The 72089-nt window shown below is 49.5% G+C and overlaps 1 protein-coding gene across 1 annotated transcript; it reads left to right on the forward strand.

Moving 5' to 3' along the window:
* Window positions 1–3151: 3151 nt before the first annotated feature.
* Window positions 3152–33813, forward strand: LOC121273624 (protein phosphatase 1 regulatory subunit 3E-like). The gene is made up of 4 exons (XM_041180768.1): window positions 3152–3276; window positions 3370–3629; window positions 8152–8168; window positions 33361–33813. The coding sequence occupies exons 1-4, from the start codon at window positions 3152–3154 to the stop codon at window positions 33811–33813; spliced, it is 855 nt and encodes a 284-aa protein (XP_041036702.1).
* The last annotated feature ends 38276 nt before the right edge of the window (window positions 33814–72089 follow it).

Raw genomic sequence — 72089 nt, forward strand, 5'->3', positions numbered from 1 at the left:
CTGCAGCCGCTGGAATTGAAAGTAAATTAATAAAATCTGGAATTATGAAGCCAGTTTCAGTCATGGTGACCGTCATTAAAAAAAAAATCCCATCTGGTTCACTAGCGTCCCCTTTATGAAAAGGAAATCAGCCATCCTTACCCAGCCAGGTCTAGACATGACTCCAGACTCCGCGCACCCCCCCCCCCCGCAACACAGTAATGTGGTTGACTCTTAACTTGCCCCCTCTGAAATGGCCGTTCAAAGAGGCGATTAGAGATGGGGGCCGCAGATGTTGGGGCCTCGCCAGCGATGCCCCGTGCCGTGAAAGAGTATTAATAAAAAAAAACAGGGGCCTGTACCCTCAGCTTCCTGAGGCTGCTATTTACCCCCCTCAATCGACACCGCTGAAATCCAAATGGTCATTATCACCTTGCTGCTTGTGGGATCTTGCTGTGCGCAAGCGCAAATCACGGGCGACTGTGCGAACGACTTCACGTTTTCTCCATGTTGTACCCTGTACCATCTGCCAAGTTTGAGCGCATGTGCATCTGTGTGTGACTGCAGATGGTTTGCAGGTGACACAGAGGTAGGTAGGAAAGTATGTTGTGAAGGAGGCATAAGGATTTTGCAGACGGATGTAGGTCGGTTGAAAGAGTGGGCAGAAACCAGGCGGGTGGGGTATAAACGTGGGGAAATGTGAAGGTGTTCACTTTGGCAGGAAGAATAAAAAAAAGGCAGAGTATTACCGAAACGGAGAGCGACTGCAGAATTCGGAGGTGCAGAGGGATCTGGGTGTTCTGGTGCATGAGTCACAAAAAGTTAGTCTGCAGGTGCAGCAAGTCATGAAGAAGGCTAATGGAGCGCTATCCTTTATTACGAGAGGGATTGCACAGAAAAGTTAGGATGTTATGCTTCAGTCGTACAGGGCGTCGGTGAGACCACACCTCGAACACCGTGGGCGGTTTTGGTCTCCTTATTTGAGGAAGGGTGTAAATGCGTTGGAGGCGTTTCAGAGGAGGTTTACCGGATTGACGCCCGGAATGAGCGGGTTGTCTTATGGGGAGAGGTGGGACAGACTGGGCTTGTTCCCACTGGAGTTTAGCAGAGTGAGGGGGCGATTGGATTGAAGTTTACAAGACACTGAACGGCCTCGACAAGGAGGGCGTGGGAAGGACGTTTCCTCTTGTGGGTGAATGGGGGAGGCAGGGTCTCTGCCTCAGGAGGCGGGGCCTCTGCCTCAGGAGGCGGGGCCTCTGCCTCAGGAGGCGGGGTCTCTGCCTCAGGAGGTGGGGCCTCTGCCTCGGGAGGCGGGGAGGCGGGGTCTCTGCCTCAGGAGGTGGGGGAGCATGGGTCTCTGCCTCAGGAGGTGGGGAGGCGGGGTCTCTGCCTCAGGAGGCGGGGTCTCTGCCTCAGGAGGCGGGGAGGCGGGGTCTCTGCCTCAGGAGGTGGGGAGGCGGGGTCTCTGCCTCAGGAGGCGGGGTCTCTGCCTCAGGAGGTGGGAAGGCGGGGTCTCTGCCTCAGGAGGTGGGGAGGCGGGGTCTCTGCCTCAGGAGGTGGGGAGGCGGGGTCTCTGCCTCACGAGGCGGGGTCTCTGCCTCAGGAGGCGGGGTCTCTGCCTCAGGAGGTGGGGGTCTCTGAATATTTTTAAGGCGGAGGGAGATGGATTCTTGTCCGGCGAGGGGATCGAAGGTCATCGGGGTTGAGGGGGGGGTGGGGGGGGGGGCGGTGGGGTAGATGGGAACGTGGAACTCGAAACGCAAGCGGATCGGCCGCCATCTTATTGAATGGCGGAGCAGGGCTCGAGGGGCCGAATGGCCTCCTGTTCCCGTTTCGTACGTTCCTACATGTGAGCGCGTGCCCCCCCAGCCTGTGTGCCACGGTGTGACAGCCCTGTCCCCTCTCCCCCCTCCTTCCACCGCCACCCCCCCACCCCAGCCCCTTCAGTTACTCCCACTGAGTCGTTGCGCCTGTGCAGGTGAAGGCAGGTGGTGAAGTGTGCGGAGCACTGGGCTCCTGCATGACCTCTACCATGTCCTAGATTGTCTCAGAAACCAGGTCCAAATGTGTGTGTGTGTGTGAGAGAGAGACAGACAGACAGACAGGCTGGTGCATTTCCTCCCACTTTGGGATATTTTCGAGCTGTACATTGGGGATGATGTAATGTGCAATGGTCCATTCAGAATCCCCATCAAAGATTGATGAAGCCCCTGGGGAGGGCTGTATTTCAGGTGAAGTCCTGCCATCTGATGCATGTCCGGCTGCAATTTTATTCCCCACTCCTGCAACAGCAGCCAGTTCAGCTCGCAGGCCGCAGATTCTGTGTGGCAGCGAGATCGAGACAGACCGAGTGTGCGGGGAGGCACGGACCCAGAGAGAGAGAGAGAGAGGGAGGGAGAGACTGTGAGACGACAAGGCAGAGAGGTACGTAGAGAGAGAGAGTGTGGGAGATTCAGACAGAGAGAGAGAGAGAGGCAGAGAAGCATCATTAGAAAAATATCCAGAGAGGAGGAGAGCAAGAGAGAGGGAGGGAGAAATAAAGAGAGGGAGGGAGGGGGAAACAGAGAGAGAGAGGCATCATTAGAAAGACGTCCAGAGAGGGGGAGAGAGAGAGAGGGAGAAATAGAGAGAGAGGGAGGGAGAGAGAAATAGAGAGAAGGGGGGGGTGGGGAGAAACCGAGTGAGAGGCAGAGAGACATCATTAGACATCTAGACAGGGGGAGGGAGAGAGATTGAGCGGGAGAAGCGGAGACAGAAAGTGGCAGAGCACGAGAGAGAGAGAGAGAGAGAAGGGCAGGAGCAGACAGAAGGAGATTGAGAGACGGATAGAGAGAGGGGTAGAGAGGCAGACAAGAGTGTGTGAGAGAGAGAGAGAGAGAGCGAGACGGAGACAGAGAGAGAGTGAGACGGAGACAGAGAGTGAAACGCGGATTGAGTGGGAGAGAAAGGTAGACAGACCGAGAGAGCCAGACGGACGGAGAGAGCGAGGTAGAGAGCAAGAAGCAGTGGGCGGCAAACATGAGGACATAGACCGGTGGCGGAGGAGGGGTGGGGGCTGGAGAAAGATAGTCAACGCGGCAAGAGATTAAAAGCCCGCCCTCCTTGCCCTCCTTGCTCGCCTGCACCCCCCCCCCCCCCCACCACCAGCGGCTTTGGGAGTTAACCCGCAGCGATGTCCCGTGCCCCCCCGTCTCGGTTCGACATCCCCCGCAACCTCAGCTACATCTCCGGCCTGTACGAGAAGGCCTACTACGCCTCGCAGAGGCCCGGCGCCGGGAGGGAGGAGGAGGAGGAGGAGACGGAGGAGGAGGAGACGGAGGAGGAGGAGACGGAGGAGGAAGAGCGGGCGGGCTGCCTCCGGGACCGGGGGAGGCTGGCCGAGGCGGCCTGGACCGGGGCCTCGGGGAGCGGGAGCCACCAGCAGCAGCAGCAGCAGCGGAGGAGGAGGAGGAGGAGGAGGAGGAGGGCCCGCTCGCTCCCGGCCAGGGCTGAGCTTGGCCGCAGCCGCAGCCCCGACACCCGCAAGAGGGTGCGCTTCGCCGACTCGCTGGGCCTGGAGCTGGCCGCGGTCAAGCGCTTCAGCCAGTGGGAGGCGCCGCGGGTGCCCAGCCACGTGCAGGCCCAGCTGCAGCGTGACGCCATCCGCCATTCTGGAGCCCAGCGCGACGGCCTGGCGTTCAAGGTAGGCGGGCGTTCGGGGCTGGTGGGGGAGGAGGGGGGTGGGGGGGTGGGTGGGGTGTGCGGGGGGTGGGGGGGTGCGGTAGTGGGGAGTGGGGCTGACAGGAAACCTTCCCCCCCCCGCCAACCTTCCTGGAACATCTTTGGGGGCCGACCCTTCGAACTGGGCCAGAGATTGCAGCCCGGTCCCCCCCTCTGGGGCGCCAATGCAAACCTGACTCCTTACGTACCCCCACCCCCACCCCACCCCCACCATCGCCACACCCCCCGGCCCACTGAGCACTCTGTCTGTCGAAACGCGGGCGGCGCAAGGGGGCAGATAGGCGGCAGCCCCCTTTGTCGCATGGGAAGATCCCGCGCAAACGGCCAACCGCCCGACGGGGGCGGAGGTGGGGGGGGGGGGGGGGAGGGTGGGGGTGGGGGAGGGGGGTGGGGGTGGGGGAGCCACCCCGAGCGCCTGCGGGTTTTTCTCTCCCCTCTGGTTAACGTTGAGTCGGAGGATAAAACGTCGCAGGAGGTGCCCCCCCTCCCCCGCCCCACCCCCCCAACCCTACACACCAACCCCAACCCCCACCATCGCACCTCATCTCCCTCCAGCAGCGGCCAGGGGAGCCCAAGGAAGGGGCCCAGGGGTGGGAGGTCACGCCCGGAAGGCGCTCCCTCGGGGAATGGGTCAGCCGTGGGTCGCGGGCACTCGGGACTCTGGAAGGGGCCGGACTCAAACACGTGACCTCTCTTCGCTGAGAGAGAGAGAGAGAGAGACCAATTGATGCATAGCGGGCACCTACATTTTTCTCTCTTTATCCTTTCATGCGGTGTGGGCATCGCTGACGAGGGCCCCAGCACTTGTTGCCTCCCCACGCCCCACACCGCACCCCCCCCCCCCCCCCCCCCCCCCCCCCCCCCCGGTATCCCTAATTGCCCCTTGAACTGAATGTCTTGGCCATTTCAGAGGGGGTTAAGAGTCAACCGCATTGCTGTGAGGGTGGGGTTGGGGGGGGGTTCCGGAGTCACACGTAGGCCACACCGGGTAAGGACGGCAGATTCCTCCCTTCCCTAAAGGGGACGGGAACCAGATGGGGTTTTTTTTTCACACAGTTGTCACGGCCCCCATGACTGAAACTGGCTTCATGATTCCAGATTTGACGAATTGAATTTGAATTCCGCCGGCTGCCGTTGGTGGGATTTGAACCCGTGTCTCTCCAACCAACACCCCCCCACCCCCCTCCAGACACATCACCACCACCCCCCCCACAAACCGCAAACCCACCCCGCCCCCCTCCAGACACATCCCCACCCCCCCCCCCACAAACCGCAAATCCCCCCACCCCCCTCCAGACACATAACCACCCCCCCCCCCCAACAAACCGCAAACCCCCCCCACCCCCCTTCGCGCATCAACCCAGGCCCGTGGGCTGTTGCCGCTTTGCCACCGTCTCCCCCTTTGGTAGGTAACAGAAAGAAAACGTGTCTGGCCTTCAGCACAAGCCAGAGCGTGTGAGGTTTGGGGGGGAGGGGGTGTTGCTGGATGGCCAGTTGTGCAGCTGAGGGTTGGGGGAGGGGAAGGGGACAGAATGCCGGTGAAGTGAAGCAGCCACACCGTACTGACTCGCACCACCAGCACCCCCCCTCCTCCCATCAGCAGCTGCTGCGCCAGGCCGCTGTGGGTAGCCCTTCACTCTCCACAAACCAGAGCTCATAATCCAGGCTGACACTGAATAGCCCCTCGAGACGCTCTGCGGCTGATCAAGGCCTGATCATACATTTTTCTTATTATTCATTCACGGGCTGTGGGTTTCGCTGGCCGGGCCCAGCATTTATTGCCCATCGCGGTGAATGAGCAGGTGGTGGGTGAGCCGCCTTCTTGAGCCGCTGCAGTCCCCTGTGGTGTAGGTACACCCACCGTGCTGTTAGGGAAGGGAGTTCCCAGGAATTTGACCCGGTGACAGTGACGGAACGGCCGATATGTTTCCAAGTTGGGATGGCGAGTGCGGCTCGGAGGGGAACGTCCAGGTGGGGGTGTTCCCCGTGCGTCTGCTGCCCTCGTCCTTCCAGACGGTTGAGGTCGTGGGTTTGGAAGGTGCTGTCGAAGGAGCCTCGGTGAGTTGCTGCAGTGCATCTTGTAGATGGTACACACACTGCTGCTACTGTGAATCGGTGGTGGGGGGAGTGAATGTTTGTGGATGGGGTGCCAATCGAGCAGGGGCTGCTTTGTCCTGGACGGTGTCGAGCTTCTCGAGTGTTGTGGGAGCCACACTCATCCAGGCAAGCGGGGAGAGTGTCCCATCACACTTCTGACTTGTGCCTTGTAGGTGGTGGACAGGATTTGTGGGCTCAGGAGGTAGGTTACTCGTTGCAGGATTTCCAGCCTCTGACCTGCTCTTGTAGCCACAGTATTTATATGGCTGGTCCAGTTTCAGTTCCTGTTTAATGGTAACCACCAGGATGTTGGTAGTGGGGGATTCAGCAATGTTAATGCTGTTGAACATCTAAGGGTGATGGTTAGATTCTCTCTTGTTGGAGCTGGTCATTGCCTGACACTTGTGTAGCGTGAATGTTACTTGCCACTTGTCAGCCCAAAGCCTGGATAATGTCCAGGTCTTGCTGTATTTGGACATGGACAGCTTCAGTATCTGAGGAGTCGCAAATGGTGCTGAACATTGTGCAATCATCAGCGAACATCCCCACTTCTGACCTTATGATGGAAGGAAGGTCATTGATGAAGCAGCTGAAGATGGTTGGGCCGAGGGCACTACCCTGAGAAGCTCCTGAAGTGATGTCCCGGGGCTGAGATGACTGACCTCCAACAACCACAACCATCTTCCTTTGTGCTAGGTGTGACTCCAACCAGCAGAGAGCTTTCTCCCTGATTCCAGTTTTGCCAGGGCTCCTTGATGCCACACTCGGTCAAATGCTGCCTTGATGTCAAGGGCAGTCACTCTCACCTCACCTCGGGAGCTCAGCTCTTTTGTCCATGTTTGAACCGAGGCTGTGATGAGGTCAGGAGCTGAGTGGCCCTGGCAGAACCCAAACTGGGCATCAGTGAGCAGGTTATTGCTAAGCAAGTGCTGCTTGATAGCACTGTCGATGACCCCTTCCATTACTTTACTGTTGATGGAGAGTAGACTGATGGGGCGGTAATTGGCCGGGTTGGATTTGTCCTGCTTTTTGTGTACAGGACATGCCTGGGCAATGTTCCACATAGCTGGGTAGATGCCAGTGCTGTAGCTGTACTGGAACAGCTTGGCTGGGGGCGCGGCAAGTTCCGGAGCACAAGTCTTCAGTATTACTTCAAGAATATTGTCAGGCACATAGCCCTGTATCCTCCCTTTGTGCGCAGTACCTAGACTGGTAGTGTTTGATGGGAACAGTGTAGAGGGAGGTTAATATGTATCTAATGACGTGCTGTACCTGTCCTGGGAGTGTTTGATGGGGACGGTGTAGAGGGAGCTTTACCCTGTATCTAACCCCGTGCTGTACCTGTCCTGGGAGTGTTTGATGGGGACAGTGTAGAGGGAGCTTTACCCTGTATCTAACCCCGTGCTGTACCTGTCCTGGGAGTGTTTGATTTGAGGTTCCCCAACTTCACTTTGGAAGAGACTATACAAGCAGTTGGCCCTGGAACCCATCTCCATAGGTGTTTAATATTTTAATCTCTTTAATGCCGAAGCATTGTACAAAATGTACACGTGTAATACATTTTTATTTGTTCAGGTTGGGCCGATTTTACTGGCTAGGCCCAGCATTTATTGTTCTTCTCTAATTGCCCCCTTGAGGAGGTGGTGGTGGGTGAGCTGCCTCCTTGAACCGCTGCAGTCCCTGTGCTGTAGGTACACCCACCGTGCTGTTAGGGAGTTCCCAGGATTTTGACCCGCCGACAGTGAAGGGATGGCCAATATATTCCCAAGTCGGGATGGCGAGTGCGGCTCGGAGGAGAACTTCCAGGTGGTGGTGTTCCCCGTGTGTCTGCTGCCCTTGTCCTTCTAGATGGTAGCAGTGGTGGGTTTGGAAGGTGCTGTCGAAGGAGCCTGGGTGAGCTGCTGCAGTGCATCTTGTAGCTGGTACACACACTGCTGCTACTGTGCGTCGGTGGTGGAGGGAGTGAATGTTTGTGGATGGGGTGCTGATCGAGCGGGGGCTGCTTTGTCCTGGACGGTGTCGAGCTTCTCGAGTGTTGTGGGAGCTGCGCTCGTCCAGGCAAGTGGGGAGTACACCATCACACTCTTGACTTGTGCCTTGTAGGTGGTGGACAGGATTTGGAGACTCAGGAGGTAGGTTACTCATTGCGGAATGACCAGCCACTGACCTGTCCTTGTAGCCACAGTATTTATATGGCTGGTCCAGTTCAGTTTCTGGTCAATGGTTAAACCCCCAGGATGTTGATAGTGGGGGATTCAGTGATGGTAATGCCCATTGAACGTCAAGGGGGCGATGGTTAGATTCTCTCTTATTGTAGATGGTCATTGCCTGACACTTGTGTGGCGTGAATGCTACTTGCCACTTGTCAGCCCAAAGCCTGGATATTGTCCAGGTCTTGCTGCATTTGGACATGGACTGCTTCAGTATCTGAGGAGTCGCGAATGGTGCTGAACATTGTGCAATCATTAGCGAACATCCCCACTTCTAACCTTACTATAGAAGGAAGGTCACTGAGGAAGCAGCTGAAGATGGTTGGGCCGAGGACACCACCCTGAGGAACTCCTGCAGTGATGTCCTGGAGCTGAGATGACTGACCTCCAACAACCACAACCATCTTCCTTTGTGTTAGGTATGACTCCAACCAGCAGAGAGTTTTCCCCCTGATTCCCATTGACTCTAGTTTTGCCAGGGCTCCTTGATGCCACACTCGGTCAAATGCTGCCTTGATGTCAAGGGCAGTCACTCTCACCTCATCTCTTTTGTCCATGATTACACTAAGGCTGTAATGAGGTCAGGAGCTGAGTGGCCCTGGTGGAACCCAAACTGGGCATCAGTGAGCAGGTTATTGCTAAGCAAGTGCTGCTTGATATCACTGTTGATGATCCCTTTCATTACTTTACTGTTGATGAAGAGTACACTGATGGGGTGGTAATTGGCCAGTTTGGATTTGTCCTGCTTTTTGTGCACAGGACATGCCTGGGCAATGTTCCACATAGTTGGGTAGATGCCAGTGTTGTAGCTGTACTGGAACAGCTTGGCTGGGGGCGCGGCAAGTTCCGGAGCACAAGTCTTCAGTAATATTGCCGGAATATTGTCAGGGCCCATAGCCCTTTATCCTCCCTTTGTCCACAGTACCTAGACTGGGAGTGTTTCATGGGAATAGTGTAAAGGGTGCTTTACTCTGTATCTAACCCCGTGCTGTACCTTTCACTGGAGTGTTTGATGGGGACAGTGTAGAGGGAGCTTTACTCTGTATCTAACCCCATGTTGTACCTGTCCTGGGAGTATTTGATGGGGACAGTGTAGAGGGAGCTTTACCCTGTAGCGAACCCCGTGCTGTACCTGTCCTGGGAGTGTTTGATTTGAAGTTCCCCAACTTCACTTTGGAAGAGACTATACAAGCAGTTGGCCATAGAACCCATCTCCATAGGTGTTTAATATTTTAATCTCTTTAATGCCGAACCATTATACAAATGTACACGTTTAATACATTTTTATTTGTTCAGGTTGGGCCTATTTTAATGGCTAGGCCCAGCATTTATTGTTCTTCTCTAATTGCCCCCTTGAGGAGGTGGTGGTGGGTGAGCTGCCTCCTTGAACCGCTGCAGTCCCTGTGCTGTAGGTACACCCACCGTGCTGTTAGGGAGTTCCCAGGATTTTGACCTGGCGACAGTGAAGGGATGGCTGATATATTCCCAAGTCGGGATGGCGAGTGCGGCTCCGAGGGGAACTTCCAGGTGGGGGTGTTCCCCGTGCGTCTGCTGCCCTTGTCCCTCTAGATGGTAGCAGTGGTGGGTTTGGAATTTGCTGTCGAAGGAGCCTGGGTGTGTTGCTGCAGTGCATCTTGTAGATGGTACACACACTGCTGCTACTGTGCGTCGGTGGTGGAGGGAGTGAATGTTTGTGGATGGGGTGCCGATCAAGCGGAGGCTGCTTTGTCCTGGACGGTGTCGAGCTTCTCGAGTGTTGTGGGAGCTGCACTCGTCCAGGCAAGTGAGGAGTACACCATCACACTCTTGACTTGTGCCTTGTAGATGGTGGACAGGATTTGGGGACTCAGGAGGTAGGTTACTCATTGCGGAATGACCAGCCACTGACCTGTCCTTGTAGCCACAGTATTTATATGGCTAGTCCAGTTCAGTTTCTGGTCAATGGTTAATCCCCCAAGATGTTGCTAGTGGGGGATTCAGTGATGGTAATGCCCATTGAACGTCAAGGGGGCGATGGTTAGATTCTCTCTTATTGTAGATGGTCATTGCCTGACACTTGTGTGGCGTGAATGTTACTTGCCACTTGTCAGCCCAAGCCTGGATATTGTCCAGGTCTTGCTGCATTTGGACATGGACTGCTTCAGTATCTGAGGAGTCGCGAATGGTGCTGAACATTGTGCAATCATCAACGAACATCCCCACTTCTGACCTTATGATAGAAGGAAGGTCATTGATGAAGCAGCTGAAGATGGTTGGGCCGAGGACACCAACCTGAGGAACTCCTGCAGTGATGTCCTGGGGCCGAGATGACTGACCTCCAACAACCATAACCATCTTCCTTTGTGTTAGGTATGACTCCAACCAGCAGAGAGCATTCCCCCTGATTCCCATTGACTCTAGTTTTGCCAGGGCTCCTTGTTGCCACACTCAGTCAAATGCTGCCTTGATGTCAAGGGCAGTCACTCTCACCTCATCTCTTTTGTCCATGTTTACACTAAGGCTGTAATGAGGTCAGGAGCTGAGTGGCCCTGGCAGGACCCAAACTGGGCATCAGTGAGCAGGTTATTGCTAAGCAAGTGCTGCTTGATAGCACTGTCGATGACCCCTTCCATTACTTTACTGTTGATGGAGAGTAGACTGATGGGGCGGTAATTGGCCGGTTTGGATTTGTCCTGCTTTTTGTGCACAGGACATGCCTGGGCAATGTTCCACATAGCTGGGTAGATGCCAGTGTTGTAGCTGTACTGGAACAGCTTGGCTGGGGGCGCGGCAAGTTCCGGAGCACAAGTCTTCAGTAATATTGCCGGAATATTGTCAGGGCCCATAGCCCTTTATCCTCCCTTTGTCCACAGTACCTAGACTGGGAGTGTTTCATGGGAATAGTGTAAAGGGTGCTTTACTCTGTATCTAACCCCGTGCTGTACCTTTCACTGGAGTGTTTGATGGGGACAGTGTAGAGGGAGCTTTACTCTGTATCTAACCCCGTGCTGTACCTGTCCTGGGAGTGTTTGATGGGGACGGTGTAGAGGGAGATTTACTCTGTATCTAAACCTGTGCTGTCCCTGTCCTGGGAGTGTTGGTGGGGACGGTGTAGAGGGAGATTTACTCTGTATCTAAACCCGTGCTGTACCTTTCACTGGAGTGTTTGATGGGGACAGTGTAGAGGGAGCTTTACCCTGCATCTAACCCCGTGCTGTACCTGTCCTGGGAGTGTTTGATGGGGACAGTGTAGAGGGAGCTTTACTCTGTATCTAACCCCGTGCTGTAACTGTCCTGGGAGTGTTTGATGGGGACAGTGTAGAGGGAGCTTTACTCTGTATCTAACCCCGTGCTGTACCTGTCCTGGGAATGTTTGATGGGGACAGTGCAGAGGGAGCTTTACCCTGTATCTAACTCCGTGCTGTACCTGTCCTGGGAGTGTTTGATGGGGACGGTGTACAGGGAGATTTACTCTGTATCTAACCCCGTGCTGTACCTGTCCTGGGAGTGTTTGATTTGAAGTTCCCCAACTTCACTTTGGAAGAGACTATACAAGCAGTTGGCCATAGAACCCATCTCCATAGGTGTTCAATATTTTAATCTCTTTAATGCCGAACCATTATACAAAATGTACACGTTTAATACATTTTTATTTGTTCAGGTTGGGCCTATTTTACTGGCTAGGCCCAGCATTTATTGTTCTTCTCTAATTGCCCCCTTGAGGAGGTGGTGGTGGGTGAGCTGCCTCCTTGAACCGCTGCAGTCCCTGTGCTGTAGGTACACCCACCGTGCTGTTAGGGAGTTCCCAGGATTTTGACCCGGCGACAGTGAAGGGATGGCCGATATATTCCCAAGTCGGGATGGCAAGTGCGGCTCGGAGGGGAACTTCCAGATGGTGGTGTTCCCCGTGTGTCTGCTGCCCTTGTCCCGCTAGATGGTAGCAGTGGTGGGTTTGGAAGGTGCTGTCGAAGGAGCCTGGGTGAGTTGCTGCAGTGCATCTTGTAGATGGTACACACACTGCTGCTACTGTGCGTCGGTGGTTGAGGGAGTGAATGTTTGTGGACGGGGTGCCGATCGAGCGGGGGCTGCTTTGTCCTGGACGGTGTCGAGCTTCTCGAGTGTTGTGGGAGCTGCACTCGTCCAGGCAAGTGGGGAGTACACCATCACACTCTTGACTTGTGCCTTGTAGATGGTGGACAGGATTTGGGGACTCAGGAGGTAGGTTACTCATTGCGGAATGACCAGCCACTGACCTGTCCTTGTAGCCACAGTATTTATATGGCTGGTCCAGTTCAGTTTCTGGTCAATGGTTAATCCTCCAAGATGTTGCTAGTGGGGGATTCAGTGATGGTAATGCCCATTGAACGTCAAGGGGGCGATGGTTAGATTCTCTCTTATTGTAGATGGTCATTGCCTGACACTTGTGTGGCGTGAATGTTACTTGCCACTTGTCAGCCCAAAGCCTGGATATTGTCCAGGTCTTGCTGCATTTGGACATGGACTGCTTCAGTATCTGAGGAGTCGCGAATGGTGCTGAACATTGTGCAATCATCAACGAACATCCCCACTTCTGACCTTAAGATAGAAGGAAGGTCATTGATGAAGCAGCTGAAGATGGTTGGGCCAAGGACACCACCCTGAGGAACTCCTGCAGTGATGTCCTGGGACCGAGATGACTGACCTCCGACAACCACAACCATCTTCCTTTGTGTTAGGTATGACTCCAACCAGCAGAGAGCATTCCCCCTGATTCCCATTGACTCTAGTTTTGCCAGGGCTCCTTGATGCCACACTCGGTCAAATGCTGCCTTGATGTCAAGGGCAGTACTCTCACCTCATCTCTTTTGTCCATGTTTACACTAAGGCTGTAATGAGGTCAGGAGCTGAGTGGCCCTGGCAGGACCCAAACTGGGCATCAGTGAGCAGGTTATTGCTAAGCAAGTGCTGCTTGATAGCACTGTCGATGACCCCTTCCATTACTTTACTGTTGATGGAGAGTAGACTGATGGGGCGGTAATTGGCCGGTTTGGATTTGTCCTGCTTTTTGTGCACAGGACATGCCTGGGCAATGTTCCACATAGCTGGGTTGATGCCAGTGTTGTAGCTGTACTGGAACAGCTTGGCTGGGGGCGCGGCAAGGTCCGGAGCACAAGTCTTCAGTAATATTGCCGGAATATTGTCAGGGCCCATAGCCCTTTATCCTCCCTTTGTCCACAGTACCTAGACTGGTAGTGTTTCATGGGAATAGTGTAAAGGGTGCTTTACTCTGTATCTAACCCCGTGCTGTACCTTTCACTGGAGTGTTTGATGGAGACAGTGTAGAGGGAGCTTTACTCTGTATCTAACCCCGTGCTGTACCTGTCCTGGGAATGTTTGATGGGGACAGTGTAGAGGGAGCTTTACTCTGTATCTAACCCCTTGCTGTACCCTGTCCTGGGAGTGTTTGGTTTGAGGTTCCCCAACTTCACTTTGGAAGAGATTATACAAGCAGTTGGCCATAGAACCCCATCTCCATAGGTGTTTAATATTTTAATCTCTTTAATGCAGAAGCATTGTACAAAATGTACACGTGTAATACACTTTTATTTGTTCAGATTGCGCCTATTTTACTGGCTAGGCCCCGCCATTAATTGTTCTTCTCTAATTGCCCCCTTGAGAAGATGGCGGTGGGTGAGCTGCCTCCTTGAACCGCTGCAGTCCCTGTGCTGTAGGTACACCCATTGCGCTGTTAGGGAGGGAGTTCTCAGGATTTTGACTGGTGACAGTGAAGGAACGGCCGATATATTCCCAAGTCGGGATGGCGAGTGCGGCTCGGAGGGGAACTTCCAGGTGGTGATGTTCCCCGTGCATCTGCTGCCCTCGTCCTTCTAGACGGTAGCGGTCGTGGGTTTGGAAGGTGCTGCCAAAGGAGCCTGGGTGAGTTGCTGCAGTGCATCTTGTAGATGGTACACACACTGCTGCTACTGTACGTCGGTGGTGGAGCGAGTGAATGTTTGTGGATGGGGTGCCGATCAAGTGGGGGCTGCTTTGTCCTGGATGGTGTCGAGCTTCTCGAGTGTTGTGGGAGCCGCACTCATCCAGGCAAGTGGGGGGAGAGTGTCCCATCACACTCCTGACTTGTGTCTTGTGGACAGGCTTTGGGTGGGAGTCAGGAGGTGAGTGACTCTCCGCAGGATTCCCAGCCACTGACTTGTCCCTGTAGCCACAGTATTCATATGGCTGGACCAGTTCAGTTTCTGGTCAATGATAACCCCCAGGATGTTGATAGTCAGGGATTCAGTGATGGTAATGCCCATTGAACGTCAAGGGGGCGATGGTTAGATTCTCTCTTGTTGGAGATGGTCATTGCCTGGCACTTGTATGGCGTGAATGTTATTAGCCACTTGTCAGCCCCAAGCCTGGATATTGTCCAGGTCTTGCTGCATTTGGACATGGACTGCTTCAGTATCTGAGGAGTCTTGAATGGTGCTGAACATTGTGCTCTTGTGACCTGCTCTTGTAGCCGCGGTGTTTATAGGGCTGGTCCGGTTCAGTTTCTGGCCACCGAGTGCTGTTCGAGCAAATGCACCTTTAACCGCGCCTTAAAAGCGCAATTCACCATAAATGAGACAAATGAGCCTGTCTGTTCAATCATCGGCGCCCAATATTTGGAATGAATCGGCGATAGTTTGGGCCCCGTGCCTTTGCATTAAAACCAGTGCCACTGCCGAGCCTGTGATTTCCGCCCACGGCTGGGTTGCCCTCGCAGCGGGCTGGCACGCGCTGGAGCCGTTCTGCGCTCCTGCTCTTAAACCCCAACAGCGCCGGGCTGGTGATTCACGAACTTACCAGCAAGCGTGCGTTTGCCCCCTGCCCCCCACCCCCCCCGAGCCTGCTCCGCTATTTAAGAAGATGGCGGCCGACCTGATGGTAACCTCAACCCCACATTCCCGCCGACCCCTCCCCCCATTAACCTTTCAGCCCTCCCCCACTCGCTTATCAAGAATCTATCCCGCTCCGTCTTAAAACTCTTCCAAGACTCCGCTTCTACTGCCTTTCGAGGAAGCGTGTTTGAGGACTCTGGGTCTATACTCGATGGAGTTTAGAAGGATGAGGGGGGATCTGATTGAAACTTACAGAATACTGAAAGGCCTGGATAGAGTGGACGTGGGGAAGATGTTTCCATGAGTAGGAGAGACTAGGACCCGAGGGCACAGCCTCAGAGTAAAGGGAAGACCTTTTAGAACAGAGATGAGGTGAAACTTCTTTAGCCAGAGAGTGGTGAATCTATGGAATTCATAGCCACAGAAGGCTGTGGAGGCCAGGTCATTGGGTGTATTTAAGACCGAGATAGATAGGTTCTTAATTGTTAAGGGTATCAAAGGTTACGGGGAGAAGGGGGTTGAGAAACTTATCAGCCATGATTGAATGGCAGAGCAGACTCGATGGGCTGAATGGCCTAATTTCTGCTCCTATGTCTTATGGTCTAAGAGAGTTCCAAAGACTCACTGCCCTCTGAGAGAAAAAATTTCTCCTCGTCTCCATCCGAAATGGGTGACCCCTTATTTTTAAACAGTGACCACTGCCACCCCTCCCCAACATTCTCGATTCTCCCACAAGAGGAAACATTCTCTCCACATCCACCCTGTCAAGACCCCCTCTCAATCGAGTCCCCTCTCACTCTTCTAAACCTCCAGCGGATACAAGCCCGGCCTGTCCAATCTTCCCACGTAAGACAGGCTGCCCATCCCTGGTATTAGTCTGGGTCACCAAAAACACCGAATGCGGGAAGAGCTCTGCAGGTCCGGCAGCAGTCTGTGGAGAGAGAGAGAGAGAGAGAGAGAGAAACAGAGTTAATGTTTCGAGTCCGTGTGACCCGTCTTCAGAGCAAATTATCCATCAGGACAAATTAGTCCAGTAAACCTTCCCTGAACTACTTCCAACGCATTACCCTTTGGACCTACTCGTGTTGGAACCAGCCGCGCGCACATGTCCCGTTCCACACTTTGGAAGTTTAATACACCTTTAAAAAAAATTTAAAGGGATCCTGCGCGGAAAGAAAAAGCTGGCTGGGCAAAGCAACTAAATTTTAAAGGGAACATGGCTCGGAACTCAGTGGTGAGTCCGCGCCGTCAGTCCCAATGCCAGGGCAAGTCTGCAGCGTGGGGAACTGTTGAACAAAAACTTGTACATTGCTGGAAAGGGAAGAGGCACATGTTGCTGAAGCCTTTCGTCCGGCACTCATCAGGACAAATGCAAGAGTTCCAAATTTCAAACCACCACAATCACTTGTACTCCAGGAGAAAGGGTGCCCTTTGATTGGCAAGTCGACTCCGATTGTCCAAGTTGTTACCATGGAGAAAGCAACAGGCAACTGCAGCCTTCCCCCCCCACCCCACCCCCCCCCCCAACCGAGCTCCCGGGCGATTCGAGAAAAGGCGCAAGGCTTGACCATATTCCATTTGTTTGCAGATGAGGGGTCTCCTTCGTGTGAGCGTACGTCACTTCCAGCAAGAGTAGGCAAGCCGCGTGACGAGCTCGACCCATTATCTCACGTCGGTCGTTAGTGTAGCTATTAGCGCACTCGGGATTATTCAGCGAGTGCTGCCCCAGTCGCGGAATCGGGTCCAACAGTGGACGTTTTGTTTTGGGTTTTTCAAGCACGGGGCTGGTTGAGCATGACCTGTACCCTTGCCTGTTGTGAACAGGCAGGGGGGGACACGTTGTTCGGTTCGACCAAGCTATTAGCGCACTCGGGATTATTCAGCGAGTGCTGCCCCAGTAGCGGAATTGGGTCCAACAGTGGACGTTTTGTTTTGGGTTTTTTGAGCACGGGGCTGGTTGAGCGAGGCCTGTACTCTTGGCTGTTGTGAACAGGCAGAGGGAGTTACACGCTATTCGGTTGGACCAGCCGATCGCTGGGACATTTGGGCCTACACCCCTGGCACCGTATCGGCACTGAAATTCATACACGGCGGTGCTCAATTGTGCTTTGTTTTCTTCTCTTTTTTTTTTGGCTCATTTGTAAAAAAATTGTGAGAGGTTTAGCGGAACTCAGCTGTTTGTGTTTCACTGGGCACGGAATAGACCTCTAGGACGATGAGACCCATCAAGTTTGCAATCTTAAGTCTGCCATTAATAATTAAGGCACCACTCTAATTTTGATCGCTCTTCCCGAGTTGACGTTTCCCAGAAAGATTTTCAGACGCTGCAAGGAGGGAGGGGGGGGCCTTTCTGTCCGCAGGAGCCAAACTGACCCCCGCGACAGTTCTATTGAACTGGGGAGGCGATGGCACAGTGGTATTGTCACTGGACTGGTACCCTAGTAGACCCAGGGTTCGAATCCCATCACAGCAGATGGTGAAATTAAAAGCCTGATGAAAACTATAAGTCAACCATGAAACCATTGGTGATTGTTGTAAAAACCCATCTGGTTCACTAATGCCCTTTAGTAATTGGGGGGGGGTGGGCGCGAGAACCTGCTGTCCTTACCCTGGTCTGGCCTACACGTGACTCCAGACCCACAGCGATGTGGCTGACTCTTAACTGCCTTCTCTGAACAAGGGGGCAATGAGGGATGGGCAATAGATGCTGGGCCTAGCCGGCAATGCCCACATCCCATGAATGAGTAAGGCTTAAAAAAAAATTGTGATTCTCGCTCCTGGGCATTGTTCAGTTTTTGCCACCCGCTGGCAGACTATACCGTGTCCATTCTCAAAGTGAGCTTTTCCTCAAGCTACACTTTTTATTTTGTCCTGTACATCAATGGTGAACTTGAGGCTCCCGATAAATAAATTGGAGATAGGGATGGCGCAGGCGAGAAACAGCGGCGCAGTCACTGGGCGAGCAGTAAGGAGGTCATGTCGAAGGCACTAGTTCTTCAACATTCTGCTCCAGCCTTCCAGAAGGCTCTTCTGGGTGCAGCCACTTGAGGAAGAATTGTGAAGGCATCAGAGATTCACAAGAATGATTCCTGGGACAAATAACTTTATTTTCCTCCCAACTATTTGCCCATGGGACGTAGGCGTTGTTGGCTAGGCCGGCATTTATTGCTCATCCCTAATTGCCCTTGTTCAGAGGGCATTTGCTGGTCACTTGTCAGCCAGACCAGACCAGACCAGAGAAGGACAACAGATTCCCTTCATCACCAGACTTTTAATTCCAGATTTTTATTGGATTCAAATTCCACCATCTGCTAATGTTCTGCAGAATAACTGGGTCTTTGGGGAGGGTCACCAATCCAGTAGCAATACAACTACGCCACCACCTTCCCCATGAGCGGTGGGGATAGTTGGAGAAGTTGGGACTGTCTTCCTTGGAGAAGAGAAGGCTGAGAGGAGATTTGATGGAGGCATTCAAGATCCTGAGGCCTGCCCCTCAGGGTAAATATTGAGAAACTGTTCCCGCTCAAGGGAGCTTCAAGAACGAGAGGGCACAGACTCAAAATAATTGGCAAAAAAAAATGAGTAAAGTGTGATGTGAGGAAGAACTCTTTCACCCAGAGGGTGAAGGTTGGCGTCTGGAACGAACTTCCTGAGAGGGTGGTGGGGGCAGGTTCGATCGAGGTGTTCAAAAGGGAATCGGATTTCTACCTGAAAATGAAGAACGTGCAGGGTTACGGGGATAAGGCAGGGGAGTGGGACGGGATAGTGCAGACTCGATGGGCTGAATGGCCTCCTTCTGCCCTGTCAAGATTCTGTGATTGTGTGACCCGGGCGTGTCAAACCCCCTCCAGAATGATCCCCGGGATAAAGAGCTGTAGCTTACGAGGGTAGATGGGAGAGGCAGGGACTTTTTTTTCCTTGGAGAAGAGGAGGCCGAGAGGAGACTTGATGGAGGTATTCAAGACCCTGAGGGGTAGGGACAGGGTAAATAGTGAGAAACTGTTCTCGCTCAAGGGGACAACAGAAGAGCCATCAAGAGCTGAAGGGCACCACTCTGTCACTTTGCCGACAGAAATTTTATTTGAATAAGATCTGGACATCAGAAGGTGAGATGGTGACCTCACTGGGCCAGTAACCTCGAGGCCCAGCCTGTTGGTCTTGGGACACGGGTTCATATCCCACCAACGGCAGCTGGTAGAATTTAAATTCAATTAATAAAATCTGGAATTATGAAGCGAGTCTCAGTGATGGCGACCATGACAACCATCGTAAAATTGTCATAAAAACCCATCTGGTTCGTTAATGTCCCCTTTAGGGAAGGAAATTTGCCATCCTTACCCCAACCTGGCCTACAAGTCACTCCAAATCCAATGTGGTTGACTCTTAACCGCCCTCTGAAATTTTTTTAAAATATATCCTTCCACAGGACATGGGCTTTGCTGGCTGGGCCCAGCATTTTTATTGCCCATCCCTTATTGCCCCCTTGAGAATACTGGTGAGCCGCCATCTTGAGCCGCTGCAGTCCCTGTGGTGTAGGTACACTCACCGCGCTGTTAGGGAGGGAATTCACAGGATTTTGACCCGGCGACAGTGAAGGAACGGCCGATATATTTCCAAGTCGGGATGGCGAGTGCGGCTCGGAGGGGAACTTCCAGGTGGTGGTGTTCCCCGTGCGTCTGCTGCCCTCGTCCTTCTAGACGGTAGACGTGGCAGGTTTGGAAGGCTAGCAAGCCACTCACTTCAAGGGCAAGTAGGGATGAGCAACGAATGCTCATAACCTATCGAAAGATTTTTTTTTACACATCGTAAGGGTGGAATGGCTTTTGGATAGGGATGGCATGGGAAGGATGGGTGAAGTGGACGGAATTGGTTAAGTAGGACCAATCTGATCGCAAATGTTTCACAGGTCCCTGCTAGCTTTAGAACCATAGAAAAGTTACAGCACAGAAGGAAGCTATTCGGCCCATCTTGTCCATGCCAGCCCGAGGACACCCAGGTGCCCTTTCCAATCCCACCTCCCTGCACCCGGCCCATAGCCCTGCAGCTTACAGCACTTTAAGGTGCAGATCCAGGTACTTTTTAGAAAGACTTTAGAGTTTCTGTCTCTACCACCAACTCGGGCAGCGAATCCCAGGCACCCACCACCCTCTGCGTCAAAAAAGTTCTTCCTCATGTTCCCCCTAAACCTTCTGCCACTTATCTTGAATCTACGTCCCCTGGTTCTACAATTCTTCACCAAGGGAAACAATTTTATCATGTCCTCTCTATCTATTCCCCCTCGTCATTTTGTACACCTCAATCAAGTCACCTCTCAACCTTTTTTGTTCCAAGGAGAATAACCCCAACCTGTCCAAATTCTCCTCATGGCTACACTTTTCTAACCCTGGCAACATTCTTGTAAATGAGAGTGTTTCATATTTTAACCACGCTGTGTCACTTAGTCAAGAGGCGGTGGTGTTCGTGGTATTGGAACTGTTTTCCTTGGAGAAGAGAAGGCTGAGAGGAGATTTGATGGAGGCATTCAAGATCCTGAGGCCTGCCCCTCAGGGTAAATAGTGAGAAACTGTTCCCGCTCAAGAGAGCATCAAGAACGAGAGGGCACAGACTCAAAATAATTGGCAAAAAAAAAATGAGTAAAGTGTGATGTGAGGAAGAACTCTTTCACCCAGAGGGTGAAGGTTGGCGTCTGGAACGAACTTCCTGAGAGGGTGGTGGGGGCAGGTTCGATCGAGGTGTTCAAAAGGGAATCGGATTTCTACCTGAAAATGAAGAACATGCAGGGTTACGGGGATAAGGCAGGGGAGTGGGACGGGATAGTGCAGACTCGATGGGCTGAATGGCCTTCCTCCTGTCAAGATTCTGTGATTGTCACCAACCTAGTAATCCAGAGACCCCCAGGGTAATGGTCGGGAGGACCCGGGTTCGAATCTCACCACGGCAGCTGGTGGAATTTGAATTCAATGAAAAATCTGGCATTTTAAAAACGTTATACATTCATGGGGAGGTGGGCGTCGCTGGCTAGACCAGCATTTGTTACCCATCCCTAGCTGCCTTCGTTTAGAGGGCAGTTAAGAGTCAACCCACATCGCTGTGGCTTGGGTGATGCGGGGGGGGGAAGGTGGGTGGGGGGTTGGTCTGGAGTCACAAGTAGGCCAGACCAGGCCAGGTAAGGACGGCAAGGGGCATCTGGAGTCACGTGTAGGGCCAGACCAGGTAAAGATGGCAGATATCCCCCTTCCCTAAAGGGGCACCTGAGTAAACCAGATGGGGTTTTTTTTTCCCCGACAACCATCGGCAATGGTTTCGTGGTCATCACCAGACTTTTAACTTCAGGCTTTTCATTGCATTCGAGTTCCACCATCTGCCAGGGTGGGATTGGGACCCAGCAGCATTACCCTGGGTCTCTGAATACTAAGTCCGGGGACCAATGCCACAAGAGCCACCACCGCCTCCCTTGATCAAAATTAGTTATTAACTATTTAATTATTGCATTTAATCATTAAAATGAATGGTTAATTAAAAGCCTAACGCTGACCCTGGAACGATTGTCACTTTAAAAACAAAAACCCCATCTGGTTCACTCAGCCCCTTCAGGGAAGGGGGGAAACCTGCTGCCCTTACCTCCGGGTCTGGCCGACACCTGAATCCAGACCCACACACAGCGATGTGGTCGGCTCTTAAAAGCCCCCTCTGAAATGGCCGAGCGAGCCACTCAGTTCTCGAGGGCAGTTAGGGACGGGCGATAGATGTTGGCCCAGCCAGCGATGCCCCCCCTACTCCTCCTCACCCCACCCCCACCCCCTCTGCCCGCCGTCCCATGAACAAAATTTTTTTTAAAAACGGCTTTAAATTGGGATTGATTTTTTTTTTTAAAAAAAGATCACTCAGCCCCTGAAGTTGGTGAGAATAAGTCAAGGTTTTTTTTTTTAACCCTCCCCGCAATAAAACGACTGCTTCCAAAAGATAGACTAACTTGAATTTCTCCCCGAAAAGGTCGGTCAAAACTGGCACCTGGAAAGGTGGCGTCACAAAGAAGTACATCTAGAATGAGAAAAATTGGCTATTTTTTTTAAAGGAAGGAATGTTCCAGCACCTTTGTGACTCCTCCGCCACTCACGGCCACGTCTGCTCTGCCATGACCTTGGTTTGCCACGAAGAATATTACCTTTCTTTTACAGCCGCTTGGGAGCCCAAAACCTGTATGTCGTTGAAAAGAGAGACATGCCGCCGAAGGTTTACTTGCTGGCGCTCATCCGGACAAACCCAAGAATGCCAGATTTCAAAGGATCAGGGCAACTTATACTGCGGGAGAAGAGGGTGCTGTTTGGTTGGCAAGGCGAACCTGATTGGCCGAGGCAACACGGTCAGAAGTGACCAACATTCATTTGCAACCAAGGGGAACATGCTTGGAGCTCGGGGAGCCGATAGTTCCCCATTGCTTTCTCCACAGCGACGCCTTGGCCAATCAGAGTCGACTGCCGGCCAATCAGAGTCGACTGCCGGCCAAACAGAGTCAACTGCCAGCCAATCAGCACTCTTTTTTTTCTCCTGCAGTATGAATTGCCCTGATCCTTTGAAATTTGGCACTCTTGTGTTTGTCCTGAGGTGCACAAAAAACCCCCAAAAAAGCCTCAGCAACGTGGCTCCTCCTTTTCGGCAACCGTTCTTTTTCATTCCAAGCTATATCTTAACGAAGTGAACGGCCGGCTGGCCGGCCGGCTTACCGAAAAGTCGAAACCTGGACAAATGCCGTCCGGCAAACCCTGAAGGCCGTTTTAGTCAGCTGCCCAGAGTGCCAGAGCGACCGAGAGTGCACGACTCTTAAACGTTGACGTGAATCCCAACAAGTTAAAGTAAGATAGAAGGAAACAGACAAGTGAACGGTCGGAGAGAGAGAGAGAGAGAGAGAGGTGGTGGGGTTGAGGGGAGGGGGCTTGAGCAGTCCCTGTATTCTCGACCAGTTTGGAAACCGCTGGTCCAGAGGCACCTTTTACCCTGGACACCATGCACTACGTGCCCCTGGACCCCAAGAATTGAATTTTGAGGAGAGATCAGGCAAAGTACTCCCCGGGGTGCAGGAGGTCGAAGGGGGTTGGGGGGAGGCGGGGGGTGGTGGTGACTTGATTGATCGGGGGAAGACTGAGGGAAAGACCTCTTAAACCCGGCCTGTCAGAGAGTCAAGGACGAGGGGTACACACCTCACGATCAAAGCGGTTTAAAAAAGAAAACTACTCCTTCACACAACGGCGTAGATTCCATCCCCACAAACAGCAGAAGGTCCCAGCTCAATGGATAGCTTTAAATAGAATCGCAAGAGGGAGCCATTCGGCCCCTCCATGTCCGTGCTGGCCCTCTGTTGGAACAACTTGCTTAGCCCCAGTCCCCCGCCTTCTCCCCACCTACTTCAACTAATCATTATCACTCGGCCAATTTCTCGAGCTCGCTTGCCCCCTGTCCTTTTCCTTCCATGGACGTTAACCTTGCTGACAAGCCTATCAGGCGGCACTTTATCCGGGGCCTTTTGGAAGCCCAAGTACACTGCGTCAGCCACATTACCCTCATCAACCCTCCCGACCCCTCATCAAAAAGCTCTCATCAGGTTGTGCTGAGTGATCAGAGTCGACTGCCGACCAGTCAGCACCCTTTTCTCCTGCAGTGTGAATTGCCCTGATCCTTTGAAATTTGGCACTCTTGTGTTTGTCCTGAGGTCCGCAAAAAAATTCGTCGTTTGCAAGTCTGTGCTGGCTTCCGTGAATTAATCCACGTTGGTCCCATTTTGTCTGGAGCAGCCCTTTCGAAAAGCTTTCCCATCGCCGAGGTTAAGCTGACTTTTGCTGGGTTTAATCCTTACCTTTGAACAGGGACGTAACATTTGCAATTCTCCAGTCCTCTGGCACCACCCCCGCATCCAATGAAATTTGGAGGATTAGGGCCCGTGCCTCCGTGGTTTTTCCACCCTTGCTCCCCTCAGCATCCTCGGATCACAGCCTTGGTTCAAACATGGACAAAAGAGCTGAGCTCCCGAGGTGAGGCGAGAGTGACTGCCCTTGACATCAAGGCAGCATTTGACCGAGTGTGGCATCAAGGAGCTCTGGCACAACTGGAGTCAATGGGAATCAGGAGGGACACTCTCCGCTGGTTGGAGTCATACCTAGCACAAAGGAAGATGGTTGTTGGAGGTCAGTCATCTCAGCTCCAGGACATCACTGCAGGAGTTCCTCAGGGTGGTGTCCTCGGCCCAACCATCTTCAGCTGCTTCATCAATGACCTTCCTTCCATCATAAGGTCAGAAGTGGGGATGTTCACTGATGATTGTATAATGTTCAGCACCATTCGCAACTCCTCAGATACTGAAGCAGTCCATGTTCAAATGCAGCAAGACCTGGACAATATCCAGGCTTGGGCTGACAAGTGGCAAGTAACATTCAGGCCACACAAGTGCCAGGCAATGACCATCTCCAACAAGAAAGAATCTAACCATCGCCCCGTGACGTCCAATGGGCATTACCATTGCTGAATCCCCCCCAATATCAACATCCTGGTGGTTACCATTGACGAGAAACTGAACTGGACCAGCCATATAAATACTGTGGCTACAAGAGCAGGTCAGAAGCTGGGAATTCTGCGGATAGTAACTCATCTCCTGACTCCCCACCAAAGCCTGTCCACCATTGTTGCTAAGGCTGAGGTATTTAAAAATCCCAGAGGGAAACTTTAAACAACTGTCATAACCTAGAATTTTAAGTGCCAAGTTTGAGATGCGTCTCTAAACTCAGGAATCAGACCACCAGTTCTCAAGAGGTTTTACATGAAACTAAATGAAACATTTTATTAATTTACACAGGTTAAAATATATATACACATGGCTACAAATTACTACTATCATAACTTTTAACACATTCCCAGACTAATCTCTATTAAGGCATCAGCAACCCATAGATTTAATCAGACACCAGGCAAAGCATTTTTCACCTTACGAATTCAAAATGAGGTTCTTTTCACTTTGGTTTCTTGCAAACACAATGGTAGACTTACAGGCTTTCATCTTACTTTGCCTCTGTTCTGCGCACCCCAAAACTTCTGAAGCTATACCTGGCACAGCTCATTGAATGTAAATTCTCATTGTATCAACAACCTTTGAACTAAACCTCTCTAACAATAAAACCCCTTTCATAGTACCAATTTTGTTAGTAATATAAACATATTGGTAGCTGCTAGAAAAGCAGTTTTCACCCCATTTCTTGAATACTCTATTCAAAAAGTGCAAATGAACACTATCTCTCTTACATATCAAAATTAGTACACATCAAAGCACCCAGGCTAGCAATTGGATTGGTTTTAATCCAATTAGGACACACACACACAGACTCAACCTCTATTTTAAAAGAAAAATATTTTCCAAAATTTTATATATATTAATAGCTTCAGGACAACCAACTACAAGACACAAGTCAGAAGTGCGATGGGATACTCCACCCACTTGCCTGGACGAGTGCGGCTCCCACAACACTCGAGAAGCCCAACAACGTCCAGGACAAAGCAGCCCCCACCCGATTGGCACCCCATCCACAAACATTCACTCCCTCCACCACCACCGATGCACAGGAGCAGCAGTGTGTGTACCATCTACAAGATGCACTGCAGCAACTCACCGAGGCTCCTTCGACAGCTCCTTCCAAACCCAGGACCACTACCATCTAGAAGGATGAGGGCAGCAGACACACGGGGAACACCACCACCTGGAAGTTCCCCTCTGAGCTGCATTCGCCATCCTGACTTGGGAATATATCGGCCGTTCCTTCACTGTCGCCGGGTCAAAATCCTGGGAACTCCCTCCCTAACAGCACGGTGGGTGTACCTACACCACAGGGACTGCAGCGGCTCAAGAAGGCGACTCACCCACCACCTTCTCAAGGGGCAAATAGGGATGGGGCAATAAATGCTGGGCCTGGCCTGCAACGCCCACATCCCATGAATGAATAAAAAAAGAATCAGCAGCCAACCCCTCTAATACCTCCTCTTTATCAATTTTCAACCGCTACATTACCTCAATCCTTTTACCATGACTTTGGTAGCATCCTCTTCCATGGTAAAGGCAGATGCAAGATATTCCAGGTCAATCAAACTGTATATGCCTCAGTTAACCTCCCTTCCACCTCCTCCAGCCCAAAGAAAACAACCCCAGCTTGTCCAATCTTCCTTCATCGCTGAACTCCTCCTGTCCAGTCAACATCCCTTGTGAACCTCCTCTGCACCCTCGCCAGTGCGATCACGTCCTTCCTGTGACATGGGGGAGGAGCAGGCGGAGTGGTATTCTCACTGGATGAGTAATCCAGAGGCCCTCTGGGGTAATCCTCTGAGGACCAACCTCGGCAGGTGGTGAAATTTGAATTCAGTAAAAAATAACCTGGGACGAAAAGTCTAATGACTGCCACGAAACCATTATGAATTATGAAGCCAGTTTCAGTCACAGGGACCGTGACAACTGTTATCAATTGTCGTTAAAAACCCCATCTGGTTCACTCGTGTTCCCTTCAGGAGAGGAAAATTCTGCCGTCCTTACCTGGTCTGGCCTACATTTCACTCCAGACCAGCCCTTACTTGGTCTGGCTTTCACTTTACTCCAGACCATCCCTTACCCGGCCTGGCCTACACGTGACTCCAGACCACCCTGCACCACCATCACGCACCCCCCCCCCCCCCCAAACCCCGCCACAGCAATGTGGTTGACTCTTAGATCTCCCTTTGAAATGGCTGAGCGAGTCCACTCCGTTCTCAAGGGGCAATTAGGGATGGGCAATAAACGCTGGCCCAGCCAGTGACACCCACATCCCATGAACGATTGAAAAATGTATAACGTGTATGGAAACGTGAGGCACCTTGGGATCTTTTTTTTTTAACGTGAAAATTGCGATGCGAATGTTGTCATTGTTTGTGTTTTACGCAGCTCTGCCGTAGCCTCCGAGCCCTTATATTCCACACGCCAGCCCGAAACGGAAAGTATCCCGTCTGCCTTCCTGACTGCCCGGTCCACCGTCAGGGATCTGTAGACGTGCGCCCCAAGTTCCCTCTGTACCCCTACACTTCTCAGTATTTGGGGAAGAGATGGTGGTGCTGGTGGTGCTTCCACTGGACTGAGTAACCCAGAGGGACGCGGGTCCAAATCCCGCCAACGGCAGCCGGTGGAATTCAAATTCAATTCGTAACACCTGGAATCATGAAGCCAGTTTCAGTCACAGGGACTGTGACAACCGTCATCGATGGTTGTAAAAAAAAACCCCATCTGGTTCACTCGTGCTCCCTTTAGGGGAAGGGAAATCTGCCGTCCTTACCTGGTCTGGCCTACACGTGACTCCAGACCCCACCCCACACAGCAACGTGGTTGATTCTTAACTCGCACCCACCCCCCCCCCCCCGCCCCACCCCTCCGAAATGCCCAAGCGAGCCACTCAGTTCAGGTGGAAACTAGGGCTGGGCAACAAGTGCCAGGGCCCTCGCCAGTGAACCCCACATCCCACGAAAGAAAAAAAGCCTATAATTTATTGTGTGTCCCCTTGCCTTGCTAGCCATCCCCAAATTCATTACCTCACACTTCTCCAGACTGAATTCCATTGGCCATTGATATCTTCCCGCAGTCTATAGCTTTCTCCCTCACTATCAAACCCATGGCCTATCTGTGTCTCATCTGCCACCTTCTGAATCATAGCTCCTACGTTTAAGTCTAAATCATTGATGTATACCATAAACAGCAAGAGACACATGGAAACATAGAAAATAAGAGCAGGAGTAAGGCCATTCGGCCCTTTGAACCTGCTCCACCATTCATTATGATCATGGCTGATCATCCAATTCAATAGCCCTGCTCCCGCTTTCTCCCCATATCCCTTTGATCCCTTTCACCCCCAAGAGCTATATCTAACTCCTTCTTGAAAACATACAATGTTTTGGCCTCAGCTACTTTCTGTGGTAACGAATTCCACAGGCTCATCGCTCTCTGGGTGAAGACATTTCTCCTAATCTCAGTCCTAAATGGTCTACCCCATATCCTCAGACTGTGACCCCTGGTTCTGGACTCCCCCCACCATTAGGAACATCATTCCTGCATCTGCCCTGTCTAGTCCTGTTAGAATTTTATAGGTTTCTATGAGATCCCCCCTTATTCTTCTGAACTCCAGTGAATATAATCCTAATCGACTCAATCTCTCCTCATATGTCAGTCCCGCCATCCCAGGAATCAGTCGGGTAAACCTTCGCTGCACTCCCTCTATAGCAAGAACATCCTTCCTCAGATAAGGAGACCAAAACTGCACACAATACTCCAGGTGTGGTCTCACCAAGACCCTGTACAATTGCAGCAAGACATCCCTGTTCCTGTACTCGAATCCTCTGGCTATGAAGGCGAACATACCATTTGCCTTCTTTACCGCCTGCTGCATCTGTATCACTTACCTTCAGCGACTGGTGTACAAGGACACCCAGGTCTCATTGCACATTCCCCTCTCTCAATTTATAGCCATTCAGATAATAACCTGCCTTCCTGTTTTTGCTACCAAAATGGATAACCTCACATTTATCCACATTATACTGCATCTGCCATGCATTTGCCCACTCACTCAGCTTGTCCAAATCACACTGAAGCATCTCTGCATCCTCCTCACAGCTCACCTTCCCACCCAGCTTTGCGTCATCTGCAAATTTGGAGATACTGGGGACCCGACGTCACTACCAGCTGAACCCCAGAGGACACAGCCTTCCGGTGGCAAAAAAAAAATCATCCATCGACCATTACCCTTTGTTTCCTGCCACTGAGCTGCTATCGGATCGAACTCGCCACTTCCCCTTGGATGTGGTGGGCGTTTAATTCCCTGATCAGTCTGCCATGTGGGACCTCCTCAAAGATCCACATAGACTACCTCAACTGCACTACCCCCATCGACCCTCTTCGTTACCCCCTCAGAAAATTCAGTCAGTTCGGTCAGACACGAACTTCCCTCAACAAATCCATGCTGGCTGTCCTTGATCAATCGTCTGAAGTGACGATTTATACTGTCACTCAGAACTTTTTCCCAATACTTCTCCCACCGCGGAGATGAAGCAGACTGGCCAGTAATTGCTCAGCCTATCCCGTTCTAAATAAAGGTGCGTTGGCTCCCCTCCAGTCCTCCGGCATGACTCCTTGCAGCCAGGGAGCATCTTTTCTCCTTCATTCTTTCGTGGGACATGGGTGTCGCTGGCGAGCGACCCTGGTGTTTGTTGCCCCCACCCCACCCCCCATCCCCCATCCCAAATTGCCCCTCAAACTGAAAACCTTGCCTGGCCGACACTTCAGAGGGAGGGCAAGTTAAGAGTCAACCACAGTGCTTGTGTGGGGGGGGTGGGGGTGGGGGGGGGTGGTGGGTGGTGGGGTCTGGAGTCAGGTGTAGGCCAGACCGGGTAAGGGCAGCAGATTTCCCCTTCCCTAAAAGGGGGCATGAGTGAACCAGATGGGTTTTTTTTTTAATGACCATCGAAGATGGTTGTCACGGTCCCTGTGACTGAAACTGGCTTCCTAATTCAAGATCTTATGAATTGAATTTAAATTCCACCGGCTGCTGTGGATGAGATTTGAACCCTCTGGTTACTTGTCAGGTGAATTGGAAAATGATGAACAGTGCTGTCTCTATTTCTTCACCTAGCAGACATGAATACTATTCGTCCAAGCCTGAGGGTTAATTGAGTTTCAAGGGTGCTAGCCACATTACTATTGCCCCCCTGCCCTATGTTGATCCAATTTGATATTTGGCACTCCTCCTCCTTAACCCCAACATTTGCCATGTGCCCCCTTTCTGTCAGAAAGGTCATGAATAGCTCAGTAAAAACTATGCCCACATCTTGCGTCCCCGCACACAAGCTCCCTTTCTGGTCTTGAATCCATATTTATCCTCAATCTAATCCCATGCTGTACCTGTTCTGGGAGTGTTAGATGGGGACAGTGTAGAGGGAGCTTTACTCTGTATCTAACCCCGTGCTGTACCTGTCCTGGGAGTGTTTGATGGGGACAGTGTAGAGGGAGCTTTACTCTGTATCTAACCCCGTGCTGTACCTGTCCTGGGAGTGTTTGATGGGGACAGTGTAGAGGGAGCTTTACTCTGCATATCACCCCTTGCGGTAAGATGTTTTGCTGTGACAGGGTAGTGCAAGTAATTGACCAAAAAAATTAGTTGAGTTTTTTTTAGTAATTGTCTGTTAGTTTCATGATTGATCTTGTTTATTCCTGACCACAAGTTAAATTTTAATGAGTTACTCAGGCTGTGACAACATTCTGTGAGGAGAGGCATGTATAATTGATGACTCTGATTGCATTCTTCCTAAACTGCTCCTGACACAGCCTCTGAATGATGGACATACATTGGAGACTGTATCAAAGCGGGAGAAGACGGTGAAGGGGAAGCCTTAAAGCCAGGTCACCCAGTGGGTGAGGCAGCGTGATGGTACAAGGGTGCCCTCAGAAGTGTCACCCAGTGGGTGAGGGAGAGTGATGGAGTGAGTGCACAACCAGCAGGTTCACCCAGTGTGTGTGAGAGAGTAATGGAGTGGGTGCTCCCCCAGCAGTGTCTCCCTGTGGGTGAGGACAGCGATGAAGTGAGGGCCCCACTATCAGTGTCACCCAGTGGGTGAGGGAGAGTGATGGAGTGAGGGCCCCACTATCAGTGTCTCCCAGTGGGTGAGGAGAGCGATGTAGATAATCCCCACCGGCAGTGTTACCCATTGGGTGAGTAAGAGTGATGGAGTGAGAGCTCCACCAGCAGTGTCACCCAGTGGGTGAGGGAGAGTGATGGAGTGAGAGCCCAACTATCAGTGTCACCCTGTGGGTGAGGGGGAGCTATGAAGTGAGAGCCCAACTATCAGTGTCACCCAGTGGGTGAGGGAGAGTGATGGAGTGAGGGCCCCACTATCAGTGTCACCCAGTGGGTGAGGGAGAGTGATGGAGTGAGGGCCCCACTATCAGTGTCACCCAGTGGGTGAGGGAGAGTGATGGAGTGAGGGCAGCACCAGCAGGGTCACCCAGTGGGTGAAAGAGAGTGATGGAGTGAGGGCTCCACTATCAGTTTCACCCAGTGGGTGAGGGAGAGTGATGCAGTGGGGTCTCCGCTATCAGGGTCACGCAGTGGGTAAGGAAGAGCGATGGCGTGAGGGATCTATTATCAGTGTCACCCAGTGGGTGAAGCAGAGTGATGCAGTGAGACCTCCACCAGCAGGGTCACCGAGTGGGTGAGGGAGAGTGATGGAGTGAGGCCTCCACCAGGAGGGTCACCCAGTGGGTGAGGGAGAGTGATGGAGTGAGGGCTCCACTATCAGTGTCTCCCAGTGGGTGAGGAGAGCGATGTAGATAATCCCCACCGGCAGTGTCACCCATTGGGTGGGTAAGAGTGATGGAGTGAGAGCTCCACCAGCCGGGTCACCCACTGGGTGAGGGAGAGTGATGGAGAGAGGGCTGCACTATCAGTGTCACCCAGTGGGTGAGGGAGGCTGATGAAGTGAGGGCTCCACCACCAGTGTCACCCAGTGGGTGAGGGAGGCTGATGGAATCAGGCCCCTGCTGGCAATGTCACCCAGTGGGTGAGATAGCGTGATGGAGTGAGTGCTCCACCAGCAGGGTCAGCCAGTGTGTGTGAGAGAGTGATGGAGTGGGTGCTCCCCCAGCAGTGTCTCCCAGTGGGTGAGGACAGCGATGAAGTGAGGGCCCAACTATCAGTGTCACCCAGTGGGTGAGGGAGAGTGATGGAGTGAGAGCTCCACCAGGAGGGTCACCCAGTGGGTGAGGTAGATTGATGGTGTGAGGGCCCCAGTATCAGTGTCACCCAGTGGGTGAGGGAAAGTGATGGAGTGAGTGCTCCACCAGCAGGGTCAGCCAGTGGGTGAGGGAGAGCGATGGAGTGAGTGCTCCACCAGCAGAGTCAGCCAGTGGGTGAGGGAGAGCGATGGAGTGAGTGCTCCACCAGCAGGGTCAGCCAGTGGGTGAGGGAGAGCGATGGAGTGAGTGCTCCACCAGCAGGGTCAGCCAGTGGGTGAGGGAGAGCGATGGAGTGAGTGCTCCACCAGCAGGGTCAGCCAGTGGGTGAGGGAGAGCGATGGAGTGAGTGCTCCACCAGCAGTGTCTCCCAAAGGGTGAGGCGGGCGATGAAGTGAGGGCCGAACTATCAGTGTCAACTAGTGGGTGAGGAAGAGGAATGGTGAGGGGTCCACCAGGAGGGTCACCCAGTGGGTGTGGGAGAGTGATGGAGTGAGGGACCCACTATTAGTGTCACCCAGTGGGTGAGGGAGAGTGATGGAGTGAGGGCTTCGCTATCAGTGTCTCCCAGTGGGTGAGGAGAGCGATGTAGATAATCCCCAACTGCAGTGTTACCCATTGGGTGAGTAAGAGTGATGGAGTGAGAGCTCCACCAACAGGGTCACCCAGTGGGTGAGGGAGAGTGATGGCGTGAGTGCCCCAATATCAGTGTCACCCATTGGGTGAGGGAGAGTGATGGAGTGAGGGCCCCAATATCAGTGTCACCCAGTGGGTGAGAGAGAGTGATAGAGTGAGGGCCCCACTATCAGTGTCACCCAGTGAGTGAGGGAGAGTGATGGAGTGAGGGCCCCAATATCAGTGTCACCCAGTGGGTGAGGGAGAGTGATGGATTGAAGGACTCACTATCAGTGTCAACAAGTGGGTGAGGGAGAGTGATGTAGAGAATCCCCACCGGCAGTGTCACCCAGTGGGTGAGGGAGAGTGATGGATTGAAGGACTCACTATCTGTCAACAAGTGGGTGAGGGAGAGTGATGGAGTGAGGGCCCCAATATCAGTGTCACCCAGTGGGTGAGGGAGAGTGATGGAGTGAGGGCTACACTATCAGTGTCTTCCAATGGGTGAGGGAGGCTGATGGAGTGAGGCCCCCACTGGCAGTGTCACCCAATGGGTGAGGGAGAGTGATGGAGTGAGGGCCCCACTCTCAGGGTCACCCAGTGGGTGAGGGAAAGTGATGTAGAGAATCCCCACTGGCAATGTCAACCAGTGGGTGAGGGAGCATGATGGAATGGGGTCTCCATGACCAGTGTCACCGAGTGGCTGAGGTAGCATGATGGAGTGAGTGCACCACCAGCAGGGTCACCCAGTGGGTGAGGGAGAGTGATAGAGTGAGGGCACTACCAGCAGGGTCACCCAGTGGGTGAGGGAGAGTGATAGAGTGAGTGCACCACCAGCAGGGTCACCCAGTGGGTGAGGGAGAGTGATGGAGTGAGGACACCACCAGCAGGGTCACCCAGTGGGTGAGGGAGAGTGATGGAGTGAGGGCCCCACTATCAGTGTCACCCAGCGCGTGAGGGAGAATGAGGGCTCCACCCGCAGTGTCTCCCAGTGGGTGAGGGACGGGACGGGCTGCGTTGGTCTTGATCCTGGCGGGTGGGGGGGGCGTTGCCGGGTCGGGGGTACGGTGGTAGTTGGGGTGCAGTCCAACCGCTCACGCCCGCCCTGTCTTTTTCTGTTTCTCAGGACTGCAGCCCGCCCCGGCCCCTGGAGCCCACCTTCGCCAACCCCATCTGCTCGGTGGACTTCCTGCAGCGGGTGGGCCGGGAGAAAGTGTGCCTGGAGGGGGTGGCCGTGGAAAGGTTTCGCTTGTGGGGCACCGTGCGGGTGCTGAACCTGGCGTTCCGCAAGGAGGTGACGGTGCGGCACACGGTGGACGACTGGCGCTCCTACTCCGACACGCCGGCCTCCTACATCCCCCAGTCCGCCGACCGCCAGACCGACCGCTTCTCCTTCGAGCTGGCGCTGCCCCCTTACCTGGCGGGCAGCAGCGTCCAGCTGGCCGTGCGCTACCGGGCCGGCCAGGCCGAGTACTGGGACAACGACGGCGGCCGCAACTACAGGCTGCGTCCGGCCTTGGAGGCTCGCCCCTCGCTGCCCCCTGTGGACTGCGACACCGGCTGGGTTCACTTTGTGTGAGAGCGGGGGAGGCCGGCGCCATGGGGGCGGAGGGCGCGGAGCGGTGATGGGGGGTGGGGGGGGGGGTGTCCGGAGGTCAGGGTGGGGAATGGGTGGAGGGCGGGGGTGGTGTTGTGGGGGGGCCGGGTCTGGGGTGGGGGGGGCTGTTCAGCACCAGGGAGAGGAGCTTTCAACCTGTGAGATGCATCCCCCAGCAATCCGGGGTAGAGGCGCAAGGCCGAGGGACAGAGTCCCGGTTGACGTCCAATGTAATCATCAACTGTGGCCATTGCGAGACTGCGTCAGCGTCCAGTACAAGGCCAGGCCAATGCCCAGCGCAAGACTGGCTCAACGTCCAGTAGAGAACCAGGTCAGCGCCAGTACCAGGCCAGGTCGGCAACCAGTGTTAGACTGGGTCAGTGTCCAGTATGAGATGGTGACGGCGTCCAGTACAAGACTGAGTCATTGTCCACTACAAGACTGGGTCAGCGTCTATACAAGACTGGGTCAGCGTCCAGTACAAGACTGGATCAATGTCCAGGAAAAGACTGGGTCAACGTCCAGAAAAAGGCTGGGTCAGCGCCCAGTAAAAGGCTGGGTCAGTGTACAGTATGAGACTGGGTCAGTGTACAGTACAAGACTGGGTCAGTGTACAGCACAAGACAGGGTCTGGGTCCAGTACAAGACTGGTTCTGCGTCCAGTACAAGACCGGGTCAGCGTCCCTTACAGGAGCCCATCAGGGTCCAGTACAAGATTGGGTCAGTGTTCAGTACAAGACCTGTTCAGCATCCACTACAGGAGTCCATCAGGGTCCATCACAAGTCTGAGTCAGTGTCCAGCAGAAGACTGAATCAAGGCCAGTGCAAGTCTGGGTCAGTGTCCAGTACAAGACTGGGTCAGCATCCAGTACAGGATGGGGTTTGTGGCCAGTACAAGACTGGGTCAGCATCCATTTCGAGACTGTGTCAGTGTCCAGTACAAGATTGGGTCAGTGTTCAGTACATGACTGGGTCAGTGTTCAGTACATGACTGGGTCAGTGTTCAGTACATGACTGGGTCAGTGTCTATACAAGACCGGGTCAGTGTCCAATACAAGACCAGTTCAGCATCCACTACAGGAGTCCATCAGCGTCCAGTACAAGACTGGGTCAGTGTGCAGCACAAGACTGGGTCAGCGTCCATTTCGAGACTGCGTCAGCGTCCAGGACAATATTGGGTCAGTGTTCAGTACAAGATTGGGTCAGCGTCAAGTACAAGACTGGGTCAGCGTCCAGTACAAGACTGGGTCAGCGTCCAGTACAAGACTGGGTCAGCGTCCAGTACAAGACTGGGTCAGCGTCCAGTACAGGAGTCCAGCAGGGTCCAGTACAAGACTGGGTCGGTGTCCAATACAAGACTGGGTCAGCGTCCAGTACAAGACTGGGTCAGCGTCCAGTACAAGACTGGGTCAGAATCCCATCAGTGTTCAGTACAAGACTGGGTCAGCGTCCATTTCGAGACTGTGTCAGCATCCAGGACAAGATTGGGTCAGTGTTCAGTACAAGACTGGGTCAGTGTCAAGTACAAGACTGGGTCAGCGTCCAGTACAAGACTGGGTCAGCATGCAGTACAGGAGTCCAACAGGGTCCAGTACATGACTGGGTCAGTGTCCAGTACAAGACTGAGTCAGCGTCCAGTACAAGACTGGGTCAGAATCCCATCAGTGTTCAGTACAAGACTGGGTCAGCATCCATTTCGAGACTGTGTCAGCATCCAGGACAAGATTGGGTCAGTGTTCAGTACAAGACTGGGTCAATGTCAAGTACAAGACTGGGTCAGCGTCCAGTACAAGACTGGGTCAGCACCCAGTACAGGAGTCCAACAGGGTCCAGTACATGACTGGGTCAGTGTCCAGTACAAGACTGGGTCAGCGTCCAGTACAAGACTGGGTCAGCATGCAGTACAGGAGTCCAACAGGGTCCAGTACATGACTGGGTCAGTGTCCAGTACAAGACTGAGTCAGTGTCCAGTACAAGACTGGGTCAATGTCCAGCATAAGACTGGGTCAGTGTCCAGTACAAGACTGGGTCAGCGTCCAGTACAAGATTGGGTCAGCACCCAGTACAAGATGGCACCAGCGTCCAGTAAAAGACACTATCAGTGTCCAGTACAAGAAAGGATCAGTGACCAGTACAGGAAAGGGCCAGTGTCCATTATAGGAGCCCATCAGGTCCAGCACAAGACTGGATCAGTGTGCAATACAAGACTGGGTCAGCGTCCAGCACAAGACTGGGTCAGCGTCCAGCACAAGACTGGGTCAGTGTCCAGTAAAAGGCTGGGTCAATGTCCAGTACAAGACTGGGTCAGCATCCAGTACAAGACTGGGTCAGTGTCCAGCACAAGACTGGGTCAGTGTCCAGCACAAGACTGGGTCAGCATCCAGTACAAGACTGGGTCAGTGTCCAGTACAAGACTGGGTCAGCATCCAGTACAAGACTGGGTCAGTGGCCAGTACAAGACTGGGTCAGCATCCAGTACAAGACTGGGTCAGTGTCCAGTACAAGACTATGTCAGCATTCAGTACAAGCCTGGGTCAGCAGCCCGTCAGTGTCCAGTACAAGACTGGGTCAGCGTCCATTTTGAGATTGCGTCAGAGTCCAGGAAAAAATTGGGTCAGTGTTCAGAACAAGACTGGGTCAGTGTCAAGTACAAGACTGGGTCAGCGTCCAGTACAAGACAGAGTCAGCGTCCACTACAGGAGTCCAACAGGGTCCAGTACAAGTCTGGGTCCACGTCCAGTTCAAGACTGGGTCAGTGTCCAGTACAAGACTGGGTCAATGTCCAGTACAAGACTGGGTCAGCGTCCAGCACAAGACTGGGTCAGCGTCCAGCACAAGACTGGGTCAGTGTCTAGTACAAGACTGGGTCAGCATCCATTTCGAGACTGCGTCAGCGTCCAGGACAAGATTGGGTCAGTGTTCAGTACAAGACACGGTCAGTGTCAAGTACAAGACTGCGTCAGTGTCAAGTACAAGACTGGGTCAGCGTCCAGTACAAGACTGGATCAGCGTCCACTACAGGAGTCCAACAGGATCCAGTACAAGACTGGGTCAGTGTCCAGTACAAGACTGGGTCAGTGTCCATTTCGAGACTGCGTCAGCATCCAGGACAAGATTGGGTCAGTATCCAGTACAAGACTGGGTCAGTGTCCAGTACAAGACAGGGTCAGTGTCCAGTACAAGACTGGGTCAATGTCCAGCACAAGACTGGGTCAATGTCCAGTACAAGGCTGGGTCAGTGTCCAGTAAAAGGCTGGGTCAATGTCCAGTACAAGGCTGGGTCAGTGTCCAGTAAAAGGTTGGGTCAATGTCCAGTACAAGACTGGGTCAGTGTCCAGTAAAAGGCTGGGTCAATGTCCAGTACAAGACTGGGTCAGCGTCCATTTCGAGACTGCGTCAGCATCCAGGACAAGATTGGGTCAGTGTCCAGTACAAGACTGGGTCAGCATCCAGTACAAGACTGGGTCAGTGTCCAGTACAAGACTGGGTCAGCATCCAGTACAAGACTGGGTCAGCATCCAGTACAAGATGGTGCCAGCTCCAGTAAAAGACACTATCAGTGTCCAGTACAAGATTAGGTCAGTGTCCAGCACAAGACTGGGTCAATGTCCAGTACAAGACTGGGTCAGCGTCCAGTACAAGACTGGGTCAGCGTCCCATCAGTGTCCAGTACAAGACTGGGTCAGCGTCCATTTTGAGACTGCGTCAGCGTCCAGGACAAGATTGGGTCAGTGTTCAGTACAAGATTGGGTCAGTGTCAAGTACAAGACTGGGTCAGTGTCCAGTACAAGACTGGATCAACATCCAGTGAAAGATTGAGTCAGTATCCAGCACAAGAAAGGACCAATGTCCAGTACAGGACTGGGTTAGTGTCCAGTACAAGATTGGGTCAGTATCTAGTACAAGACTGGCTCAGTGTCCAGTACAAGACTGGGTCAGTGTACAGCACAAGACAGGGTCTGGGTCCAGTACAAGACTGTTTCTGTGTCCAGTACAAGACCGGGTCAGCGTCCCTTACAGGAGCCCATCAGGGTCCAGTACAAGATTGGGTCAGTGTTCAGTAGAAGACCAGTTCAGCATCCACTACAGGAGTCCATCAGGGTCCAGCACAAGTCTGAGTCAGTGCCCAGCAGAAGACTGAATCAATGCCAGTGCAAGACTGGGTCAGCGTCCTGTACAAGACTGGGTCAGCGTCCAGTACAGGATGAGGTTTGTGGCCAGTACAAGACTGGTTCAGCATCCATCTTGTGAGTGCTCAGCACCCAGGACAAGTTTGGGTAAGTGTTCAGTACATGACTGGGTCAGTGTCCAATACAAGACCGGTTCAGCATCCACTACAGGAGTCCATCAGTGTCAAGTACAAGACTGGGTCAGTGTCCAGTACAAGACTGGGTCAGCGTCCAGTACAAGACTGGGTCAGCATCCTGTCAGTGTCCAGTACAAGACTGGGTCAGCGTCCATTTCGAGACTGCGTCAGCGTCCAGGACAAGACTGGGTCAGTGTGCGGCACAAGACTGGGTCAGTGTCCAGTACAAGACTGGGTCAGCGTCCATTTCGAGACTGCGTCAGCATCCAGGACAATATTGTGTCAGTGTTCAGTACAAGATTGGGTCAGCGTCAAGTACAAGACTGGGTCAGCGTCCAGTACAAGACTGGGTCAGCATCCAGTACAAGACTGGGTCAGCGTCCAGTACAAGACTGGGTCAGCGTCCACTACAGGAGTCCAGCAGGGTCTAGTTCAAGACTGGTCGGTGTCCAATACAAGACTGGGTCAGCGTCCAGTACACGACTGGGTCAGCGTCCAGTACAAGACTGGGTCAGAATCCCATCAGTGTTCAGTACAAGACTGGGTCAGTGTCCATTTCGAGACTGTGTCAGCGTCTAGGACAAGATTGGGTCAGTGTTCAGTACAAGACTGGGTCAGTGTCAAGTACAAGACTGGGTCAGCGTCCAGTACAAGACTGGGTCAGCATCCACTACAGGAGTCCAACAGGGTCCAGTACATGACTGGGTCAATGTCCAGCACAAGACTGGATCAGTGTCCAGTACAAGACTGGGTCAGTGTCCAGCACAAGACTGGGTCAGTGTCCAGTACAAGACTGAGTCAGCACCCAGTACAAGATGGCGCCAGAGTCCAGTAAAAGACGCTATCAGTGTCCAGTACAAGAAAGGATCAGTGACCAGTACAGGAAAGGGCCAGTGTCCATTATAGGAGCCCATCAGGTCCAGCACAAGACTGGATCAGTGTGCAGTACAAGACTGGGTCAGCATCCCGTCAGTGTCCAGTACAAGTCTGGGTCAGCGTCCATTTCGAGACTGCGTCAGCATCCAGGACAAGATTGGGTCAGTGTTCAGAACAAGACTGGGTCAGCGTCCAGTACAAGACAGGGTCAGCATCCAGTACAAGACTGGATCAGCGTCCACTACAGGAGTCCAACAGGATCCAGTACAAGACTGGGTCAGCGTCCAGTACAAGACTGGATCAGCGTCCATTACAGGAGTCCAAGAGGATCCAGTACAAGACTGGGTCAGTGTCCAGTACAAGACTGGGTCAGTATCCCGTCAGTGTCCAGTACAAGACTGGTTCAGCATCCATCTTGTGAGTGCGTCAGCATCCAGGACAAGTTTGGGTCAGTGTTCAGTACATGACTGGGTCAGTGTCCAATACAAGACTGGTTCAGCGTCCACTACAGGAGTCCAACAGTTTCCAGTACAAGACTGGGTCAGTGTCCAGTACAAGACTGGGTCAGTATCCCGTCAGTGTCCAGTACAAGACTGGGTCAGCGTCCATTGCGAGACTGCGTCAGCGTCCAGGACAAGATTGGGTCAGTGTTCAGTACAAGACTAGGTCAGTGTCCAGTACAAGACTGGGTCAGTGTCCAGTAAAAGGCTGGGTCAATGTCCAGTACAAGACTGGGTCAGCGTCCAGTACAAGACTGGGTCAGCGTCCAGCACAAGACTGGGTCAGCTTCCAGAACAAGACTGGGTCAGCGTCCAGTAAAAGATTGGGTCAGCGTCCATTTCGAGACTGCGTCAGCATCCAGGACAATATTGGGTCAGCGTTCAGTACAAGATTGGGTCAGCGTCAAGTACAAGACTGGGTCAGCGTCCATTTCGAGACTGCGTCAGCATCCAGGACAATATTGGGTCAGTGTTCAGTACAAGATTGGGTCAGCGTCAAGTACAAGACTGGGTCAGCGTCCAGTACAAGACTGGGTCAGCGTCCAGTACAAGACTGGGTCAGCGTCCAGTACAAGACTGGGTCAGCGTCCAGTACAAGACTGGGTCAGCGTCCAGTACAAGACTGGGTCAGAATCCCATCAGTGTTCAGTACAAGACTGGGTCAGCATCCATTTCGAGACTGCGTCAGCATCCAGGACAAGATTGGGTCAGTGTTCAGTACAAGACTGGGTCAGTGTCAAGTACAAGACTGGGTCAGCGTCCAGTACAAGACTGGGTCAGCATCCACTACAGGAGTCCAACAGGGTCCAGTACATGACTGGGTCAGTGTCCAGTACACGACTGAGTCAGTGTCCAGTACAGGACTGGGTCAATGTCCAGCACAAGACTGGGTCAGTGTCCAGTACAAGACTGGGTCAGTGTCCAGTACAAGACTGGGTCAGTGTCCAGTACAGGACTGGGTCAGTGTCCAGCACAAGACTGGGTCAGCACCCAGTACAAGATGGCGCCAGAGTCCAGTAAAAGACGCTATCAGTGTCCAGTACAAGAAAGGATCAGTGACCAGTACAGGAAAGGGCCAGTGTCCATTATAGGAGCCCTTCAGGTCCAGCACAAGACTGGATCAGTGTGCAGTACAAGACTGGGTCAGCATCCCGTCAGTGTCCAGTACAAGACTGGGTCAGCGTCCATTTCGAGACTGCGTCAGCGTCCAGGACAAGATTGGGTCAGTGTTCAGAACAAGACTGGGTCAGTGTCAAGTACAAGACAGGGTCAGCGTCCACTACAGGAGTCCAACAGGGTCCAGTACAAGACTGGGTCAACGTCCAGTTCAAGACTGGGTCAATGTCCAGCACAAGACTGGGTCAGCGTCCAGTACAAGACTGGGTCAGCATCCAGTACAAGACAGGGTCAGCATCCAGTACAAGACAGGGTCAGCATCCAGAACAAGACTGGGTCAGCACCCAGTACAAGATGGTGCCAGCGTCCAGTAAAAGACACTATCAGTGTCCAGTACAAGATTAGGTCAGTGTCAAATACAAGACTGCGTCAGTGTCAAGTACAAGACTGGGTCAGCGTACAGTACAAGACTGGATCAGCGTCCACTACAGGAGTCCAACAGGATCCAGTACAAGACTGGGTCAGTGTCCTGTACAAGACTGGGTCAGCGTCAAGTACAAGACTGGGTCAGCATCCAGTACAAGACTGGGTCAGCATCCAGTACAAGACAGGGTCAGCATCCAGTACAAGACTGGGTCAGCACCCAGTACAAGATGGTGCCAGCGTCCAGTAAAAGACACTATCAGTGTCCAGTACAAGACTGGGTCAATGTCCAGTACAAGACTGGGTCAGCGTCCATTTTGAGACTGCGTCAGCGTCCAGGACAAGTTTGGGTCAGTGTTCAGTACAAGATTGGGTCAGTGTCAAGTACAAGACTGGGTCAGTGTCCAGTACAAGACTAGGTCAGTGTCCAGTACAAGACTGGTTCAACATCCAGTGAAAGATTGGGTCAGTGTCCAGCACAAGAAAGGACCAATGTCCAGTACAGGATTGGGTTAGTGTGCAGTACAAGATTGGGTCAGTATCTAGTACAAGACTGGCTCAGTGTCCAGTACAAGACTGGGTCAGTGTACAGCACAAGACAGGGTCTGGGTCCAGTACAAGACTGTTTCTGCGTCCAGTACAAGACCGGGTCAGCGTCCCTTACAGGAGCCCATCAGGGTCCAGTACAAGATTGGGTCAGTGTTCAGTACAAGACCTGTTCAGCATCCACTACAGGAGTCCATCAGGGTCCAGCACAAGTCTGAGCCAGTGTCCAGCAGAAGACTGAATCAATGCCAGTGCAAGTCTGGGTCAGCGTCCTGTACAAGACTGGGTCAGCGTCCAGTACAGGATGGGGTTTGTGGCCAGTATCATCCATCTTGTGAGTGCGTCAACGTCCAGGACAAGTTTGGGTCAGTGTTCAGTACATGACTGGGTCAGTGTCCAATACAAGACCGGTTCAGCGTCCACTACAGGAGTCCATCAGTGTCCAGTACAAGACTGGGTCAGTGTGCAGCAAAAGACTGGGTCAGTGTCCAGTACAAGACTGGGTCAGCATCCCGTCAGTGTCCAGTACAAGACTGGGTCAGCGTCCATTTCGAAACTGCGTCAGCGTCCAGGACAAGATTGGGTCAGTGTTCAGTACAAGACTAGGTCAGTGTCCAGTACAAGACTGTGTGAATGTCCAGTACAAGACTGTGTGAATGTCCAGTACAAGACTGGGTCAGCGTCCAGCACAAGACTGGGTCAGCATCCAGTACAAGATTGGGTCAGTGTCATTACAAGACTGGGTCAGTGTCCAGTACAAGTCTGAGTCAGCGTCCAGTACAAGACTGGGTCAGCGTCCAGTAAAAGACGCTATCAGTGTCCAGTACAAGATTAGGTCAGTGTCCAGCACAAGACTGGTCAATGTCCAGTACAAGACTGGGTCAGCATCCAGTACAAGACTGGGTCAGCGTCCCATCAGTGTCCAGTACAAGACTGGGTCAGTGTCCATTCGAGACTGCGTCAGCGTCCAGGACAAGTTTGGGTCAGTGTTCAGTACAAGACTGGCTCAGTGCCCAGTACAAGATTGGATCAATATCCAGTGAAAGATTGGGTCAGTGTCCAGCACAAGAAAGGACCAATGTCCAGTACAGGACTGGGTTAGTGTGCAGTACAAGATTGGGTCAGTATCTAGTACAAGACTGGCTTAGTGTCCAGTACAAGACTGGGTCAGTGTACAGCACAAGACTGGGTCAGTGTACAGCACAAGACCGGGTCTGGGTCCAGTACAAGACTGTTTCAGCGTCCAGTACAAGACCGGGTCTGGGTCCAGGACAAGACTGTTTCAGTGTCCAGTACAAGACCGGGTCAGCGTCCCTTACAGGAGCCCATCAGGGTCCAGTACAAGATTGGGTCAGTGTTCAGTACAAGACCAGTTCAGCATCCACTACAGGAGTCCATCAGGGTCCAGCACAAGTCTGAGTCAGTGTCCAGCAGAAGACTGAATCAATGCCAGTGCAAGACTGAGTCAGCGTCCTGTACAAGACTGGGTCAGCGTCCAGTAGAGGATGGGGTTTGTGGCCAGTACAAGACTGGTTCAGCATCCATCTTGTGAGTGCGTCAACGTCCAGGACAAGTTTGGGTCAGTGTTCAGTACATGACTGGGTCAGTGTCCAATACAAGACCAGTTCAGTGTCCACTACAGGAGTCCATCAGTTTCCAGTACAAGACTGGGTCAGTGTGCAGCACAAGACTGGGTCAGTGTGCAGCACAAGACTGGGTCAGTGTCCAGTACAAGACTGGGCCAGCATCCCGTCAGTGTCCAGATAAATGCTGGGCCTGTCTCCATTACAAGAATGCGTCAGGGTCCAGTACAAGACTGGGTAATATACCAGAATAAGACCGGGTCGGCATCCAGTATAATACCCGTTATGGATTAAGTACAAGACTCTATCAATGTCCATTGAAAGACTGGGTCAGTGTCCAGCACAAGTCTGTGTCAGTGTCCAGCAGAAGACTGAATCAGCACCAGTACAAGACTGGCTCAGTGTCCAGTACAAGACTGGCTCAGTGTCCAGTACAAGACTGGATCAACATCCAGTGAAAGACTGGGTCAGTGTCCAGCACAAGAAAGGACCAATGTCCAGTACAGGACTGAGTTAGTGTCCAGTACAAGATTGGGTCAGTATCAAGTACAAGACTGGGTCAGTGTCCAGTACAAGACTGGGTCAGTGTACAGCACAAGACTGGGTCAGTGTCCAGTACAAGACTGGGTCAGCGTCCCATCAGTGTCCAGTACAAGACTGGGTCAGCGTCCATTTCGGGTCAGCGTCCATTTCGAGACTGCGTCAGCGTCCAGGACAAGATTGGGTCAGTGTTCAGTACAAGATTGGATCAACATCCAGTGAAAGATTGGGTCAGTGTCCAGCACAAGAAAGGACCAGTGTCCAGTACAGGATTGGGTTAGTGTGCAGTACAAGATTGGGTCAGTATCTAGTACAAGACTGGCTCAGTGTCCAGTACAAGACTGTGTCAGTGTACAGCACAAGACCGGGTCTGGGTCCAGTACAAGACTGTTTCTGCGTCCAGTACAAGACCGGGTCAGCGTCCCTTACAGGAGCCCATCAGGGTCCAGTACAAGATTGGGTCAGTGTTCAGTAGAAGACCAGTTCAGCATCCACTACAGGAGTCCATCAGGGTCCAGCACAAGTCTGAGTCAGTGCCCAGCAGAAGACTGAATCAATGCCAGTGCAAGACTGGGTCAGCGTCCTGTACAAGACTGGGTCAGCGTCCAGTACAGGATGGGGTTTGTGGCCAGTACAAGACTGGTTCAGCATCCATCTTGTGAGTGCGTCAACGTCCAGGACAAGTTTGGGTCAGTGTTCAGTACATGACTGGGTCAGTGTCCAATACAAGACCAGTTCAGTGTCCACTACAGGAGTCCATCAGTGTCCAGTACAAGACTGGGTCAGTGTGCAGCAAAAGACTGGGTCAGTGTCCAGTACAAGACTGGGTCAGCGTCCATTTCGGGTCAGCGTCCATTTCGAAACTGCGTCAGCGTCCAGGACAAGATTGGGTCAGTGTTCAGTACAAGATTGGATCAACATCCAGTGAAAGATTGGGTCAGTGTCCAGCACAAGAAAGGACCAATGTCCAGTACAGGATTGGGTTAGTGTGCAGTACAAGATTGGGTCAGTATCTAGTACAAGACTGGCTCAGTGTCCAGTACAAGACTGTGTCAGTGTACAGCACAAGACCGGGTCTGGGTCCAGTACAAGACTGTTTCTGCGTCCAGTACAAGACCGGGTCAGCGTCCCTTACAGGAGCCCATCAGGGTCCAGTACAAGATTGGGTCAGTGTTCAGTAGAAGACCAGTTCAGCATCCACTACAGGAGTCCATCAGGGTCCAGCACAAGTCTGAGTCAGTGCCCAGCAGAAGACTGAATCAATGCCAGTGCAAGACTGGGTCAGCGTCCTGTACAAGACTGGGTCAGCGTCCAGTACAGGATGGGGTTTGTGGCCAGTACAAGACTGGTTCAGCATCCATCTTGTGAGTGCGTCAGTATCCAGGACAAGTTTGGGTCAGTGTTCAGTACATGACTGGGTCAGTGTCCAATACAAGACCAGTTCAGTGTCCACTACAGGAGTCCATCAGTGTCCAGTACAAGACTGGGTCAGTGTGCAGCAAAAGACTGGGTCAGTGTCCAGTATAAGACTGGGTCAGCATCCAGTACAAGACTGGGTCAGCATCCAGTACAAGACTGGGTCAGCATCCAGTACAAGACTGGGTCAGCGTCTATTTTGAGACTGCGTCAGCGTCCAGGACAAGTTTGGGTCAGTGTTCAGTACATGACTGGGTCAGTGTCCAATACAAGACCGGTTCAGTGTCCACTACAGGAGTCCATCAGTGTCCAGTACAAGACTGGGTCAGTGTGCAGCACAAGACTGGGTTAGTGTCCAGTACAAGACTGGGTCAGCATCCCGTCAGTGTCCAGTACAAGACTGGGTCTGCGTCCATTTCGAGACTGGGTCAGCGTCCAGTACAAGACTGGGTCAGCATCCAGTACAAGACTGGGTCAGTGTCAAATGCAAGACTGAATCAGTGTCCAGATAAATGCTGGACCTGTATCTATTACAAGAATGTGTCAGGGTCCAGTACAAGACTGGGTAATAGACCAGTATAAGACTGGGTCGGCATCCAGTATAATACCCGTTATGGATTAAGTACAAGACTCTATCAATGTTCATTGAAAGACTGGGTCAGTGTCCAGCAGAAGACTGAATCAGCACCAGTACAAGACTGGCTCAGTGTCCAGTACAAGACTGGATCAACATCCAGTGAAAGACTGGGTCAGTGTCCAGCACAAGAAACGACCAATGTCCAGTACAGGACTGGGTTAGTGTCCAGTACAAGATTGGGTCAGTATCAAGTACAAGCCTGGCTCAGTGTCCAGTACAAGACTGGGTCAGTGTACAGCACAAGACCGGGTCTGGGTCCAGTACAAGACTGCTTCTGTGTCCAGTACAAGACCGGGTCAGCGTCCCTTACAGGAGCCCATCAGGGTCCAGTACAAGATTGGATCAGTGTTCAGTACAAGACCTGTTCAGCATCCACTACAGGAGTCCATCAGTGTCCAGCACAAGTCTGAGTCAGTGTCCAGCAGAAGTCTGAATCAGCGCCAGTGCAAGACTGGGTCAGCGTCCAGCACAAGACTGGGTCAGCGTCCAGTACAAGTTTGGGTTGGCGTCCAGTATAATGCCCGTTATGTATTAAGTACGAGATTCCGTCAATGTCCATTGAAAGGCTGGGTCAGTATCCAGCACAAGACTGGGTCAGCGTCCAGTACAAGACTGGGTCAGCATCCAGTACAAAAAAGGGTCAATGTCCAGTACAGGGTGGGGTTTGTGGCCAGTACAAGACTGGGTCAGTGTCCAGTACAAGACTGGGTCAACATCCAGTACAAGACTGGGGCAATGTCCAGTACAAGACTGGGTCAGTGTCCAGTACAAGACTGGGTCAGCGTCCAGTACAAGACTGGGTCAGCGTCCAGTACAAGACTGGGTCAGCGTCCAGTACAAGACTGGGTCAGCATGCAGTACAGGAGTCCATCAGGGTCCAGTACAAGACTGGATGAGCAGCCAGTACAAGACTGGGTCAGTGTCCAGGACAAGACTGGGTCAGTGTCAAGTACAAGACCGGGTCAGTGTCCAATACAAGACCAGTTCAGCATCCAGTACAGGAGTCCATCGGTGTCCAGTGCAAGTCTGGGCCAGCATCCATTTCGAGACTGCATCAGTGTCCAGGACAAAATTGGGTCAGTGTTCAGGACAAGATTGGATCAGTGTCAAGTACAAGACTGGGTCATCGTCCAGTACAAGACTGAGTCAGTGTCCACTACAGGAGTCCATCAGTGTTCAGTACAAGACTGGGTCAGAGTCCATTTCGAGACTATGTCAGTGTCCAGGACAAGATTGGGTCAGTGTTCAGAACAAGATTGGGTCAGTGTTCAGTACAAGACTGGGTCAGTGTCAAGTGCAAGACTGGGTCAGCGACCAGTACAAGACCAGGTCAGCATCCACTACAGGAGTCCATCAGAGTCCAGTACAAGACTGGGTCAGTGTCCAGTACAAGACTGGGTCAATGTCCAGCACAAGATTGGGTCAGCGTCCAGTACAAGACTGGGTCAGCGTCCAGTACAAGACTGGGTCAGCGTCCAGTACAGGAGTCCATCAGGGTCCAGTACAAGACTGGATGAGCATCCAGTACAAGACAGGGTCAGTGCCCAGTAGATGACTGGGTCAGCATCCAGTACAAGACTGGGCCAGCATCCATTTCGAGACTGTGTCAGTGTCTAGGACAAGATTGGGTCAGTGTTCAGGACAAGATTGGGTCAGTGTTCAGTACAAGACCAGGTCAGTGTCCACTATAGGAGTCCATCAGAGTCCAGTACAAGACTGGGTCAGTGTCCAGTACAAGACTGGGTCAATGTCCAGCACAAGTCTGGGTCAATGTCCAGTACAACTCTGGGTCAATGTCCAGTACAACTCTGGGTCAATGTCCAGCACAAGACTGGGTCAGCATGCAGTATAATACCCGTTATTGACTAAGTACAAGACTCCGTCAATGCCCATTGAAAGACTGGGTCAGTGTCCAGCAGAATACTGAATCAGCGCCAGTACAACAATGTCCAGTACAAGAAAGGGTCAATGTCCAGTATAAGACTGGGTCAACGTCTATACAAGACTGGGTCAGTGTCCAGTACAAGACTGGGTCAATGTCCAGTACAAGACTGAGTCAGTGTCCAGTGCAAGACTGAGTCAGTGTCCAGTGCAAGACTGGGTCAGTGTCCAGTGCAAGACTGGGTCAGTGTCCAGTGCAAGACTGGGTCAATGTTCAGTACAAGACTGGGTCAGCATCCAGTACAAGACTGGGTCAGCATCCAGTGCAAGACTGGGTCAGTGTCCAGTACAAGACTGGGTCAGTATCAAGTACAAGACTGGCTCAATGTCCAGTACAAGACTGGGTCAATGTCCAGTACAAGACTGAGTCAGTGTCCAGTACAAGACTGGGTCAATGTTCAGTACAAGACTGGGTCAGCATCCAGTACAAGACTGGGTCAGCATCCAGTGCAAGACTGGGTCAGTGTCCAGTACAAGACTGGGTCAGCGTACAGTACTAGTCTGGTTCAATGTCCAGTACAAGACTGGGTCGGTGTCCAGTACAAGACTGGGTCGGTGTCCAGTATAAGACTGAGTGAATGTCAAGTACAAGACCAGGTCAGCGTCCACTACAGGAGTCCATCAATGTCCAGTACAAGACTGGGTCAGTGTCCGGAACAAGACTAGGTCAATGCCAAGTAAAATACTGGGTCTGCGTCCAGTACAAGGCTGGGTCAGTGTCCAGGACAAGACTGGATCAGTGTCCAGTACAAGACTGGGTCAATGTCAAGTAAAATACTGAGTCAGTGTCCAATACAAGACTGGATCAACATCCAGTGAAAGATTGGGTCAGTGTCCAGCACAAGAAAAGACCAATGTCCAGTACAGGACTGGGTTAGTGTGCAGTACAAGATTGGGTCAGTATCTAGTACAAGACTGGCTCAGTGTCCAGTACAAGACTGGGTCAGTGTACAGCACAAGACAGGGTCTGGGTCCAGTACAAGACTGTTTCTGCGTCCAGTACAAGACCGGGTCAGCGTCCCTTACAGGAGCCCATCAGTGTCCAGTACAAGATTGTGTCAGTGTTCAGTACAAGACCAGTTCAGCATCCACTACAGGAGTCCATCAGGGTCCAGCACAAGTCTGAGTCAGTGTCCAGCAGAAGACTGAATCAATGCCAGTGCAAGACTGGGTCAGCGTCCTGTACAAGACTGGGTCAGCGTCCAGTACAGGATGGGGTTTGTGGCCAGTACAAGACTGGTTCAGCATCCATCTTGTGAGTGCGTCAGTATCCAGGACAAGTTTGGGTCAGTGTTCAGTACATGACTGGGTCAGTGTCCAATACAAGACTGGGTCAGTGTGCAGCACAAGACTGGGTCAGCATCCCGTCAGTGTCCAGTACAAGACTGGGTCAGCGTCCATTTTGAGACTGCGTCAGCGTCCAGGACAAGATTGGGTCAGTGTCCAGTACAAGACTGGGTCTGTGTCCAGAACAAGACTAGGTCAATGTCCAGCACAAGACTGGATCAATGTCCAGTACAAGACTGGGTCAGCATCCCATCAGTGTCCAGTACAAGACTGGGTCAGTGTCCATTTCGAGACTGCGTCAGCGTCCAGGACAAGATTGGGTCAGTGTTCAGTACAAGACTGGGTCAGCGTCCAGCAGAAGACTGGGTCAGCGTCCAGTACAAGACTGGGTCAGCGTCTGCTACAGGAGTCCAACAGGGTCCAGTACAAGACTGGGTCACTGTCCAGTACAAGACTGGGTCAACGTCCATCACAAGACTGGGTCAATGTCTAGTACAAGACTGGGTCAGCGTCCAGTACAAGACTGGGTCAGTGCCCAGTAGATGACTGGGTCAGCAGCCAGTACAAGTCTCGGTCAAGTGTCCAGGACAAGACCGGGTCAGTGTCCAATACAAGCCCAGTTCAGCGTCCAGTACAGGAGTCCATCAGTGTCCAGTACAAGACTGGGCCAACATCCATTTCGAGACTGCATCAGTGTCCAGGACAAGATTGGGTCAGAGTCCATTTCAAGACTGTGTCAGTGTCCAGGACAAGATTGGGTCAGTGTTCAGGACAAGATTGGGTCAGTGTTCAGTACAAGACCAGGTCAGCGTCCACTATAGGAGTCCATCAGCGTCCAGTACAAGACTGGGTCAGTGTCCAGTACAAGACTGGGTCAATGTCTAGCACAAGTCTGGTTCAATGTCCAGTACAAGACTGGGTCAGCATCCAGTATAATACCCGTTATTGACTAAGTACAAGACTCCATCAATGTCCATTGAAAGACTGGGTCAGTGTCCAGCAGAATACTGAATCAGCGCCAGTACAACAATGTCCAGTACAAGAAAGGGTCAATGTCCAGTATAAGACTGGGTCAATGTCTATACAAGACTGGGTCAGTGTCCAGTACAAGACTGGGTCAGTATCAAGTACAAGACTGGCTCAATGTCCAGTACAAGACTGGGTCAATGTCCAGTATAAGACTGGGTCAACGTCTATACAAGACTGGGTCAGTGTCCAGTACAAGACTGGGTCAGTATCAAGTACAAGACTGGCTCAATGTCCAGTACAAGACTGGGTCAGTGTCCAGTACAAGACTGAGTCAGTGTCCAGTACAAGAAAGGGTCAATGTCCAGAATAAGACTGGGTCAACATCTATACAAGACTGGATCAGTGTCCAGTACAAGACTGGGTCAGTATCAAGTACAAGACTGGCTCAATGTCCAGTACAAGAGTGAGTCAGCGTCCAGTGCAAGACTGGGTCAGTGTCCAGTACAAGACTGGGTCAGCGTACAGTACAAGACTGGTTCAATGTCCAGTATAAGACTGGGTCGGTGTCCAGTACAAGACTGAGTGAATGTCAAGTACAAGACCAGGTCAGCGTCCATTACAGGAGTCCATCAATGTCCAGTACAAGACTGGGTCAGTGTCCAGAACAAGACTAGGTCAATGCCAAGTAAAATACTGGGTCTGCGTCCAGTACAAGGCTGGGTCAGTGTCCAGGACAAGACTGGATCAGTGTCCTGTACAAGACTGGGTCAGTGTCCAGGACAAGACTGGATCAGCGTCCAGTACAAGACTGGGTCAGCGTCCAATACAAGACTGGGTCAGCGTCCAATACAAGACTCAATCAGCGTCCAGTACAAGACTCTGTCAGTGTCCAGTACAAGACTGGGTCAGTGTCCAATACAAGACTGGGTCAGTGTCAAGTAAAGTACTGGGTCTGCGTCCAGTACAAGACCAGTTCAGCATCCACTACAGGAGTCCATCAGTGTCCAGCACAAGGCTGGGCCAGTGTCCAGTGCAAGACTGGGTCAGGGTCCAGTACAAGACTGGGTCAATGTCCACTAAAAGACTGGGTCAGCGTCCAGTAAAAGAGTGGGTCAGTGTACAGTATGAGACTGCATCAGTGTACAGTACAAGACTGGGTCAATGTCTAGTACAAGATTGGGTCAGCGTCCAGTATGAGACTGCATCAGCGTCCAGTATGAGACTGCGTTAACATACAGTAGAAGACTGTGTCAGTGTACAGTACAAGACTGCGTCAGCATCCAATACAAGACTGGGTCAATGTCCAGTACACGACTGCGTCAGCGTCCATTATGAGACTGGGTCAGCATCCAATACAAGACTGTGTCAATGTCCAGTACAAGACTGGGTCAGCATCCATTATGAGACTGGTCAACATCAAGTACAAGATTGGGTCAGTGTCTAGTACAAGAACAGATCAGCGTCCACTACAGGAGTCCATCAGGGTTCAGTACAAGACTGGTTCTGCATCTAGTACAAGACTGCGTCAGCATCCTGTGCAAGACTGTGTCAGCCTACAGTATAAGTCTGTGTCCAGTACAAGACTGGGTCAGTATCTAGTACAAGACTGAATCAGCATGCAAAACAAGACTGGGTCAGCATCCAGTATAAGACTGGGTGTCATGAAGCTATTAATGTATATAATATTATTGGAAAATATTTTTCTTTTAAAATAGTGTGTTTAGTGTGTGGGTGTGTCTTAATTGGATTAAAGCCAACTAGCCTGGGTGCTTTGATATGTACTAGTTTGAGATATAATCAGAGAGGTAGAGCGCATTTGCAGTTTTGAATAGAGCATTCAAGAAGTGGGGTTAAAACTGACGCCCATCTAGCAGGTACCACGCAATATGTTTATATTACTAATAAAATTGGTACTATGAAAGGGGTTTTATTTTTAGAGAGGTTTAGTTCAGAGGCTGGTCATACAATGAGAATTTACATTCAATGGGCTGTGCTAGGTATAGCTTCAGAAGTTTTGTGTGTGCAGAACAGAGGCAATGTGAGATCAAAAGCAGCTGTAAGATTCCAGCTGTCTCCACAGGACCCAAAGTGGAAAGAAGCTCATTTTGAATTCGTAAGGTAAAAATGCTTTGCCTGGTGTTTGGTTAAGTCTGTGGGTTGCAGTTGCCTTAATGGAGATTAGTCTGGGAATGTGTTAAAAGTTATGATGGTAGTAATTCGAAGCCATGTGTATATATATATATATATATATATATATTAACCTGTGTAAATTAATAAAATGTTTCTTTTAGTTTAATATAAAACCTTTCAAGAACTGGTGGTCTGATTCCTGAATTTGGAGCTGCATCTTCTCCGCCGATGCTGCCAGACCTGCTGAGTTTTTCCAGGTAATTCTGTTTTTGTTTTGGATTTCCAGCATCCGCAGTTTTTTTGTTTTTATAACACTTAGAATGATTGGTTAAGACAGTTGTTTAAAGTTTCCCTCTGGGATTATTTTTAAATAACACAGCTTTACCAACTGCTCAGGGTCATAAAAATTGGGGGCCCTTGCCAAGGTAAATTATATTTCTAATTCCTTGATTGGTTAGGAATAGTTGAATCTTAAAGGTTATCAGCATGAGAGGCACTTTCAGTTCAGGAGTTGGTGAGGTATTTTTAGAAGTGGTGAGACTGCAATATGGCTTTGGCAATTGCTCAGACTTGTCTGGGAGTGGAAGAGATAACTCTGATTGGGTTGGAGAAAATAACCAAAAGTAAGTTAACAGTGTTGGCAGATGAGTTAAAATTGGGGTTACCTGCGGGGGCTAGGAAATCCGATATAGTTAAAAGTATAGCACAGCATCTGCAGCTGGATGTGAAACCTGACACGAGTGAGTCACAGCTGGTGGTCGTGAGGCTTCATATGCAAATGACGAAGCTTGAATTAGAAGCAAGGGAATTAGAAATTATGAAGATGGAGAAGAAGGAAAGAGATAGATAGAGAGAGAGAGAGAATTCCAATTGAAAATGTTGTCAGTTAGAAAAGAGGTGCCAGTAGGTGAGGTAGGGTTTATCTCCAGAGTAGAACCCAGTGGGGATATATAATTTTTCACAAGCTCTTCCAAAGTCTGAGGAAAAAGATATTGAAGCATTCTTTGTTTCATTTGAGAAGCTAGCTAAACAGATGAAATAGGAATGGCCACAGGAAAACTGGACATTATTATTACAGTCTAAGTTGTTAGGTAGGGTGCTTGAGGTATATGCTTTGCTATCAGAAGAAATGTCGGTGAATTCTGATGTGGTGAAAAAGGTTATTTTGAGTGCATATGAGTTGGTTCCTGGCATACAGGCAAGAATTTAGGAATATGAGAAAACAACCTGGGCAAACTTATATTCAGTTTGAAAGAGTAAAGCAAAGTAATTTTGACTAGTGGATGCGGCCTTAAAAATAGAGGCAGCCTATGCAGCTCATGGGGAAGTCATTCCTTTGGAAGAATTTAAAGATTCAATCCTTTTAGTAGTGAGAACTCGTGCGAAGGAACAGAGAGTTGATTCTGTAAGACAAGCAGCAGAGATAGCTGATGATTATGAGTTAGTTCATGGAGCTAATCCATTTTTCTATCACCCTTTCAAATTGGAAAAGTATAAAAAATGGGAAGGTGAAAGGAAGGGAGGTATTCAGGGAAGAGAAGCAGTAGCTGGAAGTTCCCAGAAAGTCTTTTTCTCAGAATAAAAAGGGAGGTGCTGAAGTTAGAAGTGACATTCGAAAATTGAGGTGCTTTCATTGTATAAAGTGGGGCACACGAGAGCAGTGCGTTGGAGATTGCAGGAAAAATCTGTTGGAATTATTGGGGTACAGAAGAGCTCTGGAAGTAAAAGTACTGTGGGTTGTGAGTTCAGGCACAGGAGAAACCCATGGTTTGTGTACAGGTGAAACAGGGACAATCATTGATAGGTGAAGAAGTGGGAATGTGTTCACAGTTTACTCAAGAGTATTCTGAGCAGCAGGTTGCAGAGATGTTTAAAGATTTTGTGTGTGAAGGGAAGGTCTTTCCATGTGTACAGGGTGGCAAAGATGTTAAAATTTTAAGAGACACGGGGGCTAGTCAATCCTTAATGTTGTGGGATAGTGACATTTGTTGTTCAAAGGGAGTGTTGCAGGAGAAGGTAATAATAATAAGTGGGGTTCATGGAGATGCTAAACCCATTACGTTGTGGAAAGTACATTTAAAGAGCAAATGGACGACAGGGGAAGTTATAGTTGGAGTGGTGGGAAAAATTGCCCATTGCAGGGGTTCAATTTATCCTGAGTAATGATATAGCTGGATCGCAAATGTGGGTGATGCCTATGATAGTTGAGGAGCCCGTAGAAGTATCTTCAACAGAGGTGTTACAGAAAAAACATCCTGGATTGTTTCCTGGTTGTGTTATAACGAGATCAAAGGCTCGTGGGGAAGAACAAGATCAACAAGATAAACAGGCAGTTCAAAGGCAAGAAGAAGGTGTTGAAATCCAATTAGCTGGCACTGTGTTTGATAACATTGTTCAGGAGGAAGGAATGCAGGACAGTTCAGTTGAAGTGTTTAAATCAAAGAGGTTAGTGGAGTTGCAGAAAAATGATTTGCAAATAAAACAGTTATATTAGAAAGTTTATTCAGAAACCCGAAGCAAATGTATTCCAGTATGTTATTATCTTTGGGAAGGTACTCTGATGAGAAAATGGTGATCGGATCATGTCTCAGCAAATGAAAGCCGGAGGGAAGTGCATCAGTTTGTTATCCTATTAGGGTATAGAAATGAGATTCTGAGGATTGCTCATGGAATTCCAATGGGGGTCATTTAGGAATTAAGAAAACACAGGAAAAGATACAGAGATTTTTTTTTGGCCAGGATTGCATAGGGATGTAGTGAAATTCTGTAGAACCTGTCATACATGTCAAATAACAGGAAAGCCACTAGCAATGATTAAGCCGGCGCCTTTAATTCCAGTACCAGCATTTGACGAACCTTTTACCAGGGCCATGATTGACTGTGTAGGACCCCTCCCTTAGACTAAAAGTGGAAATCAGTATTTATTGACAGTAATGGATGTATCTGCTAGGTTTCCTGAAGTGGTAACTTTAAGAAATATTACAACTAATAAGATTGTGGAGGAGTTAATTAAATTTTTCACACAATATGGTTTACCTAAAGAAATACAGTCATATCAGGGGTCAAATTTCATGTCACAGCTGTTTAAGGAAGTGATGAACAGTTTGGGAATAAAACAGTTTAAGTCAACAGCTTATTATCCGGAGTCACAAGGAGCTTTGGAAAGATGACATCAAACTTAAAAAACTATGATCAGAGCACACTGTCAGGGTCATGCACTGGATGGGATACAGGAATTCCATATTTGTTACTTGCTATTAGAGATGCTCCTAAAGCATTGACTGTTTTTAGCCCTTTTGAACTAGTTTGTGGTTATGAGGTAAGGGGACCATTGGAATTGATTCATGGGAAATTGGTGGGTCAAAATTCAGAAACCACTGTCCTGGATTAAGTATCAAATTTCAGGGACAGATTGAACAGAGCATGTGAGCTGGCGAGGGAACATTAAAAAATATCACAGCAACTGATGAAAGTGAAAGCAGATAAGGAAGCTAAAATTCACCGTTTTGTTTCTAGAGAGAAAGTTTGTTACCAGTACTAGGTGATTCATTAAATGCAGGATTTAGTGGGCCTTACAGGATTGAAAAGAAATTGAGTGAAGTAAATTATTTAATAAATACTCCAGATAGAAGAAAGAAGCAGAGGGTGTGTCATGTAAATATGCTTAAAAAGTACTTTGACAGGGAAGAGGAACAAAAAGAGGTGTTAGTGATGGTGGATGATGAGAAAGGTAGAAGTGCAGGAACCTAAAATTGCTTTTCTCTAATCAAATTGGATAATGAGGGGGTGCTTGAAAATTTAAATGAAATATTGGGTTACCTTCCAAGCAAGTGTCAAAGTGATTTGGAAAAGCTATTGCAGTCACACAAACCTATTTGTGGAAATAAGTTGGCAAAGGCACAATTAGCTTTACATGATGTTTGTATTGGAATATCATCTTAAATAAGGCAACAACCTTATAGATTAAATCCGGCAAAGTTATCACAAGTACAAAAAGAAAATTATTTCATGCTTCAAAATGATATCATTGAGTCTAGTTGCAGTAACCGGAGTTCACCTATTGTGCTGGTACCCAAACCGGATGGAACACAATCGAAAAGTAAATGCAGTGACAAAAGCAGATTCATGTCCTATACCACAGTTGGAAGGTTGCATTGATAAAGTGGGACAATTGAAACTTATCACAAAGATTGATTTGATAAAAGGATATTGGCAGTTACCGTTGTCGAAGAAAGCAAAGGAGATATCAACTTTTGTAACACCAAGTGGACTATATCAATTTAAAGTCGTGCCATTTGGTATGAAGAATGCACCAGCGACATTTCAAAGACTGACAAACAAGGTAATTGTGGGCCTAAGCAATTGTGCTGCTTATATTGATGACCTAATTGTTTCCAGTCAGACCTGGGAGGAGCCTTACAGCATCTGGGAGAATTATTTACGAGGCTACAAGAAGCTAATTTGGTGGTGAACTTGGCTAAAAGTGAATTTGCAAAAGTGTAAGTTATGTATCTCGGCCATACCATTGGATGTGGTAAGGTGGCTCCAAGGCTATCGTGGATTTTCCAGTCCCTAAACAAAATGATACATTTTGAGATTTCTGGGCATGAATGGGTTTTACCAGAAATTTGTACCAAATTTTAGCAGCGTAGTTGCTCCACTGACCAAACTATTAACAAAAACGAGAAGTTTCAGTGGACATTGGAGTGTCAGAAGCCATTCAATAGTTTGAAAACTGTATTAACTACCACCCCAGTGTTGGCAGTACCCAATTATGCCAAGCAATTCAAGTTAGCCATTGACGCAAGTGATATAGGCACTGGGGCTCTATTGTTACAAGAAGATGACACTGGAATTGAAAAACCGATAGGGTATTTTTCACGGAAGCTGAATGTACAACAGAGAAGATATTCAATGATCAAAAAAGAGACTTTGGGTTTGGTGTGCGCATTGCAGCATCTTGAAATTTATGCTTCAAACAATTCATCGGAAACAATGGTTTATATATATCATAACCCTTTGAAGTTTTTGGACAAATTTCGAGACAAATTGCAAGGCTTTTCAGATGGAGAATATTATTAGAACCATTTAATCGACGGATTGTACATATTGCTGGAAGAGAAAATGTATTCGCAGATGCGTTATCAAGAGGTTGAAGCTTAAAGGAAAATGGGATTTTTTTTAAAGCCTGGAAACTGAACTGGAATGATTTCTGTTGATACCAAGGACTTGTGTGTGTGTGTGTATATATATATAAATATATATATATAGTTATGTTAATGCATGCATCTGGTAATGTAATAGTATAATAAGTATAAGAGATAGTGTGAGATAGGTTATTAAAATGAAGCCACCTTTTAGAATTATGATGGCTCATTTTTCAATAAGGAGGGGGATGTCATGAAGCCATTATTGTATATAATATTATTGGAAAATATTTTTCTTTTAAAATACAGGTTTAGTCTGTGGGTGCGTCTTACTTGGATTAAAGCCAGCTAGTCTGGGTGCTTTGATATGTAATGGTTTTGAGATGTAAACAGAGAGATAGAGCGCATTTGCAGTTCTGAATAGAGCATTCAAGAAGTGGGGTGAAAACTGATGCCCATCTAGCAGATACTAGGCGATATATTTATATTACTAATAAAATTGGTACTATGAAAGGGTTTTTTTGTTAGAGAGGTTTAGTTCAGAGGCTGGTCATACAATAAGAATTTACATTCAATGGGCTGTGCCAGGTATAATTTCAATGGTTTTGTGTGTGTAGCGCAGAGGCAATTTAAGATCAAAGCAGCTGTAAGCCTCCAGCTGTCTCCACAGGAACCAAAGTGGAAAGAACCTCATTTTGAAATCATAAGGTAAAAAATGCTTTGCCTGGTGTCTGGTTAAGTCTGTGGGTTGCTGTCGCCTTGATGGAGATTAGTTTGGGAATGTGTTAAAAGTTACGATGGTAGTAATTTGTAGCCTTGTGTATATATATTTTAACCTGTGTATAACCTGTATAAATTAATAAAATGTTTCATTTAGTTTAATATAAAACCTCTCGAGAACTGATGGTATGGTTCCTGAATTTAGAGCTGCCATCTCAAACATAACACTTAAATTTATAGGTTATGACAGTTGTTTAAAGTTTCCCTCTGGGGTTATTTTTAAATAACACAGCTTTACCAACTGCTCGGCCAGAACACTAGGTCAGTGTCCAGTAAACGACTGGATCAGCGTCCAGCACAAGACTGGATCAGCGACCGGTATGAGACTGTGTCGGTGTCCAGAACAAGGCTGGATCAGTGTCCAGAACAAGACTGGGACAGCGTCCAGTACAAGACTGGGTCAACGACCGATATGAGACTGTGTCAGTGTCCAGTACAAGACTGGGTCAGTGTCCAGTACAAGACTGGGACAGTGTATAGAACAAGACAGAGTCAGTGTCCAGTACAAGAATGGGTCAGCGACCAGTATGAGACTGTGTCAGTGCCCAGTATAAGACTGGGTCAGTGTCCAGTGCAAGACTGATCAGTATCCAGAACAAGACTGGGTCAGAGTCCAGTACAAGACTGGGTCAGCGTCCAGTACAAGACTGGGTCAGCGTCCAGTACAAGACTGGGTCAATGTCCAGTGCAAGGCTCAGTGTCCAGTACAAGACTGGGATCAACATACAGAATCAGTCAGCATCGAGTACAAGATTGGGTCAGCATCTAGTACAAGGGTTTGTGTCTAGTAAACTCTCAGCGACCACCCACTATTTGAACTGACCTCAACTCTGCCTTCAGCCTTTCTTGCGGATGTTTCACGTTTCTCCCAGCATCTTTAATTTGTCTCTCCGTGGTCACCGCCAGCCCCCCAGCTCCCGCTTCCTCTTCCTCCTCCCACTGAACCCTAAAATGTCCATCTGCTGTCTGCCTCCATCTTCTCCCCAGCCTCCCACCATCACCCAGCCTCCACCAGCCTTCAGCCTCGCCTTGCTGAATTCTCGAAGGGTGGCTGAGCGAGTGCTCCTGTCTCCTCTCCTCCATCTACGGACAGGGGGATTGGGTCATCTCAGCTCTGCAGGTTTACTGGCCCTCCCTGTTGAGGCTCCACTGTTCTGGCTTCCTGTTATGACACAGCAGTTGGCAAAGGCTGAGTTGTTAAAACCCCAGACGGAAACTTGAACAACTGTCATAACCTATATTTTCTATTGGTATGTTTGAGGTGCAGCTCTGAATTCAGGAAGAAGACCACCAAGCCTCAAGAGGGCCTTTATATAAAACTAAATTAAACATTTATTAATTTAACAACAAATTAAGCACATACACATGTCTACAAATTACCACCATAATAACTTTTAAACAAATTCCCGAATTAATCACTTCCAGGCAAATCTCCATCAAGGCAACAATAACCCATAGACTTTAAACAGAAATCAGGCAAAGTACATTTGACCTTCCATATTCAAAATGGGGTTCCTTTCAATTTGGTTCCTTTGCAGACACAGTTGTAGGGCTTACAGGCTGCTTAGATCTTAAAAGCCTCTGATTTACAGACGCAAACTCCTTTCTGTTTACACTTAGATTTTCCTTTAAATAATACATTTTCCATTGCATTGCTAGGTTTTTAAAATTTTACCTCTCCTAACAATAATCCTTTCATTCCACCAAATTTATTAGTAATATAAACACATTGCTCGGTGTCTCCCAGCTAGGTGCAAGATTTCACCCATTCTTTTGAATGGTTTATTCAACAATTGCAGATTTACACTTTACCTTCTCACTCTTACTTTTATTTAATTAACATCTCAAACTACTATACATCAAAGCACCCAGACTAGCTGGCTTCAATCCAATTAAGACACACACCCCACTCCAATTCTATTTAAAAAATAATTTCCAATAACATTACAGGCATTAATATCTCTTCATGACATTCCCCTCCCTATTGAAAAATGAGCCATCATGATTTTAAAAGATGGCTTCATTTTAATAACCCATCTCATACTATCTCCCATACTACATTACATTACCAGAAACATACATTAATATAACAGTAAACTAACAAATCCTTGGTATCAACAGAAATCATACCAGTTCAGTGTCCAGGTTTATAAAATGTCCAATTTTCCCTTTAAGCTTCCGTGAAAAATGCCCCATCAGTTTTTCAATTCCAGTGTCATCTTCTTGTAACAGTATTGTCCCAATGCCTATATCGCTCGTGTCAATGTGCTACTTAAATTGCTTAGCATAATTGGGTACTGCCAAAACTGGGGTGGTCGTTAGTACAGTTTTCAAACTATCGAATGACTTCTGACACTCCAATGTCCATTGAAACTTGTTTTTTTTTAATAGTTTGGTCAGTGGAGCAGTCTTGCTGCTAAAATTTGGTACAAATTTCTGGTAAAACCCACTTGTGCTCAGAAATATCAAAACCTCGTGTTTTGTTGTCTGCACTGGGAAATCCACGATAGTCTTGACGTTCGCATCTCTCGGAGCCACCTTACCACATCCAACAGCATGGCCTCAATACATAATTTGCACTTTTGCGAATTCACTTTTAGCCAAGTTCATCACCAAAATTAGCTTCTTGTAATTGAGAACATAGTTCTCCCTGTGCTGTAAATGCTCACCCTGCCGCGTCTGGCTGGAAACTATTAGATCATCAATACAAACAGCACAATTGTTAGACCCGCAATTACCTTGTTTGTCAGCCTTTGAAATACCGCAGGTGCATTCTTCATACCAAATGGCATGACTTTAAACTGATATAGTCCACTTGGTGTTACAAAAGCCGATATCTCCTTTTGCTCTCTCCGATAACGGTACTTGCCAATATCCTCTCAGCAAGTCAATCTTTGTGAATAATTTTGATTGTCCCACTTTCTCAATACAATCCTCCAACCACGGCATAGGATATGAATCCACTTTTGGCACCGCATTTGCCTTTCGATAGTCCACACACAGTCTCTGTGTTCCATCCGGTTTGGGTACCAGCACCATAGGTGAACTCCCATTGCTGCAACTAGACTCAACGATATCATTTTGAAGCGTGAAATCAACTTCTTTTCATACTTGTGATAACTTAATCTATAAGGTTGTTGCCTTACTGAAGATGAAACCTGTACAGACAGATCATGTTTAGTTAAATCTGTCTTACCCAACTTATTTTCACAAATAGCTTTGTGTGACTGCAATAGCTTTTCCAAATCACTTTGACATTTGTTTGGAAGGTAACTCAATGTGTCATTTAAATTTTCAAGCACCCCCCTCATTATCCAATTCGATTAGAGAAAAATCAGTTTCGGGTTCCTGCACTCCTGCCTCTTTCTCATCATCCACCATCACTAACACCTCTTGTTGTTGCTCTTCCCTGTCAAACTGCTTTTTAGGCATACTTACATGACACATCCTCTGCTCCTTTCTTCTATCTGGAACATTTATTAACTAATATACTTCACTCAATTTCTTTTCAATCCTGTAAGGCTCACTAAATCTTGCCTTTAATGAATCACATAGGGCTGGTAGCCTTAAGGTTCACTAATTCCAACTCAATCAAGGAATGACAAATTTTATACCGGATGAACCCCCAGTTGTTATAATGCAGCAATTGGTAAAGGCTGAATTGTTTAAATCCCAGAGGGAAACTTGAAACGACTGTCATAACCTATATTTTCGATTGGTATGTTTGAGATGCAGCTCTGAATTCAGGAATAAGACCACCAAGCCTCCAGGGGGGTCTTTATATAAAACTAAGTTAAACAGTTATTAATTTAACAGCAAATTAAACACATACACAAGTCAACAAATTATAACCATTGTAACTTATAACCAAATCCCCAAATTAATCTTCCTGTGTAAATCTTCACGAAGGCAACAGTAACCCATAGACTTTAAACAGACACCAGGCAAAGCACATTTGACCGTACATATTCAAAATGGGGTTCCTTTCAATGTGGTTCCTTTGCAGACACAGTTGTAGGGCTTACAGGCTGCTTAGATCTTAAATACTTCTGACTTACACACGCAAACTCCTTTCTGTTTATACCAAGCATTTCCTTTGAAAGTAAATTTCCCATTGTATCACTGGGTTTTTAAAATTTTACCTCTCCTCACAATAATCCTTTCATTCCACCAATTTCATTAGTAATTTAAACATATTGCTTGGTGTCTCCAAGCTAGGTGCAAGATTTTACCCATTCTTTTGAACTGTTAATTCAACAATTGCAGATATACTCTTCACCTTCTCCTCCTTACATTTATCGAAGCAACATCTCAAACTACTATACATGAAAGCAGACAGAATATCTGGCTTCAATCCAATTAAGACACACACACAAACACACACCCCACTCCAATTTGATTTAAAAAAATAATTTCCAATTACGTGACGGACATTGCCATGGTGACCAGGGCGTCAGGATGGATGAGAGGGGGAGGGGGGTTGGATTTTGCCAGAGTGAAAGGAGAGCCTGCAACTAAAGCCCAAAGCCATGCTCCTGCCCCGACACCTGTGTTGCAGAAGATCTCGCCAATCACGGCCTCTCCCTTTTCTGTCTCTCCGCCATTTCCAAGCATTATGCCTGTCAGGTGTAGATTAATAAACAGAGAGAAAAAAAAAACGGCGAGCTCTCGAGTGAGAGGTCTCCATTTCTTGACGTGTTCAGCCAGCGGACAGGAGCAACCACAACACAGCTAGGGCGAGGAGGAGAGTGACATGAGGGGCAGTGCCCAGTGCAGCAGAGGGAGAGCAAAAAGTGAACACAATTTGAAAAGAAACTCCGTCGCATTAGAGGAGTCACCATGTTCCGTTAGACCCTGCACCCTGTTCCATTAGACCCTGCACCCGTTTATTTAGACACTGCTCCATGTTCCATTAGAGACTACAGCCTGTTCCATTAGACTCTACACCATGTTCAATTAGACACTACACCCTGTTCCATTAGACACTGCACCCTGTTCCATTAGACATTGCACCCTGTTCCATTAGACCCTATACCCAATTCATTAGATGCGAAACGCTGTTCCATTAGACCCAACACCGAATCCATTAGAGACTGCACTCTGTGCCATTAGACCCTGCACCCTGTTCCATTAGACAATCCACCCTGTTCCATTAGATACTGCACCCTGTTCCATTAGACCCTGTACCCATTTCATTAGACCGTGTACCCATTTCATTGGACACTACACGCTGTTCCATTTGGTACTGCACCCTGTTCCATGAGACAATACAAAATGTTGCATTGGACACTGCACCCTGTTCCATTAGACATTGCACCCTACTCCATTAGACCATATACCCATTTCATTAGACCCAGCACACTGTTCCATTAGACCCAACACCGACTCCATTAGAGACTGCACCCAGTGCCATTAGACCCTGTACCCATTTCAAAAGACACAGCACCCTGTTCCATTAGACCCTGAAACCCTGTTCCATTGGACACTCCACCCTGTTCCATTAGACATTGCACCCTGTTCCATTAGACATTGCACCCTGTTCCATTAGACACAACACCGACTCCATTAGAGACTGCACCCTGTGCCATTAGACCCTGTAACGATTTCATAAGACACTGCACCCTGTTCCATTAGACCCTGAAACCCTGTTCCATTGGACACTCCACCCTGTTCCACTAGACATTGCACCCTGTTCCACTAGACACTGCACCCTGTTCCATTAGACAATGCACCCTGTTCCATTAGACCCTGAAACCCTGTTCCATTGGACACTCCACCCTGTTCCACTAGACATTGCACCCTGTTCCACTAGACACTGCACCCTGTTCCATGAGACAATGCACCCTGTTCCATTAGACATTAAACATGTTCCAATAGGCACCACAACCAGTTCCATTAGACCCTGCACCATGTTCCATTTGACACTGCACCCTGTTCCACTTGACCCTGCACCCTGTTCCATTGGACAATGCACCATGAAACATTAGACACTGCACCATATCCTGTTGGACACAGAACAGTGTGCCATTAGACACTGCACAAACTTCCATTAGATCCTGCATTCAGTTCTATTAGATACTTCACCCTGTTCCATTAGACACAGCACCCTGTTCCATTAGACACTGCACAATGTTCCATTAGACACTGCACCATGTTCCATTAGACACTGCACCATGTTCCATTAGACACTGCACCCTGTTCCATTAGACACTGCACCTTGTTCCATTAGACACTGCACCATGTTCCATTGGACACTGCACCATGTTCCATTGGACACTGCACCATGATCCATTAGACACTACAACCTGTTCCATTAGACACTACACCATGTTCCATTAGACACTGCACCCTGTTACATTAGACACTACAACCTATTCCATTAGACACAACACCCTGTTACATTAGACACTGCACCCTGTTACATTAGACACTGCACCCTGTTACATTAGACACTGCACCCTGTTACATTAGACACTGCTCCCTGTTCCATTAGACACTACCCCCTGTTACATTAGACACTACAACCTATTCCATTAGACACAACACCCTGTTACATTAGACACTGCACCCTGTTACATTAGACACTGCACCCTGTTACATTAGACACTGCACCCTGTTACATTAGACACTGCACCCTGTTCCATTAGACACTGCACCCTGTTCCATTAGACAGAGTACCCTGTTCACTTAGACACTACACCCTGTTACATTAGACCCATCAACCTGTTCCATTAGACACAGCACCCTGTTACATTAGACACTGCATCCTGTTCCATTAGACACTACAACCTGTTCCATTAGACACTGCACCATGTTCCATTAGACACTGCACCATGTTCCATTGGACACTGCACCGTGTTACATTAGACACTCTACCCTGTTCCATTAGACACTGCACCATGTTCCATTAGACACAACACCCTGTTACATTAGACACTGCACCCTGTTACATTAGACACTGCACCCTGTTCCATTAGACAGAGTACCCTGTTCACTTAGACACTACACCCTGTTACATTAGACACTTCAACCTGTTTCATTAGACACAGCACCCTGTTACATTAGACACTACACCCTGTTCCATTAGACATTGCACCCTGTTCCATTAGACATTGCACCCTGTTCCATTAGACACTGCTCCCTGTTCCATTAGACCCTATACCCATTTCATTAGACACTGCAACCTGTTCCATTAGACACTTCACCCTGTTCCATGAGTCACTACAAAATGTTCTATTAGACACAGCACACTGTTCAATTAGACCCTGAAACCCTGTTCCATTGGACACTCCACCCTGTTCCACTAGACACTGCACTCTGTTCCATTAGCCCCAGTACCAACTTCCATTTGAGACTGCACACTGTTCCATTAGACCCTGTACCCATTTCATTGGATACTGCACGCTGTTCCATTTGGTACTGCACCCTGTTCCTTGAGACACTACAAAATGTTCCATTGGACACTGCACCCTGTTCCATTAGACATTGCACCCTACTCCATTAGACCATATACACATTTCAATAGACCCAGCACACTGTTCCATTAGACCCAACACCGACTCCATTAGAGACTGCACCCTGTGCCATTAGACCCTGTACCCATTTCAAAAGACACTGCACCCTGTTCCATTAGACAGAGTACCCTGTTCCATTAGACCCTGAAACCATGTTCCATTGGACACTCCACCCTGTTCCATTAGACATTGCACCCTGTTCCATTAGACATTGCACCCTGTTCCATTAGACACAACACCGACTCCATTAGAGACTGCACCCTGTGCCATTAGACCCTGTAACGATTTCATAAGACACTGCACCCTGTTCCATTAGACCCTGAAACCCTGTTCCACTAGACACTGCACCATGTTCCATTAGACAATGCACCCTGTTCCATTAGACATTAAACATGTTCCAATAGGCACCACAACCAGTTCCATTAGACCCTGCACCATGTTCCATTTGACACTGCACCCTGTTCCACTAGACCCTGCACCCTGTTCCATTAGACCCTGCACCCTGTTCCATTAGACAATGCACCCTGTTCCATTAGACATTAAACATGTTCCAATAGGCACCACAACCAGTTCCATTAGACCCTGCACCATGTTCCATTTGACACTGCACCCTGTTCCACTTGACCCTGCACCCTGTTCCATTGGACAATGCACCATGAACAATTAGACACTGCACCATATCCTGTTGGACAAAGAACAGTGTGCCATTAGACACTGCACAAGCTGCCATTAGATCCTGCACTCAGTTCTATTAGACACTGCACCCTGTTCCATTAGACACTGCACCCTGTTCCATTAGACACTGCACCCTGTTCCATTAGACACTGCACCATGTTACATTAGACACTCTACCCTGTTCCATTAGACACTGCACCATGTTCCATTAGACACTGCACCCTGTTCCATTAGACACTGCACCTTGTTCCATTAGACACTGCACCCTGATCCTTTAGACACTGCATCATGTTCCATTAGACACTGCATCCTGTTCCATTAGACACTGCACCCTATTCCATTGGACACTGCACCCTATTCCATTGGACACTGCACCATGTTCCATTAGACACTACAACCTGTTCCATTAGACACTACACCATGTTCCATTAGACACTGCACCCTGTTCCATTAGACACTGCACCCTGTTACATTAGACACTGCACCCTTTTACATTAGACACTACACCCTGTTCCATTAGACACTGCACCCTGTTCCATTCGACACTGCACCCTGTTCCATTAGACACTGCACCATGTTCCATTAGACACTGCACCCTGTTCCATTAGACACTGCACCTTGTTCCATTAGAACTGCACCCTGTTCCTTTAGACACTGCATCATGTTCCATTAGACACTGCATCCTGTTCCATTAGACACTGCACCATCTTCCATTGGACACTGCACCATGTTCCACTAGACACTACAACCTGTTCCATTAGACACTACACCATGTTCCATTAGACACTACACCCTGTTCCATTAGACACTACCCCCTGTTACATTAGACACTACAACCTATTCCATTAGACACAACACCCTGTTACATTAGACACTGCACCCTGTTACATTAGACACTGCACCATGTTCCATTAGACACTGCACCATGTTCCATTAGACACTGCACCATGTTCCATTAGATACTGCACCATGTTCCATTGGACACTGCACCGTGTTACATTAGACACTCTACTCTGTTCCATTAGACACTGCACCCTGTTCCATTAGACACTACACCCTGTTCCATTAGACACTGCACCATGTTCCATTAGACACTGCCCCCTGTTCCATTAGAGACTGCACCCTGTTCCATTAGACACTACACCCTGTTCCATTAGACACTGCACCATGTTCCATTAGACACTGCCCCCTGTTCCATTAGACATTGCACCCTGTTCCATTAGACACAATACCGACTCCATTAGAGACTGCACCCTGTTCCATTAGAGCCTGAAACCCTGTTCCATTGGACGCTCCACCCTGTTCCACTACACACTGCACCCTGTTCCATTAGACAATGCACCCTGTTCCATTAGACATTAAACATGTTCCAATAGGCACCACAAACAGTTCCATTAGACCCTGCACCATGTTCCATTTGACACTGCACCCTGTTCCACTAGACCCTGCACCCTGTTCCATTAGACAATGCACCATGAAACATTAGACACTGCACCATATCCCATTGGACACAGAACAGTGTGCCATTAGACACTGCACCAACTTCCATTAGATCCTGCACTCAGTTCTATTAGACACTGCACCCTGTTCCATTAGACACTGCACCCTGTTCCATTAGACACTGCACCCTGTTCCATTAGACACTACACCCTGTTCCATTAGACACTGCATCATGTTCCATGAGACACTGCATCCTGTTCCATTAGACACTACACCATGTTCCATTAGACACTGCACCCTGTTCCATTAGACACTGCACCCTGTTCCATTAGACACTACCCCCTGTTACATTAGACACTACAACCTATTCCATTAGACACAACACCCTGTTACATTAGACACTGCACCCTGTTACATTAGACACTGCACCCTGTTCCATTAGACACTGCACCCTGTTCCATTAGACAGAGTACCCTGTTCACTTAGACACTACACCCTGTTACATTAGACACTTCAACCTGTTCCATTAGACACAGCACCCTGTTACATTAGACACTGCACCCTGTTCCATTAGACACTGCACCCTGTTCCATTAGACACTACACCCTGTTACATTAGACACTACACCCTGTTACATTAGACACTGCACCCTGTTCCATTAGACACTGCACCCTATTCCATCAGACACTCTACCCTGTTCCATTAGACATTGCACCCTGTTCTATTAGACCCTATACCCATTTCATGAGACCCAGCACACTGTTCCATTAGACCCAACACCGACTCCATTAGAGACTGCACCCTGTGCCATTAGACCCTGCACCCTGTTCCATTAGACAATCCACCCTGTTCCATTAGATACTGCACCCTGTTCCATTAGACCCTGTACCCATTTCATTAGACCCTGTACCCATTTCATTGGACACTACACGCTGTTCCATTTGGTACTGCACCCTGTTCCATGAGACAATACAAAATGTTGCATTGGACACTGCACCCTGTTCCATTAGACATTGCACCCTACTCCATTAGACCATATACCCATTTCAATAGACCCAGCACGCTGTTCCATTAGACCCAACACCGACTCCATTAGAGACTGCACCCTGTGCCATTAGACCCTGTACCCATTTCAAAAGACACAGCACCCTGTTCCATTAGACCCTGAAACCCTGTTCCATTGGACACTCCACCCTGTTCCATTAGACATTGCACCCTGTTCCATTAGACATTGCACCCTGTTCCATTAGACACAACACCGACTCCATTAGAGACTGCACCCTGTGCCATTAGACCCTGTAACGATTTCATAAGACACTGCACCCTGTTCCATTAGACCCTGAAACCCTGTTCCATTGGACACTCCACCCTGTTCCACTAGACATTGCACCCTGTTCCACTAGACACTGCACCCTGTTCCATTAGACAATGCACCCTGTTCCATTAGACATTAAACATGTTCCAATAGGCACCACAACCAGTTCCATTAGACCCTGCACCATGTTCCATTTGACACTGCACCCTGTTCCACTTGGCCCTGCACCCTGTTCCATTGGACAATGCACCATGAAACATTAGACACTGCACCATATCCTGTTGGACACAGAACAGTGTGCCATTAGACACTGCACAAACTTCCATTAGATCCTGCATTCAGTTCTATTAGACACTTCACCCTGTTCCATTAGACACAGCACCCTGTTCCATTAGACACTGCACCCTGTTCCATTAGACACAGCACCCTGTTCCATTAGACACTGCACCATGTTCCATTGGACACTGCACCATGTTCCATTGGACACTGCACCATGTTCCATTGGACACTGCACCATGTTCCATTGGACACTGCACCATGTTCCATTGGACACTACAACCTGTTCCATTAGACACTACACCCTGTTCCATTAGACACTGCACCATGTTCCATTGGACACTGCACCATGTTCCATTGGACACTGCACCATGTTCCATTGGACACTACAGCCTGTTCCATTAGACACTACACCATGTTCCATTAGACACTGCACCCTGTTCCATTAGACACTACCCCCTGTTACATTAGACTCTACAACCTATTCCATTAGACACAACACCCTGTTACATTAGACACTGCACCCTGTTACATTAGACACTGCACCCTGTTACATTAGACACTGCACCCTGTTCCATTAGTCAGAGTACCCTGTTCACTTAGACACTACACCCTGTTACATTAGACACTTCAACCTGTTCCATTAGACACAGCACCCTGTTACATTAGACACTGCATCCTGTTCCATTAGACACTACAACCTGTTCCATTAGACACTGCACCCTGTTCCATTAGACACTGCACCCTGTTCCATTAGACACTGCACCATGTTCCATTAGACACTGCACCATGTTCCATTAGACACTGCACCATGTTCCATTGGACACTGCACCGTGTTACATTAGACACTCTACCCTGTTCCATTAGACACTGCACCATGTTCCATTAGACACTGCACCCTGTTCCATTAGACACTGCACCTTGTTCCATTAGACACTGCACCCTGTTCCTTTAGACACTGCATCATGTTCCATTAGACACTGCATCCTGTTCCATTAGACACTGCACCATGTTCCATTGGACATTGCACCCTGTTCCATTAGACACTACCCCCTGTTACATTAGACACTACAACCTATTCCATTAGACACAAACCCTGTTACATTAGACACTGCACCCTGTTACATTAGACACTGCACCCTGTTCCATTAGACAGAGTACCCTGTTCACTTAGACACTACACCCTGTTACATTAGACACTTCAACCTGTTCCATTAGACACAGCACCCTGTTACATTAGACACTGCATCCTGTTCCATTAGACACAGTACCCTGTTCACTTAGACACTACACCCTGTTACATTAGACACTTCAACTTGTTCCATTAGACACAGCACCCTGTTACATTAGACACTGCATCCTGTTCCATTAGACACTACAACATGTTCCATTAGACACTACACCCTGTTCCATTAGACACTGCACCCTGTTCCATTAGACACTACACCCTGTTACATTAGACACTACAACCTGTTCCATTAGACGCAACACGCTGTTACATTAGACACTGCACCCTGTTACATTAGACACTCCACCCTGTTCCATTAGACACTGCACCATGTTCCATTAGACACTGCACCCTGTTCCATTAGACACTGCACCTTGTTCCATTAGACACTGCACCCTGATCCTTTAGACACTGCATCATGTTCCATTAGACACTGCATCCTGTTCCATTAGAAACTGCACCCTATTCCATTGGACACTGCACCCTATTCCATTGGACACTGCACCATGTTCCATTAGACACTACAACCTGTTCCATTAGACACTACACCATGTTCCATTAGACACTGCACCCTGTTCCATTAGACACTGCACCCTGTTACATTAGACACTGCACCCTTTTACATTAGACACTACACCCTGTTCCATTAGACACTGCACCCTGTTCCATTCGACACTGCACCCTGTTCCATTAGACACTGCACCATGTTCCATTAGACACTGCACCATGTTCCATTGGACACTGCACCGTGTTACATTAGACACTCTACACTGTTCCATTAGACACTGCACCATGTTCCATTAGACACTGCACCCTGTTCCATTAGACACTGCACCTTGTTCCATTAGAACTGCACCCTGTTCCTTTAGACACTGCATCATGTTCCATTAGACACTGCATCCTGTTCCATTAGACACTGCACCATCTTCCATTGGACACTGCACCATGTTCCACTAGACACTACAACCTGTTCCATTAGACACTACACCATGTTCCATTAGACACTACACCCTGTTCCATTAGACACTACCCCCTGTTACATTAGACACTACAACCTATTCCATTAGACACAACACCCTGTTACATTAGACACTGCACCCTGTTACATTAGACACTGCACCCTGTTCCATTAGACACTGCACCATGTTCCATTAGACACTGCACCATGTTCCATTAGACACTGCACCATGTTCCATTAGATACTGCACCATGTTCCATTGGACACTGCACCGTGTTACATTAGACACTCTACTCTGTTCCATTAGACACTGCACCCTGTTCCATTAGACACTACACCCTGTTCCATTAGACACTGCACCATGTTCCATTAGACACTGCCCCCTGTTCCATTAGAGACTGCACCCTGTTCCATTAGACACTACACCCTGCTCCATTAGACACTGCACCATGTTCCATTAGACACTGCCCCCTGTTCCATTAGACATTGCACCCTGTTCCATTAGACACAATACCGACTCCATTAGAGACTGCACCCTGTTCCATTAGAGCCTGAAACCCTGTTCCATTGGACGCTCCACCCTGTTCCACTACACACTGCACCCTGTTCCATTAGACAATGCACCCTGTTCCATTAGACATTAAACATGTTCCAA

The sequence above is a fragment of the Carcharodon carcharias genome (genome assembly GCF_017639515.1).
Source record: "Carcharodon carcharias isolate sCarCar2 chromosome 27 unlocalized genomic scaffold, sCarCar2.pri SUPER_27_unloc_1, whole genome shotgun sequence".
NCBI classification, from domain to species: Eukaryota; Metazoa; Chordata; class Chondrichthyes; order Lamniformes; family Lamnidae; genus Carcharodon; species Carcharodon carcharias.

Bases quoted from the DNA above. Each gene is read 5' to 3' on its own strand.
- LOC121273624 (XM_041180768.1), top strand. From the start codon at position 3,152: ATGTCCCGTGCCCCCCCGTCTCGGTTCGACATCCCCCGCAACCTCAGC. The intron at 3,277-3,369 runs GACGGAGGAGGA...CGAGGCGGCCTG, and splicing joins AGGGAGGAGGAGGAGGAGGA to GACCGGGGCCTCGGGGAGCG.